The following is a 72,089-nucleotide window of genomic DNA, read 5'->3' as shown; positions in this document are numbered from 1 at the left end:
GCACCTTTCACTTCTGGAAGTGATGTCTGGCAAACTGTTGAAATGGCACCACATTCATATTATGACTCTGCTGCAACAAACAAGTATACAGCTAATGGGTTATCACTGGTTAACCCTCAAGTCAACGAAGATCCGAGAACCCATGTGATTGATCTTGAAGCTGATTTGCATCAAGAAGAGACAGGTAAAGAGTTGTTACATGGGCATTTGGACAATGGGACCTCCTTCAGTTCTTACGAAAGCCAGAGTCAAGGTGCTTTAATTCACTCTCTCTTCAATGGAGAGGGGCTGTTACCATATCATCATGAACAAAAAGGAGCCCCGTTGGATTTTCAGACTTCAAACAACATTATGATGGGAGATGGCCAATGTTCCAGTCATTTCAAGGAGCCCTTGCAAATGCCGCTGATGTTGGACTCAATGCAGAGGAGAGCTACCGAGGTTTACATGCCAGAAAGTATGTCAGAGAATATTCATTCCATTGCAGGAGGAAGGTACTTAATCCCCAGGCAAGATCCATTCATCCCCAGGCAAGATTCATTGGCTGTAGCAAATGTAACCGATTGGGCGCCTAATACTGCTTCCATGGCAACACCATCCCAATCTCACTTAAATACTGGTAATTTTATTGGTCATCATTGGCCTCCAGCTAACCACCACATTCGTGGTGGCTGGAACGGATCAGATGGCAGTAGTCTTTCAAGTCAAAGTGTCGGCACTGGATCAAACTCTGATCAGAGCTTATTTAGTATGCTATCACATTGTAACCAACTACGACCCGGTAGCTCTTATGATTCCGTCAGAAACCCAGACCAGTTTCTTACTCCAAGAACTTATGGAGTAGATGCAGGCATTACCAGGGTGAATCCGGCTGTTTTACCACAGGCTTCCCATCCACTAGATTACTTAACCGCACGCGAGGCTGCGCCTAGTGTAATGGTGCCTGATGACATGACATGGATGAATCTGCAACATCCGAATTCTGTATTACATGATCCAACGGGAAAGCCGTATTTAAAGTCATGGCACCGGTAATGGAGGTTTGACCTTATATGTGAGATAGCATTTTATGACTTGAACAAGATCCTTAGAAGCTGGTTATACATACCCTTAGATGAGAAGGTTTCTGTACATACCTATACCAACAACAAACACCATGTATATAACCATCTAGATATTAGATGGGAAGGAAAGAAGCCAAGAGAAGGGGTTAAGATAAGCTTCAAGAATTTCAGATTGTTAGTCAAGTTATTTATCTAGACAATTTATTATTTTTTATTTATTTTCCCATGTTTCTAGAGAGACATTCTTTAATAATTTTGGAAGTTAAGAAATTCAGGAGTCTGGTTACTCTATTTTGAGTTATCTTTATTTTTCTGAAACTTAGTCTTTGGGTGTGATGGTATTGGCAGCAACAATATTAAGTTTTAGTGCTTGTGGCATTTTTGGTTTGCCAAGAATGAGAGCTTTAGTGTTGGTAATTTATAAACCATTGAAAGGTGTTTTCATGTTGAAGGAATATACTAGCGTTATCTTCAAGATGACTTGCTGTAGGTTCATCAATGGCATGCTATTTCAAGTTTCCTCTATACCGAGCCAACACATATAATTTTGAATAAGACAAACTCTAACCCCACCTCTTGACGCACCATGTGCATTTTCAAAAATATCCTCTGCTTTCGGAGGTGTATCTCCGGAAGTACATTTTTGTTATTTAATGTTGAATTGTTTCGTAGGTGCATCTACGAAACCTTTTTTAACGTTGTTTAAACGGTTCTGTAGATGCATCTATGGAACAATTCATCGTTAAATAAAAAAAAAGGGTGCTTTGAGAGATATACATCCGGAAACAGAGGCAAAAATGAAATTTCGCCATGTGCCTAAGAGTATTATGGGGTTGATTGAGATATTGTCTTGAATAAATCAGTCAAGATATTTATTAGTATTGTTCATGGTACATATTTCTTAGTTTTGTTCATGGTACAGTTTGTCATAAATCATAAACCGAATCGAATCGAACTAAAATAATTGGATTGGTATATTATATTGGACTAAAATTATTGGTTTGGTAAATTTGGTTTGTAATTTCGAATTGTACTAAACTAACCGTAAGAAGATAATTTTTTATTTTAAAATAGATTCATTTGTTAAAGAATCGACTGTTGTATTTTTTAATAATTTTTTTTTACTTATTTTTAACATTTTTTAATTTCAGCTTTAATTTTGATTTAGTTTATCTTTATTTTTATTTAGTTTTAGAATTGTTTGTTTAATCTGATTTGGTTCACTAATTAAATATAACAAATCAATTATTTTAGCTTCAGTTTGGTTAGAGTTTGCAAAACATTGCATTACATTCAAGGTTAGGACATCAATCAATCTCTATTGCACTCCATTTAATTGAAAATCGCTGACTTCTCACATTTGGTAATTTTTTTCATTTTTTTTAGTTTTTAATGTATTAGTTTGAAGTTAAATACATTATAGATTGATTATGGCACATTAGAACGCATAATAGATTGTTTATTGAGACATGCATGTAGGTTCTTTGAAGGTTGAAGTTAAAACATTTAGGCATGCTCTGTTCTTTCGTTTTTTGGTTTCAGGAAGATACAAAAGTTAATTTTCGTATTTTGTTGTTTTGCAATGCAGAAGTTAACTTCCAAATTTTATTTTTCTATATTAATTTATTGAGTTTTTGTGTTCTGTCCCCTGATTTTGACCTCTTTGATTATGATATGATTTTTTTAGTGTAATTACAATTGAAATGTCTGACAACATAGACAAATTGATGCATGGTAGAGTGGTTTAACATGCTTCTGATCGGAGGAGAAGAGCTATATCCTCTTGTCCAGCCGTTGGTGTCACTTCATTTGATGCTGAAACATCATCTTTTAGAGTTCATGTATCTCTGACATCATCTTCTCCAAGACACGAGTTCCATGTTACTGCCCCTGATATCCCTGGAGTCCAACCTACTACTTTCGTTTCTAATATTTATCCAAGAGGCCCCTTAGACACCTCACTATTTTATCTACATGCAGACCATGTTGTCAGACACGTGTGAGATTGAGAGGTAAAATGAATACATATTATTCTTTTAAACATATCTATTATAAAATTTGAATTTTGTAACGTTGATGTATTTTTTTACAACACCGTTAGTCGAAAATCAACCACAATTAAAAGATTACGAAATTGCTACAACCTGATGAATCATGATTTTAGGATGTCATACAGTTATTTGGGCCGCGAGATTTATTCATGACTGTGTATACTTTTATTAATTATGGTTTGTTGTATGCATTTATCAAGATATGACACTTTTAAAGACTTTTTCATTACATCTTTTGTTTGATGAGATGTCTATCACACTTGATGATGTGTCATCTCTCCTACATCTTTCAATCAGAGGAAGATTTTTAAACTACTCCAGACTTATTAGACATGACGCACTAGATATTATGGGAGGAGGAGGAGATGGATTACACCATAGGATGTCATACCAGATTTGGATTTTTGGAGAGGCTATACAAATACCACTTGGATGCAGCAGTTGAGGTGAATAGTGATGATGCACATGTAGCTCATTATAGAGTATGTGTATTGAGGTTATACATTTTGTATCTGATTGACACGTTCATATTCGTGAACAAAAGTGCATACTATGTTGATGTCGTCTGCTTGAGATACTTCATTGACTTGGAGAGGATTCATGAGTATAATTGGATGATGTTTTTATTTGGCTTACCTCTACTCCAAGTTCGGTGAAACTTGTTTTTGGAAGACTACATATGATAACAAGCCACACCCTATTTACGGTAATATATTTGCACCTTTACTGTTACTATTATTTCATAACACTTGTGTTACGCCATTACTAATATTTCATCTAAACTATTTTCAGGCATGGGTCCTCCATCAGTTGTCACATACCTTCTCCTTCATCTCAACCAGAGAGAATCGGGCAACCAATTCAGCCAGAGTTTATCTTGATCGCATTATGGCAGATGAAGTAAACTTTACACTGTATGGCGATCACCGTTAAACATGCCCTTTTACTTGGGATGCTTGACTTGTGGATCATGACTGATGTATTGACATCTATCTGAGTGAGTCATTCGTTATTTCGGGTATTTGCAGGAAATTCCTAGATCCCGTACCGTTGCTACTCCTCCCACAATCCTCTGTAGATATGTTGATGGGATATCTACGAAGTACCATGATTATTTGCTCCTAAAGGATGTACGTAGTGCTAGCTCCTCAACTATGAAGTTTTGTATTTGGCTACATCCAATAATTTTTCAGAGTATGTACATTGTTGAGGATGTACATAGTGTGCTAGCTCCTCAACTATGAAGTTCTATATTCAGCTATACTAATTCTTTTGTAGAAAAACATTTACAGTTAAATTTGAATATTTTTATTTTCGAATAACTTCATAAAACCATTTATAAACCCTTAAACATATGACGCATAAGGACTTAAAAGAATTTAGCCTTTTATCTACTAAGAATAAAATAAAGTTTGAATAAATCAAAGCATATTTTGTATGTTGCAACCGACCAATGCTGTAACGCCCCAGACTGCTTTTGGGATGATCGACTGACCCTACAAACCAACACGGGTCTTTTCAGCATGCTTTGACCTCACTCGCATGCTTTCTGGGAAACTTCCCAGAAGGTCACCCATCCCAATACTACTCCAAGTTAAGCACGATTAACTATGGAGTTCTTATGGAAGAGGCTCCCGAAAAGAAGATGCATCTTGTTTTCGGTAGCCCATTTCATAAGAACTCCACAGTTAAGCGTGCTTGACTTGGAGTAGTATTGGGATGGGTGACCTTCTGGGAAGTTTCCCGGAAAGCGTGCGAGTGAGGTCAAAGCATGCTGAAAAGACCCGTGTTGGTTTGTGGGTTCAGTCAATCATCTCGAAAGCAGTCTGGGGCGTTACAAATGGTATCAGAGCCAGACCTCTCCCAGTACGATGTGGTTCGAGGACGAACCATGCGGAAGCTGGTGGGCATGTAACACCCGAGGCCGAAGAAGGCGAGGGGTGGTTGCACCGCATGGAACACCTAGGGCCAATTGGGGCTAGGGTGGTATCCACATCGGAATGAGAGGATCCTAAAGCCGTGCAGGTATGGGACTGCATGTAACACCCTTCTAAACCCCACGGAATTTAATAAAATAATTCAGAGTAAAACATGAACACAAGGGTGCCACAATTACAATTAACACAAATTTTATCATAAATCCATTGTCATGCTTTCACTAAGGAACATTTCATTATAACTCATAAACATCTCATGTTACACAGCGGAAAATTCATCAACTGGATAGCATAACATCATCTATGCAATATTCCACATAATTTAATACATTCACAACACGATAGAGTATCATCATAAACTCTAAACTAGCGTTCCCCCAGTGTTACAATATCAGAGCATGACACCTGACGCTACACTAATACACTGACTTATGAGCTAATCCTCACCAAGTCGAAAGCAGCTATCCTCAATCTGAAAATGTCAACAGTAAGGGTGAGTCTCATCACAGTTAACAAATGTTATTGCATCTTAAATAACAACACATCATAGTTATATTATTCACCCAATTTCATCATATTCAGATTATCAGGAACATCCATCGTTTACACAAACGTTAACAGAACACATCTTGCAAGCAGACAATCATACTCAACATTAATTCAACAAACACACAACCAACACATCATCAATATTTATAACACTGGAATACTTCCAATCATGTTATAAAAGTATGCATATGTATGAACTGACACTATGCATGTGGTACCAACATCATCAATGGGAATAACCCATGACCGATCCAACATCATCCAGATACGGCCCTGCCAGCACAGATTCCACACAGTGGGAATCATGCCCTTCACTGATCCAACACACCCTTATGGATACAGTATCATCAATGCACATGAATGAATGCAACATATACAACATACTTATACCATCGTCAAGTCTAATGAGTAACATCATCAAATACTCATTTCATCATCATCATTAACATCATCATTATCATCAAAGTATGTTTATATACATTAGCATCATTCAATACAATCAATCATCATCATCATCATCATCATCATCATTAAAGAACATACATGTGTCCACATCAATCATCATCATCAATAAGAAGAACACACATGTACCCACATCATTCCAAAACAAATCAATCAACATCATACAATTCTCTACAAATCATCACATCATAACGTTTTCAAAACAACATCTTATATTGTCACATTTCATCATATATGTCAACAATACATCATCCAATCAAACAAATCGTCACATGATTAATATTTCAACTTAGCATGTATTTAACACATCTCATCACATATATGTACAATACATCATTCATCAAGAAATAAAATCATATTTAAAAATAATTGGATTCACACCTCATTTCATCATTTAAACACGTAGGCTATCTCATAAGATTCATCGTGCTCGAAACGGCACTAAAAACGGACCTACGATTCGAAAGTTACACATCAATTAACTTTTCTGATAAAACAATTATCGCTACAGCACGCGGCGCAACCAAGGTTCACGGCGCGACCTGAACTACACAGACACGTTCGCGGCGCCAACCTATGCACGCGGCGCGATACGAGAAAACAAGTACGCCTTCGCGGCGCTAACACAGGTACGCGGCGCGACCTGTGCGTATCACAAATTCCTGGCATTCTGCCCACCTGTTCGCGGCGCCAACCCTGTGCACGCGGCGCGAACCGGCGATTTCAGAAACCCCAACCTGCAGAAAACAGCATTCTACACATTCCAATTCACCCAATTCATACCAGTACGAATCTAGGAAAATAGAATGCACAAACAACACGAAAAACACCTCATAATACATCAATTACACATCAATTGAGATCATAACAACATAGATATCATGGATTCAAACATAGGGAAAACATAGGGATCAAACACCATACAATTCTACCCAATCCCTAAATCTATCATATAATCCAATTGACTCAACAACATCCCTAATCAATATTATTATCCAAGAATACGATAATAGATGATAACCGGAGAGTCCCCCCTTACCTTAGCCAAGAGCTCTTGATTGGTCTCTCCCTCCATTGCTCCTCTTCACGTACTCGCTTTCCAATCCCTCCTCTCTTCTGCTCTGCTTTTCACGTTCCTTTCCCTTATTCCCAATTCTTATTATTTTATAAAATAAACTTTAATTGGAATAAGACCTTTACTAACATAACACCCCCTCATTCCTTAACATCACACATGGCCCAATAGCCCATCTCATAACTCTTTCCAAATAATTCCACAAACCACCAATAATTCTAATTATTAATTAAATTTCCATTTAAATTAAAAATTAAAATATACGGGTGTTACAACTCTCCCCCACTAAAAGAGTTTTCGTCCTCGAAAACATACCTCAAGTAACCAGCTCGTATAAGAGTCCTCCACCTGACCCTCAAGCTCCTAATTAACATTACCATCATTCAATCCTCAAAAATCCATCTAACATAACCAACCTTAGACACACTCTTCTATCTGAGCGATAAAGTAGTACTTACACTTTTTACCAACTGCTTCCTTCAAGAAACTCAATACTCATATTCTCATACCACTGAATTCTGATTATCTGACTCCTCTTAAGTCACACCATCAATTATCCAACGCTTTACATTCGCTTTTTCCGCAATACTCTGATTATTCATCACAATCATCTATACCAAATAGATTTCTGAGTTTTTACCCGATTCCGACTCTCTGTACTTATTCGTTCAAGAATCATTCTTCACCATTCATGGTACCAATTTACCACTTAGCAATACTTACTCGTACTCAAAAACAAATTCTTGAATTACTACATATATTAAAACATTCTAACCATCAGAACGAGTATACACAAGCAATTATAATCACACTCATCAGCTTCAATACACAATTTCTTACAAAACAACTCAAGTTGAGTTTCGCTCTTTTCTAAGAATTAACTTGATTTCTCTCTTCATAGAGTATAATTCCTCATTCTATTTGGAATCTACAATAACCCCTTGACAACAACACAAAATTATTATAACGTCACATAGCATCAACTCTTCGTTTTAATTCCGCCGAATACATACTCGTTAACTATGTACAACCGTAATAACATATTCATCATTCTCGGCAATTATTCAAAAGTTACAATTCTTCGACACGACATCCTTACATCCACTGGATTCTAAATCCAACATATAGACCAACACATATTCTCTATGTAGGCTTCCGACATATTAATTCTTCACTTGCCACAAGTAGTACTCATAACACTACTCTACATCACACATTCGCTGTGCAACTCTAATTACCCGCCTTAAGTCATCATCCAATATATTGCACTCTTTTGTATTCACTTCTTCATAAGTTCACACAACATGGTGAGTGATTATTCTCACAGCTTAGCATTCATCACATCTTAAACCATTAAGGTAACAAAACAAGCTTATCTCTTCCATATGATTCCATCTACTACCAACAAGAGATTTAGGGTGATCAAGTCCTAAATTTGTCAATATTAGTTGAAAATCATATTTAAGCATAAACCGTCGTTACTACATAATAGTGTCCTTTCCGAGGTTGCACCCAAACTCATTAACATCGTCATAGTCCAATAATTCACTACGGTGTCCTTCTTCCAAAATATTCTTCCGAAGCTCAAAACATCAGGAACACAAATCCAATCACTCAATCCTCATTATACTATCCTCGTCGATTCTGAATTCACCGCCTTTACCTTGGTAATTCAAAGTCAACCTATCGATCGACTCAACATTATCTTTCTAACCTCCTCTAATCTCGTCAAGAATATCACTAGTCATCTTCTAGCATACTCAATCTAACACTATTAGGAGTGCCTTCACATACCAACTCAAGTCTCAATATCGTCCAATTAAATCCAACTCATTCATCATTAGCACCGACATATTTAAAGACCTCCTACGCAACACAGTAGCACAACATTCTCCTTACCAGGATGGTAATTCAAACCAAATTACAATCCTAGAAAAATACTCTAATCATCTCTCCCGCCTCATATTAGGCCCTTTCTGATCAAAGAGGTACTTCAACTCTTATGATCACAAAACACTTCGAATCTTGAACCACACAATTAACCTGTAAGACCATGGCAACATTCATAACTCGTGGTCTCAATCCAAATCCTATGACATCCTTCGTGCTCAAATATCATCCCACTCGACATCTCAACAAAGTCTTCCTCACATTCACTAGGTGTCAGAAATCCTCTAAAATTCTTCTTTTATACTTATCATTACCTTGCCATCATAAATACGATTCCAAGAGTTCTAAAGTTTATTCCATCTTTACTACTAATTCACTTCTCACTAAAATCTATTAGTACTCAAATCATCTTTATTATCGAGCATCTCATCAACTTATTCATCAACAACATGTTCCACTTAATTTTGTTTCAAACAATCGGTAGTAGGCATCCCTATTCAACAAGTTCCACACCTCTTTAACCGAATTCAGAATATCCCTTCATAGGATCACTTCTACTGTATTTATAACTCTTCCATAATGTAGAAAATAATTCCACCTCTTCGTGGGTTCAAACGGCACATTAATCGGACACTCGGAACTCAAGATATGGATTTTCCAATCATTGCCCCAAAACAAATGCAACACTGACATCATGCAGCGACACTCTATACGATATATCCAAAACTCCTCAAATGCTATATTCAATTCTTAAAATTACTCCTTAACAAACCTTCTAATTATTCCTTCAGTCCGTTCAACACTGACACTGACATCTCGTGCAGTACCAATAAACAAGTCTAGTTATAAGAACAAGAGTAACCGCAACTTCACCTCTTTCCAACGTCATCCTGTCACAATTAATTATGTCACAGCTGCTGCAACCATTTTTATAACAAGGTTCATCTCGTTAGCTTTCCGACGCTTCAAACGAAACTCAATTCGGATGCCCAGAACTCCAGTTATGAATTTTCGAAGTTCCGCAGCTATTCAGCAATTTTCCTGCGTTTTGCTTACGAAAATCTCCCTCCAAAACTCATTCTCTTCAACTCTATCACATTCCCAACAGCCCCTTATTGTATCTCTTCACTTCCAAGCATTATTATAACTTGAGCAACACATCCCATCGCCGAAGTGTGATTTCTGGAACGTTACTACAACAATCCTCTTTGCAAACTTGCAACTGATCCTCTTCCAAGACCCAAGGCTACTCAACTGACAACTTCGCATCACACCAGCAGAGCTGACACATCGCAATTTCCAATTTTCTTCTCCTACAAATAATCACCGAATACCTCTAATCATCTTCCTTCAAGATGTTCCAACTTAATTACCAGTCAAATCTTAATTCCAAGCCACCTTCAATTCGGGAAACAACAAATTCCCACAACGCTTGCACTGTTGCCAACAACAGCCTACTGAATCAATCGGCTTACAACTGAAACATCACCAAGAAGCCAAACTTCTCCCTCACTTGTCTCAATCCAACACCTGCAACAAACAACCAAGTACCGACAGTGATTCACTCACATGTCGCGTACCAAGGAGTAAAATGCCGACAATATACAACTGTCGCGCAACTCGACTGACTCAACAATTGGCCGGACGGACCGACCTGCTCTGATACCACTATTGTAACACCCTTCTAAACCCCACGGAATTTAATAAAATAATTCAGAGTAAAACATGAACACAAGGGTGCCACAATTACAATTAACACAAATTTTATCATAAATCCATTGTCATGCTTTCACTAAGGAACATTTCATTATAACTCATAAACATCTCATGTTACACAGCGGAAAATTCATCAACTGGATAGCATAACATCATCTATGCAATATTCCACATAATTTAATACATTCACAACACGATAGAGTATCATCATAAACTCTAAACTAGCGTTCCCCCAGTGTTACAATATCAGAGCATGACACCTGACGCTACACTAATACACTGACTTATGAGCTAATCCTCACCAAGTCGAAAGCAGCTATCCTCAATCTGAAAATGTCAACAGTAAGGGTGAGTCTCATCACAGTTAACAAATGTTATTGCATCTTAAATAACAACACATCATAGTTATATTATTCACCCAATTTCATCATATTCAGATTATCAGGAACATCCATCGTTTACACAAACGTTAACAGAACACATCTTGCAAGCAGACAATCATACTCAACATTAATTCAACAAACACACAACCAACACATCATCAATATTTATAACACTGGAATACTTCCAATCATGTTATAAAAGTATGCATATGTATGAACTGACACTATGCATGTGGTACCAACATCATCAATGGGAATAACCCATGACCGATCCAACATCATCCAGATACGGCCCTGCCAGCACAGATTCCACACAGTGGGAATCATGCCCTTCACTGATCCAACACACCCTTATGGATACAGTATCATCAATGCACATGAATGAATGCAACATATACAACATACTTATACCATCGTCAAGTCTAATGAGTAACATCATCAAATACTCATTTCATCATCATCATTAACATCATCATTATCATCAAAGTATGTTTATATACATTAGCATCATTCAATACAATCAATCATCATCATCATCATCATCATCATCATTAAAGAACATACATGTGTCCACATCAATCATCATCATCAATAAGAAGAACACACATGTACCCACATCATTCCAAAACAAATCAATCAACATCATACAATTCTCTACAAATCATCACATCATAACGTTTTCAAAACAACATCTTATATTGTCACATTTCATCATATATGTCAACAATACATCATCCAATCAAACAAATCGTCACATGATTAATATTTCAACTTAGCATGTATTTAACACATCTCATCACATATATGTACAATACATCATTCATCAAGAAATAAAATCATATTTAAAAATAATTGGATTCACACCTCATTTCATCATTTAAACACGTAGGCTATCTCATAAGATTCATCGTGCTCGAAACGGCACTAAAAACGGACCTACGATTCGAAAGTTACACATCAATTAACTTTTCTGATAAAACAATTATCGCTACAGCACGCGGCGCAACCAAGGTTCACGGCGCGACCTGAACTACACAGACACGTTCGCGGCGCCAACCTATGCACGCGGCGCGATACGAGAAAACAAGTACGCCTTCGCGGCGCTAACACAGGTACGCGGCGCGACCTGTGCGTATCACAAATTCCTGGCATTCTGCCCACCTGTTCGCGGCGCCAACCCTGTGCACGCGGCGCGAACCGGCGATTTCAGAAACCCCAACCTGCAGAAAACAGCATTCTACACATTCCAATTCACCCAATTCATACCAGTACGAATCTAGGAAAATAGAATGCACAAACAACACGAAAAACACCTCATAATACATCAATTACACATCAATTGAGATCATAACAACATAGATATCATGGATTCAAACATAGGGAAAACATAGGGATCAAACACCATACAATTCTACCCAATCCCTAAATCTATCATATAATCCAATTGACTCAACAACATCCCTAATCAATATTATTATCCAAGAATACGATAATAGATGATAACCGGAGAGTCCCCCCTTACCTTAGCCAAGAGCTCTTGATTGGTCTCTCCCTCCATTGCTCCTCTTCACGTACTCGCTTTCCAATCCCTCCTCTCTTCTGCTCTGCTTTTCACGTTCCTTTCCCTTATTCCCAATTCTTATTATTTTATAAAATAAACTTTAATTGGAATAAGACCTTTACTAACATAACACCCCCTCATTCCTTAACATCACACATGGCCCAATAGCCCATCTCATAACTCTTTCCAAATAATTCCACAAACCACCAATAATTCTAATTATTAATTAAATTTCCATTTAAATTAAAAATTAAAATATACGGGTGTTACACTGCATGGTTGAAGGAAAGCTTATAAGGATTGATAGGTACTACCTATACCAACAAGATGCATCTTCTTTTCGGTAGCTCATTCCATAAGAACTCCACAGTTAAGCGTGCTTGACTTGGAGTAGTATTGGGATGGGTGACCTTCTGGGAAGTTTCCCAGAAAGCGTGTGAGTGAGGTCAAAACATGCTGAAAAGACCCGTGTTGGTTTGTAGGGTCAGTCGATCATCCCGAAAGCAGTCTGGGGCGTTACAAATGCGCTAGTTGTAACACCCTTCTAAACCCCACGGAAATTTATAAAATAATTCAGAGTAAAACATGAAAACAAGGGTGCCACAATTCAATTTAAAACAAATTATCATAAATTCATTGTCATGCTTTCACTAAGGAACAATTCATCATAATACATAAACATCTCATGTTAACACAGCGGAAATTCACCATACGGATAAACATAACATCATCTATGCAATATCCCACAGAATTAATACAATAACAACACGATAGAGTATCATCATAAACTCTAAGCTATCGTTTCCCCAGTGTTACAATATCAGAGCATGACACCGACGCTATACTAAACGAACTGGCTCATAAGCTAATCCTCACCGAGCCAAAGCCACTATCCTCAATCTGAAAATATCAACAGTAAGGGTGAGTCTCATCAGAGTTAACAAATGTTATTGCATCTTAAATAACAACACATCATAGTCACATTATTCATCCAATTTCATTATATTCAGGTTGTCAGGAAGTACTCATCAACACACAGCAACAAATAGAATACATTACCAAGAGACAACACCATAATTCATCCAAACAAATCATAACCATTACACAATCATTACATATTATAACATTGGACAATCTTCCATTCATGTTATAATAACACAAGTAGCCTAATGCAAATGCAACTATATGCATGTGGTACCAAAATCTGGGATAACCCAACTCACCGATCCATCATCGTCAAAGATACGGCGACACCACTCACTAATTCCACACAATGGGAATTAGCTACCACTGATCCACCATCGTCAAGGATCAGCCACATAATGACTATGAAATGCATGTATCACCCATAACATAATCATCAACCAAATGTCATAATCATCAACCACCACAATAATCAATAGCCAAACAAAGTTATGCTATTTCTCAACCATAATAAAATACATATTTCACATCAACAAGATATGTATAACAAACACCATTTACAACCACAACATCATAACAGGTAAATCATTCATTAATGTGTGTGTACGCATAAACCACCACACAATGCAACAACAATAGCACCTCTCATCATCGTGTACCAAGTACAACAAATCAACCCAACAACAACAGAGCATTTACATCATCGTTCATCAAAACACATGATAACCATATTTACCATGAACAACATCCATTTGCATAACAAGCAGAAGCAACCACATTATCACAGCACACAATCATTGCACATATTCAATTATGCAACCAACAATTCATTGCACCTCATCAATTATGCAAAACCAGAATAAACCACATTTGGAGAAAACGATACTTTTCAAAATAAAATCAATTTATTGTTGTTTTATTTATTTCATACGGTAGAGCATTCAATTTAAGGAACAACGTCCGAAACGGCGTCTAAAACGGACTTACGGTTTGAAAATTACACATTTTTACATTTTTCAAAGAAAACAACTAACGCTACAGCACGCGGCGCAACCAAGGTTCGCGGCGCGACCTGAAGCACCCAAACACGTTCGCGGCGCCAACCTATGCACGCGGCGCGATACGAGAAAACAAGTACGCCTTCGCGGCGCCAACACTAGGACGCGGCGCGAACTGGCGATTTCACAGACTTTCAGGTCTGCGTCAGTTCCTGCGATCTCACCCAATTTGAGTCCAAAACTGTCTCTAAACATCATATACAGGCAGTTAATCATCAATTGCATCATTATTCATCATCACACATCAAAACAACACATAATCAATCAATAATCCATGCAATTTTCATCAATTCATAACCTCCCTAAACCTAACATATAATCCAATTGACTCAACAACATCCCTAATCAATATTATTATCTAAGAACACGATAATAGATGATAACCGGAGAGTCCCTCCTTACCTTAGCCAAAGAGTTCTTGATTGGTCTCTCCCTCAATTGCTCCTCTTCACGTGCTAGCTTTCCAATCTCTCATCTCTTCTGCTCTGCTTTTCACGTTCCTTTCCCTTATTCCCAATTCTTATTATTTTATAAAATAAATTTTAATTGGAATAAGACCTTTACTAACATAACACCCCCTCATTTCTTAACATCACACATGGCCCAACACCATAAACCATCCTTTTCCAATTAAATCCTACAAGTCACCAATAATTCTAATTATTAATTAAATTTCCATTTAAATTAAAAACTAAAATATACGGGTGTTACAACTCTCCCCCACTAAAAGAGTTTTCGTCCTCGAAAACACACCTCAAGTAACCAGCTCGTATAAGAGTCCTTCACCCGACTCTCCAGCTCCCAATTAACATTACCATCGGTCAATCCATCTGACATAACCAACAGGAAACATGTTTCATACATTCAAATCCCAGTTCTTATGTCGCATTTGACTATCCAAAAGTATACCACTCGCTTTATCTCCAAAAGGTTAACAACAACAGAACATTGAGGTACAACTTATACAATGCGCTCATCAAACGAGTAATACAATTACACAATTTATAGTATGATCACACTTGATCAACAATACAGTAATGGATCCCTTCTACCAAACATACCAACCTTAGACACGCTTTTCCATCTGAGCGATAAGGTAATACTTACACTTTTCACCAACCGCTTCCTTCAAGAAACTCAATACTCATATTCCTATACCATTGAATTCCAATTATCTGACTCCTCTTAAGTCACACCATCGATTATCCAACACTTTACATTCCGTTTTTTCCGCACTACTCTGACTACTCATCACAATCATCTATACCAAATAGATTTCTGAGTTTTGCCCAACTCCAACTCTCTTTACTCATTCGTTTAAAATCCTCCTTTACCATACATGGTACTAATTTACCACTTAGAATTACTTATATTCATTCAACAACAATTCTTGAGTTACTACATCTATTAAGACATTCCAACCATCGGAACGAGTACACACAAGTAGTTATAATCACACTCATCATCCTTAATACACCATTGCTTACAAAATAGCTCAAACTGAGTCTCGCTCTTCTTTAAGAATTAAATCAACTTCGTCCTTTATAGAGTATAATTCCTCATTATATCTAGAATCTACAATAACCCCTTAACAACAACACAAAATTATTACAACATCACATAGCATCAACTCTTCGTTTTAATTTCGCCGAATACATACTCGTTAACTACGTACAACCGTAATAACATATTCATCATCTCGACAATTATTCAAAGAGTTATAATCCTTCGACACGACATCCTTACATCCACTGGATTCTAAATCCAACATATAGATCAATACATATTCTCTATGTAGGCTTCCGACATATTAATTCCTTACTTCCCGCGAGTAGTACTCATAACACTACTCCACATCACACTTTCGCTGCGCGACTCTGATTACCCGTCTTAAGTCATCATCCACCATGTTGCACTCTTTCATATTCACTTCTTCATAAGTTCACACAACATAGTGAGTGATTATTCTCACGGTTTAATATCCATCACATCTTATACCATTAAGGCAACAAACAAGCTCATCCCATCTATATGATTCCGTCTACTATCAACAAGAGATTAAGGGTGATCAAGTCCTCAATTTGTCAATAGATAGCCGACAACCATATTTAAGCATAAACTGTCGTTACTACATAATAGTGTCCCTTTCCGAGTTTGCACCCAAACTCATTAACATCGTCATAGTCCAATAATTCACTACGGTGTCCTTCTAGAATATCCTTCTGAAGCTCAAAACATCAGTTACACAAATACAATCACTCAACCTCATTACATCGTTTTCGTCAATTCTGAATTCACCGCCTTTACTTTGGTAATTCAAGTCAACCTATCGATCAACTCAACATCATCTTTCTGACCTTCTCTAATCTCGTTAAGAAGACCACTAGTCATCTTTTAACATACTCAATCTAACACTATTAGGAGTGCCTTCACATACTAACTCAAATCTCTAAATTGTTCAATTAAATCCAACTCATTCATCATTAGCACCGACATTTTAAAGACTTCTTACGCAACACAACAACACAACATTTTTCTCATTAGGATGGTAATTCAAACCAAAATCCTAATCCTAAAAAAATATACTCTAATCATCTCTACTGCCTCATATTAAGCCTTTTCTGATCAAAGAGGTACTTCAACTCTTATGATCACTAAACACTTCGAATTTTGAACCATACAATTAACCTGCAAGACCAAGACAACATTCATAACTCGTGGTTTTAATCCAAATTCTATTACATCCTTCACGTCCAAATATCATCCCATTCGTAATCTCGACTAAGTCTTCCTCACATTCAATAGGTGTCGGAAATCCTCTAAAATTCTTCTTTTATACTTACTTTGCCATCACAAATACGATTCCAAGAGTTCTAAAGTTTATCCCATCTTTACTACTAATGCACTCTTCACTAAAATTCATCGGCACTCAAACCATCTTTATTACCGAACATCTCGTCGACTTATTCATCAACAACATGTTCTACTCCACGTCGTTCCAAACAATCGCGGTAGTAGGCATTCTTATTCAACAAGTTTCACGCTTCCATAACCGACTTCAGAACCTCTCCTCATAGGGTCACTCTACTGTATTTATAACTCTTCCATAAATTAGAACACAATCCCTCCTCCTCGTAGGTTCAAACGGCACATTAATCCGACACTCGAAACTCAAGATATGAATTTTCCAATCATTGCCCGAAAAATGCAACACTGACATCATGCAACGACACTCTATACGATATATCCAAAACTACTCAATTGGTAAATTCAATTCTTAAAATTACTTCTCAACAAACCTTCTAATTATTCCTTCAATCCGTTCAACACTGACATCCCGTGCAGTACCAATAAACAAGTCTAGTTATAATAACAAGAGTAACCGTAACTTCACCGCTTTCCAACATCATCCTGTCACAATTAATTATGTTACAGCTGCTGCAACCATTTTTATAACAAGGTTCATCTCGTTAGCTTTCCGACGCTTCAAACGGAACTCAATTCGGATGTCCAGAACTCCAGTTATGAATTTTCGAAGTTCTGCAGCTATTCAGCAATTTTCCTGCGTTTTGCTTACAAAAATCTCACTCCAAAACTCATTCTCTTCAACTCACTCACATTCCAAATAGCCCCTTATCATATCTCTTCACTTTCAAACATTCTTATAACTTGAGCAACACATCCCATCGCCGAAGCGCGATTTCTGAAACATTACGACCGCAATCCTCTTTGCAACTTGCAGCTGAACCTCTTCCGAGACGCAAGGCTACTCGACTGACAACTTCGCAGCCCCTCAGCAGAGCTGATACATTACAACTTCCTAATTTCCTCTCCTATAAATAATTATCAATTACCCCTAATCATCTTCCCCCAAGATGTTCCAACTCAATTACCAGTCAAGTCTTAATTCCAAGTCACTTTCAATTCGGGAACAACGAACTCCAACAACGCTCGCACTGTTGCCAACAACAGCCTACTGAATCAATCTTTTTACAACTGAAACATAACCGAGAAGCGAAGCTTCTCCCTCACTTGTTTCAATCCAACACCTGCAACAAACAACCAAGTACCGACAGTGATTCACTCACATGTCGCGTACCAAGGAATAAAATGCCGACAATATACAACTGTCGCGCAACTCAACTGACTCAACAATTGGCCGGACGGACCGACCTACTTTGATACCACTATTGTAACACCCTTCTAAACCCTACGGAAATTTATAAAATAATTCAGAGTAAAACATGAAAACAAGGGTGCCACAATTCAATTTAAAACAAATTATCATAAATTCATTGTCATGCTTTCACTAAGGAACAATTCATCATAATACATAAACATCTCATGTTAACACAGCGGAAATTCACCATACGGATAAACATAACATTATCTATGCAATATCCCACAAAATTAATACAATAGCAACATGATAGAGTATCATCATAAACTCTAAGCTATCATTTCCCCAGTGTTACAATATCAGAGCATGACACCGACGCTATACTAAACGAACTGGCTCATGAGCTAATCCTCACCGAGCCAAAGCCGCTATCCTCAATCTGAAAATATCAACAGTAAGGGTGAGTCTCATCAGAGTTAACAAATGTTATTGCATCTTAAATAACAACACATCATAGTCACATTATTCATCCAATTTCATTATATTCAGGTTGTCAGGAAGTACTCATCAACACACAGCAACAAATAGAATACATTACCAAGAGACAACACCATAATTCATCCAAACAAATCATAACCATTACACAATCATTACATATTATAACATTGGACAATATTCCATTCATGTTATAATAACACAAGTAGCCTAATGCAAATGCAACTATATGCATGTGGTACCAAAATCTGGGATAACCCAACTCACCGATCCACCATCGTCAAGGATACGGCGACACCCACTCACTAATTCCACACAATGGGAATTAGCTACCACTGATCCACCATCGTCAAGGATCAGCCACATAATGACTATGAAATGCATGTATCACCCATAACATGCTCATCATCAACATTAAACAACCAAATGTCATAATCATCAACCACCACAATAATCAATAGCCAAACACAGTTATGCTATTTCTCAACCATAATAAAATACATATTTCACATCAACAAGATATGTATAACAAACACCATTTACAACCACAACATCATAACAGGTAAATCATTCATTAATGTGTGTGTACGCATAAACCACCACACAGTGCAACAACAATAGCACCTCTCATCATCGTGTACCAAGTACAACAAATCAACCCAACAACAACAGAGCATTTACATCATCGTTCATCAAAACACATGATAACCATATTTACCATGAACAACATCCATTTGCATAACAAGCAGAAGCAACCACATTATCACAGCACACAATCATTGCACATATTCAATTATGCAACCAACAATTCATTGCACCTCATCAATTATGCAAAACCAGAATAAACCACATTTGGAGAAAACGATACTTTTCAAAGTAAAATCAATTTATTGTTGTTTTATTTATTTCATACGGTAGAGCATTTAATTTAAGGAACAACGTCCGAAACGGCGTCTAAAACGGACTTACGGTTTGAAAATTACACATTTTTACATTTTTCAAAGAAAACAACTAACGCTACAGCACGCGGCGCAACCAAGGTTCGCGGCGCGACCTGAAGCACCCAAACACGTTCGCGGCGCCAACCTATGCACGCGGCGCGATACGAGAAAACAAGTACGCCTTCGCGGCGCCAACACTAGGACGCGACGCGAACTGGCGATTTCACAGACTTTCAGGTCTGCGTCAGTTCCTGCGATCTCACCCAATTTGAGTCCAAAACTGACTCTAAACATCATATACAGGCAGTTAATCATCAATTGCATCATTGTTCATCATCACACATCAAAACAACACATAATCAATCAATAATCCATGCAATTTTCATCAATTCATAACCTCCCTAAACCTAACATATAATCCAATTGACTCAACAACATCCCTAATCAATATTATTATCTAAGAACACGATAATAGATGATAACCGGAGAGTCCCCCCTTACCTTAGCCAAAGAGTTCTTGATTGGTCTCTCCCTCAATTGCTCCTCTTCACGTGCTAGCTTTCCAATCCCTCATCTCTTCTGCTCTGCTTTTCACGTTCCTTTCCCTTATTCCCAATTCTTATTATTTTATAAAATAAATTTTAATTGGAATAAGACCTTTACTAACATAACACCCCCTCATTCCTTAACATCACACATGGCCCAACACCATAAACCATCCTTTTCCAATTAAATCCTACAAGTCACCAATAATTCTAATTATTAATTAAATTTCCATTTAAATTAAAAACTAAAATATACGGGTGTTACACTAGTGGTAGTTTAAACAGTTAGGAACATTTTTGTGCATTTTCCGCAAAGCAAGAATCTAATTCCATGATGTTTTTGTTTCAATTTCATTCAAGTTTCTTAGATCCTTTTCTTTCTTCATGTACCATTTTATATCCCTTTATCACCCATTAATTCATCTTTCAATTTTTGGTTCAAGTTGAAAGAAAAATGGCAGATTCAAGCTTAGAAGGAGCCAAAAAGAAAGATGTGATTCGAATTGAACGTGAATCCGTCATTCCAATTCTGAAACCTAGGCTCTTCGTCTCAATGGTTAATCTTATGAGTATGTCTCCCTATGCTTCTTTTTTCTACTATCTATATAGTGATACTATGTACCACCTAGGCTTCTGAAGTAAATGTGTCTTCCTATTGGACACGACATGGCACAAAAACACTTGTGATTATATTCAATTTATTCATTTTTTAAAATTATTTCTATTGTTAACATATCAGTGTTGGCGTTCTATTTGTCGTTCTATTTGTCCTTAATAGTAGAGATTGCATTTTATCTATGAAATATTCACACATGACAATAATATCGACACATTGACATTAATAACACAATAGTATATAATCACATGTCTCATTATTGTATTGGTGTTTGACACTAATATGTCGGGCATCAGATGCGTCATGGATAACTATTCACTATCTTTCAAAATATGATGAAGATACACACGATACGAGGATACTAACATTGTGACTTTGGATATAGAGCATAGTGCCGATGGAGACGAGTTTTTGAAGCTGTGCAAAAGAATTGAATATACAATTAGAGCTTGGTATCATCTACAATTTGAGGATATGTTGGTATTATTTATTTTCTCGACCATTTTCAAATATCATATAGCTAGAACAATGTGTTTGGAGTAGGGTGGCAAAACGAGGCTGGTTTGTTGAACATGCCCTGGGTGGCAAAACGGAGTTGGTCTGTCGGACAGCCTCTTTTGCTCACATATTTTTGCAGGGCGGGTCAAAGTTTTAAATCAACACTTTAATATATTCGTCCCACTCCACTTCATTTTTACGGGTTTTTACAAACGCGTATATTAATGAGAATTTGTGCAATTTTTACTTTGCAAGGCACGCATAACCGCCCTACCCCCATTTATTTGCGGGTCAATCCAAAGTTTTATGTCTTAATACGCTCACTCCGTTGTTTTTTTGCGAGTTTTCGCTGGACAGGCCTAAACGGAGCATACAGATATCTCTGTTTGCCACCCCCTACTTTGGAGTTAATTAATTACTTCATGCATTTTTGTAACAGCAACTGCATTCACTCTTTGATCCCGTCTCTAGTGCCCAAAAGTTGGAACAAAAGGGCTTAACTTCTAAAGAAATAGATGTACTTGAACAAAAATTCTTGACCTATCTTTTTGAGGTATTTTGGATGCTTCAATAATTTACATAATATAAACTAATGCATTTAATTTATATATAATATAAGATTGTTTGATTCTTTACTTAGGTAATGAAAAAGAGCAACTTCAATATTGCAACTGATGATGAAATTAATGTTGCACTTTCTGGACAGTATCTTCTAAATCTTCCAATCACTGTTAATGAATCTAAGGTTTACAACTCTTTTTATGATTAGTTACTTAATGTGCTTTTAGCAGCTGCTAATCTGTTTCTTTTTGTCATTGAATGTAGCTTGACAATAAGCTTTTGAAAAAATATTTTGAAGCACATCCCTATAATAACCTTCCAGATTTTCATGAAAAGGTAATACTTCAAAACCTCTAACACCGACACCTTTATAAAAAGGTGTGTCGGTATCAGTATTGCTATCTTGCTATCTGAAACCGACATCAACACTTGTGATTACGTTTAATTTTTTTATTTTTTCTAATTATTATTTTTTCAAATTATTATCACTATCACATATCAGTGTCGTATTTATGGTGTTCATACTTCATAGTTCAAAACTATATAATTATTAACATCAAGAAAACTTCATCTCAAATAACCAAAAACATGAATCAAAGCATGATGCTGCTAGAAGATTGTCAAATTCTTCAAACTACATATTAACAACTTCATTATTTTAGTATATAATCTTTCGGCGCGGAATTGGAATCGATCAAACGACGGATTACTTTATAATGGAGAAAGTGGACATGCTCATCGCACGTTTCTGGGCATTTCTACTAAGAACACTCGGGTAATATAATTAAGAAACTCGTAATTGAAAATTTACCGACACTAAAATTAATATACGTCTTTGCAGGTTGGAAAAACTAGTAGCAAAAAGATCGAAAAGACATGGTAAAAAACTAGATCCAAAGAAGGACAAAAAAATAAACTCATCAGAAGAAGAAGCTTATCAAGATGATGTATATGACCGGATACGCCTTGAAAAGATGCCATTGAGGTCTTGTTGTAGTTGCTTTAGTTCATGTTCAATTGATTCTACACTTAGTTTTATAAGAAAATAGAAACTTGTCACCTTTATAGCACCAACACCTCTGAAAAGAGTCTGTCCGTGTCAGTGTCGTGTTTCTGCTGTCCGCTGTACTTCATAGCTTGTCACTTATGAAATTATTTGTTGTAATTTTCAGTTTTGGTAGTTTGCTAAGCAAGACAACAATCCAAGAACCTACATTTGATAGGATCATTGTTGTTTACAGGTATATATATTGTGTATAGAATACTACAAAAAAATGTTCTTTTTGAAAATACAGTCATCCTTTGTAGGCGAGCGAGTTCCAATTCAAAACCAGACAGAGGAATTTTCGTGAAGCATTTCAGAAACATCCCAATGGCCGACATGGAAATCGTTCTTGTGAGTTATCACAATTATAAAGCATTTCAAAAACATTTTATTGTTAGTGTTCGCAGTTATGTTGTGAACTTTGATAATCCCCAAAAGTTGACTTGTTGGCGAAGGCTCGAGTTTTGAGGAATGTGCTTCACTCAAGATCTCAAGTCCGAATCCTGCTAGGTGCTAATAATCTTTAGTTGTTGCTTGACAGCCAGAAAAGAAAAATCCTGGCCTGACTCCTATGGATTGGGTGAAGTTTCTTGGATCTGCTATAGTTGGGTTGGTTAGTTTTCTTTCACCGACACTAACCGAGTATATTAACCAAAGAGTTTAACAAACTAATCCATTCATTAAACAAGTTTAATTTCTCCTTCATAGGTAGCTGTAGTTAGTTCACTTCAAGCAGCTACAGCCGATTTGAGGGTTATTGGGGCCGTTTTTTCTACCGTTGTCGGTTATTGTGTTAAAACATACTTCACGTAAGCATGTTTAACTAACTAACTGTTCGCATTATTAATATCCACATTCAACATGTCTTTGATGAATCTATTTAACAAACAAAACAACTAGTAATTGTATTTAACTTAATATAGGTTTCAACAAAATTTGGCCACATATCAAGATATGATTACACAGTCGATGTATGAAAAACAACTCGACAGTGGAAGAGGAACACTTCTCCATTTATGTGATGATGTCATTCAACAAGAAGTAAGAAATTAGTGATTAGATTATTGGAGAAACAACTTTTGCATAATCCAAACATGTTAAAATAAGTGCTTATTTGAATTACTTAATGTACAGGTGAAAGAGGTAGTGATTTCATTCTTTATTCTGATGAAACAAGGAGAAGCTACAAGACAGGTATATGTATACATATATATAAGTCAATATTTTGATTCTAATTTGAAGAAACAATCAAGAGTGAGTTCTATTCTATGGTTGGTGTTTATAATATAAGCTATATGTGAGTTAAGGAACTGGATCGAAGGTGTGAAGAACTTCTCAGAAAAGAATTCAATGAGAGTTGCAATTTTGATGTAGACGATGCGGTTCATAAACTTGAGAAGCTGGGAATTGTTACTCGGGTGGGTGAGTTTGCTTCTATTTTCAAAGAATTATGCACTACTAAGTTATCAGATATACATACATTACCTATTTTCAGTTATAAATGAATTGTCCCACGCATCTGCACGGGTTCGATTAGTAGTGTGTGACATATAGTATATTATGATGACGATTTTGAGTTTTTTTAGTGAATTGAAGCTTTTTGTTGAAATTCAGGATCCTATAGGACAATATCAATGTGTTGGATTGAAGAGGGCTAGCGAGATAATCGGTGGTGCCACCACCGAAGAGATTGTAATTAAGGCAACACAAGGAAACATCACTCCTTGATTCTTACTATTCTTGTAAAAATAATGATTGTTAATATGTAACGAGTTAAAAATATATTCAAAAAAGACTACGAAATGCACCTTTCAATGCTTAAAGAGAAACAGTTCAATTCGACAGGAACTGTTCTAAGACAAAGGGGTCAAGTTAGTGAACCATGTCGTTAAAAACTTAAAATCAGTTCGACTTTTGGTTTTCAGAGCAATCCTAACAAAATGCACTGCACAAGAGATTTAAGAACTAACAAAATTCAAACAGGTAGACAAACATAATAACACAAATAAATTGTCACAAGCCGAATATAAGACAAACAAATCATAATCAATAAACAAAAACATTACTTTCTAGGGCATCAATCAATTCAAAAAACTTACTAAAATGATCCTAAGAAAGAAAAACATCATTGAATGAACATGTTTCAAGCAATGGTAACCTGAATAGTTCTTTTATGGTTCTTAGGTTGAGGAGGAGGAGGCAATTTCTGAACAGTAACACTAAGCACTCCATCTTGACAGATAGCAGAAACAGCATCAGCATTAGCATTCTTAGGAAGAACAAATTTGCGCATGAACTTGCCAACCCTTCGCTCCATTCTCGAATACTCGACTCCTTCTCCCCTCTTTTTCTCTCCGCTGATCACAAGGTAATCATCGTCTTCATGCAACCTGGTTGCAAACTCCCTTTCTTCTTTTCTTCCAATTCCAATACCCTTTTTTTTGTTTAAGAAAAACCCTGACCAAATTCTGCTTCACGCGGCTTCTCTCACACTGGCGTACAACCTTCTCTCTTAAACATGTCTGTTGTCTTTCCTTTTTGTGGTCTGCAACTAATAGCCTCCACTGTTGCTGGTTCATCGCCGTAAACCAGAGATGTAATATGTTTTTCTCTCTGTGACCCTCTCGGTTCTCTTGTGTCCTCGCTTGTGACTTAGAGGCATGCAAATGCATCTTTTTTTTATCTCTTTTTAAAATTAATTTGTGATAGGCCACCAGTTAAGTATGTGTATAAGAGGAAGGGTAAGAGGGAAATGTGAATGAAATGGCACTAGTTCTAGAAGGACAGCTGGAAGGGAAAGAAATTGAAATAGGTTCGCAGGAGGCAAGAATAACAGAATGTACAGATGACAAGCCAGGATTGGAGGATCATGATTGGTATGCAAAGGAGAATCCAATAATAAGGGGCAAGAGAAGAAAATGGCAGGCAATACGTGAGTAGGAATTAAGGACTGAATGTGAGTTGTTTTCACATCAGTAGGGTGCTCTCTAGTGGGACTCACATTTTATCCGTTCAGTAATATTTTCCATTTTCTTGAAGAGATTATTCCTCATCCATTGTCCTGCATATATGCTATAATCAATATACTACGTTTGTGTTGGCATTCTCGCGTCCCAATGCATTGTAAACGTGAAAACAAAGAAGCTACTATATGTAGCTTTCACGGCAACGTGGATGTTGTGATTGTATTTCTGTGTGTCGAATATGATCACACATACTGTATATTTATATGCAAAATATGTATACACAATAGGTAATGATATAATTTACACTTATGACTAATTGAATACAAATCAATACTAATTGATTTGTAACCGATTCTCAACACTCCCCCTCAAGCCGGATCGTATATATCGTATGATCCGAGCTTGTTACAAATATAATTCACTCGAGAACCCTTAAGAGACTTGGTAAACATATCAGCCAATTGATCTTCAGATTTGACGAACTCTGTGGTTATTTCTCCTGATAGTACTTTTTCCCTTACATAGTGACAATCTATTTCTATGTGTTTGGTCCGTTCATGGAATACCGGATTGGATACAATGTGAAGTGCCGCTTGATTGTCGCATATGAGTCTTGTGTCCTGAAGGTCTCCCAACTTAAGTTCAGAGAGTAAATTCTTGAGCCACGCAAGTTCCTTTGATGCTGCTGCCATAACACGATATTCAGCTTCAGCACTAGATAGTGCAACTGTGTTTTGTTTCTTGCTCCTCCATGAGATCATATTTCCTCCAATAAGAACACAATATCCAGAAGTGGATCTCCTATCCGACGGTGATCCTGCCCAATCTGCATCGGAATAACACGTGATTTTAGCATCACCCTTATCTTCATATAATAGGCCTCTTCCTGGTGCATTCTTTATATATCTGAGAATCCGAATAATTGCATTCCAATGAGTATCACAAGGAGCATTCAGAAATTGACTCACAATGCTCACTGCAAAAGTAATATCTGGTCTGGTGACGGTAAGATAATTGAGTCTACCCACTAGACGTCGATATCTTCCCGGGTCTTTCAACAGCTCCCCCTGACCCGGAAGTAGCTTGACGTTGGGATCCATAGGAGTATCAATAGGACGACAATCAAGCATACCAGTTTCATTGAGGATGTCTAATGCATACTTACGTTGGTTAATTGCAATGCCTGACGAGGAATGAGCAACTTCAATACCCAAGAAGTATCTGAGTGGACCCAAATCTTTTGTCTGAAAGTTGTTGAAAAGATGCGTTTTGAGCCGTTGGATACCCTCTGTATCATCTCCAGTGATAACAATGTCATCAACATAGACCACAAGAAAGATGCGTTGACCGGTAGAGGAAAGAAGAAAGAAAACCGAGTGATCTGATTCACATCTAGTCATACCAAATTGTATCAAGGCAGAGCTGAAGCGACCAAACCAAGCACGTGGAGACTGTTTCAGCCCATAAAGAGACCGACGAAGCCTACAGACAAGTCTAGAATTGCCGGGAACGGTAAAACCTGGAGGTTGGTCCATATATACTTCCTCCTCCAATTCTCCATGTAAAAAGGCATTTTTAATGTCTAATTGATGAAGCGGCCAATGATTAATAGCAGCCATTGCAAGGAAGAGACGGACTGAACTAATCTTGGCCACTGGAGAAAAAGTGTCACCATAATCAAGACCAAATATCTGTGTATATCCTTTGGCTACCAAACGAGCTTTAAAACGATCGATTTTACCATCTGGTCCAACCTTTACTGTATAAACCCATCGACATCCTACTGTAGTTTTGTCGGAAGGTAAAGTAACAATATCCCAAGTGTTATTTGAATGCAATGCAACCATTTCTTCCATCATCGCCTGACGCCAATTGGGATCAGTCATAGCTTCACCTGTAGACTTAGGAATAGACACAAAATCCAAAGCAGACACAAAAGACACATAGGAAGTAGAAAGACGGTCATAATTTAAAACACAAACATATTTAGGATTTGGAGTATGAGATCTGATGTAGGAGGATTGTGCGTATCAAAGAAGAAATCGAACGTCGGAAAGCATTTTAATATTTAAGCAATTTTAGTTTTAATATTTAAGCAATTTCTATTTTATTTGTTTTATTTAATTTTGTTTTGGATTAAAAGCCCATAAGGCCCAATAGGGTTTATTTGTTTTATGTATTTAAAGACCTTTGGCATAGCCATAAGGATTATCTCTTTTATTATATAGAATCCAAAGTTTTCTTTATTCCTGGTGGACTCCAGAGCTTATCTATAGGGTTTGCGCTTGCAACCCTGTTTTCATTCAAGGTTTAGCGCTTGCTATTCCTTTGGGCGGCTTCCGACTGCGTCAGTTGGCATCAGAGCAGGTTTTCTCCTGTTCTTTTCGTAGCTTGACAACTATGGCGGATCAACCGGTGACCAAAGCAGATCTTGAGGGAATTACCACGGCTTTTACCGCGGCTCTAACTGCTTTGACTGAACAGATGGCGAATTTAGCAAATCAGGCGAACAACGCCAACAATAATAGGAATCGGCGAAGAGACAGGAGAGAGGAACCAATTAGGGTTCTACGGGGTGGAAACTGTGTCGAAGATTCGAGTTCTGATGAAGAAGAACCTCACGATGAAGAGGATAATCGTGGGAATCTACAGAACAACCATGACTATCGAGTGAAGGCTGATATTCCATTGTTCTACGGAACGATGGGAGTGGAGGAGTTTCTTGATTGGCAGATCGACGTCGATAGGTTCTTCGACGTTATGGGTGTCCCTGAGAACAAGCAAGTCAAGATGGTTGCGATCAGGCTTAAAAGTACTGCAGCTGTCTGGTGGGATAAACTTGTTGTTCAAAGGCAGAGGCAAAGAAAGGGGCCAGTCAGAACTTGGCGAAGAATGAAACAATTGATGCTGGAGCGGTTTTTACCGGAAGATTATGAACAAATTCTTTATAAGATGTACATTGAGTGTGTTCAGGGCAAGAGAACCGTGACTGAATACACAGCTGAGTTCCTGCGGTTTTCGGAGCGCAATGAATTGGGAGAATCAGAAAGCCAGAAAGTGGCTCGATACATCAGTGGCCTAAAGGGATCCTTGCAGGAGAAGATGGGTTTACAGACTGTATGGACCGTAGCTGAAGCATCTAGTTTGGCTTTGAAGGCAGAATTGATGGAGAAATCCCCTCGAAATTTCTCGTCTATTGAAAGGTACTCACCCCAAAGTAACTGTGAATCAGCAGGTGACAAGGAAAAGAATGCAACACTTCGGGATTCCAATCTTGAGAATAAGGGGGCTAGCAGCTCTAGCAGTGTGCAGCATGGTAAAGCACCAATTCAGAGGCCAAATAATCCATATGCTAGACCCGCTATAGACACATGTTATCGTTGTAACGGAAGAGGCCACAAATCAAATGTTTGTCCAACAAGAAGAGTCGCTGCTGTTGTGGAAGAAAGGGAGGAAGATGAGGAAAGAGAAGATTCTACAGTTAAGAACGATGAGTATGCCGATGTTGAGTTTGCGGTGGAAGAATCTGATGAGAGGGTAAATTTTGTGTTGCAGCGAATGTTACTAGCATCCAAAGACGAAGGGCAGCGCAAGAATTTGTTCAAGACACATTGTTCTATCAAGAACAAAGTGTGTAATCTAATTGTGGATAGTGGCAGCATGGAGAATCTGGTGTCAAAAAAATTGGTAGATTATTTGAAGTTGTCCACAAAACCACATGAGAAGCCGTACAACCTCGGTTGGGTAAGTAAGGGCTCCCAAGTTCGAGTAACACTAACCTGCAGAGTTCCTATCTCCATCGGAAAACATTATAGAGAAGAGGTACTTTGTGATGTTCTTGATATGGATGTTTGTCATATTTTACTTGGTAGGCCTTGGCAGTTTGATAATGATATCACTTATCGAGGACGGGATAACGTGATGATGTTTACATGGGGCGCACATAAAATTATTATGGCTCCTGTTTTACACTTTGATAAGAATCCAGAAGGAAAGAAGTCTAGATTCTTGATGATGATGCAGAGTGAAAAGGAGCTTGATGAGGCTGTAAAAGAAACTGAATGTTTCTGTCCAGTGATGATCAAAGGGTTGATGAATGTTGCAAAGGAGGAAACAACAATTCCAGAAGAACTGCTAGGGATCCTAAAGGATTTCACGGAGTTGACCGCAGATGACCCGACAAACGATTTGCCTCCTATGCGAGATAAACACATGGAAATCAAAGTTTTCAATGTGGGAGAAGATGTGATGGCGTTTCGGCGTAAGGAGAGGTTTTCAGTTGGTACTTACAATTATAGCAAGCTGCCAGATGAAGTTCTTTATCAAGAAGAGAACTCGGGGTCGAGTTCTTCAGAAGTGAAGGAGACTGATGTAGGAGGATTGTGCGTATCAAAGAAGAAATCGAACGTCGGAAAGCATTTTAATATTTAAGCAATTTTAGTTTTAATATTTAAGCAATTTCTATTTTATTTGTTTTATTTAATTTTGTTTTGGATTAAAAGCCCATAAGGCCCAATAGGGTTTATTTGTTTTATGTATTTAAAGACCTTTGGCATAGCCATAAGGATTATCTCTTTTATTATATAGAATCCAAAGTTTTCTTTATTCCTGGTGGACTCCAGAGCTTATCTATAGGGTTTGCGCTTGCAACCCTGTTTTCATTCAAGGTTTAGCGCTTGCTATTCCTTTGGGCGGCTTCCGACTACGTCAGAGATCGAATACCTTTTCGTAATGCTATAGGGAGGTCAAGTTCAGGTGACGTAGCTGGAGGAACAGTTGGAGTAGGAGATGGTGCTGGTGGATTAATATCATCTCTAACTTCCGATGGACGGGGTGTCCGACGCTGGTAGACCTGCAATGGAGGTTTAATGGGTGTGGGAATGACAGAAGGGACATCTTGAGCATCTAAGTTACAAGTCTCATCGGGTGACACAGAGGCAGAGAAAAATGGGGAACCTTCAAAGAATGTAACATCAGAGGAAACAATGTACCGTTGAAGTTGAGGACAGAAACAACGATATCCTTTTTGTATACGAGAGTAGCCTAGAAAAATACATTTTAGAGATTTGGCAGAGAGTTTGTCTTTACCTGGACTAAGATCATGAACAAAGCATGTGCAACCAAAGACGCGAAGCGGAATGTGATAGAGGTCATGTTGTGGATTCAAGATAGAGTATGGAATTTGATCTTGAAGGACCGATGAAGGCATTTGGTTGATAAGATAACAAGCTGTGAGGATGGCATCACCCCAAAAACGAGAAGGTACATTATGGTGAAGTAAAAGAGTCCGAGCGGTTTCAACTAAATGACGATTCTTCCGTTCGGCAACACCGTTTTGTTGTGGTGTATGAGCACATGATGATTGGTGAATAATTCCCTGTGATGTTAAAAAAGATTGAAACTGGGATGACATATATTCACGAGCATTATCAGTACGTAAAATTTTAATGGAAGTGTTAAATTGATTTTTAATTTCAACATAAAATTCTTGGAATATTTGGAAAACATCTGAACGATTTTTCATTAGAAATAACCAAGTACATCGTGAGAAATCATCGATGAAAGTTACAAAATAGTAATATCCTAAGGTAGACTTCACACGACTAGGACCCCAAATATCAGAATGAACTAAAGCAAATGGTGATGCAACACTTTTATTTACTCGTTGACAGTAAGTACTACGAGTATGTTTGCCTAATTGACACGACTGACACTCAAAAGATGAAAGCTTCGAAAAACCAGGAACTAAAAGACGCATTTTATTAAGACTAGGGTGACCCAAACGTTGATGTGTAAGGTCTTGAGAAGAAATTGAACATGCCACCGGTAGAGATAGATGATATAATCCTCCAGATTCACTCCCTGCTCCAATCGTCCGTCCTGTACGTCGATCCTGAACATAAACAGAATTATTATTAAAAATGACTGAACAATCAAGAGTATGAGTAAGCTTATGAACAGATATCAGGTTAAAAGGACAACCAGGAATGTAAAGAACAGACTCTAAAGACAGGTTTGGAAGTGGGTGTGCCTGACCGAGGCCTTGAACTTTGATTTTAGAACCATCAGCCACAGTGACAGAAGGCAAAGAATCAGAATAAGACAAGTGAGATAAAAGTGATTTATTACCAGTCATATGATCAGAGGCACCAGAGTCAAGGATCCAAGGACCAAGAGAAGATGTAGATACAAAGGCTACAGGATTACCCGACTGAGCAACAGCAACAGATGATGATGGTTGATGAGCTGCTTTGAATTGGAGAAAATCATTGTAATCAGCGCCGGAAATTGTAATGTCTTTAGTGTTGTCCGGTTGAGCAACGGCAGCGACCCGTGGTTGTCGTTGTTGTTCTCTTGCCTTTGTACGACAATCAGCTTCAATGTGACCGTAACGATTGCAATAGTTACAACGAATACCATGACGTTGTCCACCCCTTCCGCCGGTTCGTCCACCACGACCATGATAGTTGGAAGCAAGAGCAGATGATTCAGTGGGAGAAGGAGTGGAGACCGGTCCAAAGGCGTGAGGTGTAGCCAAACGCAATAGTTGTTCACTAACTGCTTCATAGTTTGGAACATTGGATCCTGATAAAATCTGGTTCCGGACAGAATCAAGCTCTGATGGTAGTCCGGCAAGTGCCACGATCATGAAATACTTACTTTGTTGTTCAGCATAAGTTGTTGGATCTTTGGTAAAGGGCATTAGGGTTGTGAAATTTTTCTTTAACGCGTCAAGCTTACTCAGATAGGCTTGCATATCCATATTCTCCAATTTCAAAGAGTTGAGTTTGGTGATGACGCTGTAAAGATTATGGACATCATTGGAGAACACTTTCTTAGCCTTTTCCCAAACCTCATAGCAAGTGGTAAAGGCTTGGTATTGTGCTTGAAGATTAGTTGCTATGGAAAACCATAACACAGTGCATAGAGAAGCATCTGTTTGTTTCCACTTATCGCGTTTGGCGGCGGTAATATTTTCTGCTTTTGTAGTTAAGTGATCTTCATGTCCTTGACCATGAAACCACATTTTGACAGCACCAGCCCATATATTATAATTGGCTGTTCCAGTGAGTTTCTCACACGGGATAAGTGGAACCTTCGTAAAAGTGGCGGAATCGGTATCTCCCATGATTTTTGGTTGCTTGGATGCAAAAACCGAGAGCAAATCTGGAAAAAGCACAGGAAGGCGATGTCGGCGGCGAAAACGGCGACGACAGAGGCGTGTGAGGGCGCGTTGTAAGGCGGACCGCGGCGGCGATTTGTGATACCTGCCGATTGGAAGGAGACGATGCCGACAGTGTGGTTACTTCGCCGGAAAAGTCGTCAGGAGCGGTGGTGCGCTCGTGTAGTGCCGTGAATGGCCGGATGTTTTGCGGAAACGAAAAAAAAAATTCTTTGGAAGACAGTGGGTCAACCAGCTCTAGATACCATGTTGTGATTGTATTTCTGTGTGTCGAATATGATCACACATACTGTATATTTATATGCAAAATATGTATACACAATAGGTAATGATATAATTTACACTTATGACTAATTGAATACAAATCAATACTAATTGATTTGTAACCGATTCTCAACAGTGGATATCTAACGTGATTCTACCAAATGCAACGCAGTACCAAACAAATACTAAGCACATCAATTTCATATTGCGTTTGTTATTTGTCCTTCAAACTAGTTGTAGTTCGGCCTGTTTGTTAAGTTTGGGTTGAATCCGTGTAGAAAAGGACCAATAAAATTGAGTGATTCTATTTCTTGGGCCTTCTTGTTTGATTAGTTTAAGTGGTTTGCTTTATACCAATAAGTTGTGTGCAACTTCCTTCTTAACATGAATTTAAGTTTAACAAATTATTTTTAGTATTATTTAAATTGTCCCCATATCAGTGCTGTATTGTATCCATATCATACTATGTATTCCAACCTCTTAGGTTCGTAGGTGTTGTCAACGTTGCTTCAAATATTTGTTTCTAATGTTACGATGCTTTTGATGATCCTGAAACCAGACACTTGTCAATTAAGATTTTGTTGTTGTGATAACTTGGTTTACTTGGTAGGCATAATGAAGTGTTGCCTGAATTTACATTTCTTGCATGATTTTTTGTCGCATTATTTTGGTATATGCCTCTTTCTGGGTGGTTAAGTCTTAACTGTGTTTTATATTCTTTCTCATGTATAATCAACATTTATCTTATCTTAATATTTAATATTACTGTTCATGAAATAATTTTTGACAGGGTTTTTGGAAAAGGCATTGTGAAAGGTAAATCCAGAAATTCGATGTTTACTTCCGATGGCATGCACATTAAGGGAGAAAAGCCCAATAAAGAAGACAAAGTTCTCTGAGCGTAACATTCATTTGATGGCAACAAATACATGTCATGTATCAAGGTCAGGCATCCCCCCTTATTTCTGAGCAATACTGAATTGGCTGGGAGAAATGGTATGGTAGCTGTACCGAGGTTTATATGCCAGAATGTATGTCAGAGAATATTCATTCCATTGCAGGAGGAAGATACTTAATCCCCAGGCAAGATCCATTCATCCCCAGGCAAGATTCATTGGCTGTAGCAAATGTAACCGATTGAGCGCCTAATACTGCTTCCATGCCTAATACTGCTTCCATAGCAACGACATCCCAATCTCACTTAAATACTGGTAATTTTATTGGTCATCATTGGCCCCCAGCTAACCACCACATTCGCGGTGGCTGGAACGGATCAGATGGCAGCAGTCTTTCAAGTCAAAGTGTCGGCACTGGATCAAACTTTGATCAGAGCTTATTTAGTATGCTATCACATTGTAACCAACTACGACCCGATAGCTCTTATGATTCTGTCAGAAACCCAGACCAGTTTCTTACTCCAAGAACTTATGGAGTAGATGCAGGCATTACCAGGGTTAATCCGGCTGTTTTACCACAGGCTTCCCATCCACTAGATTACTTCACCGCACGTGAGGCTGCGCCTAGTGTAATGGTGCCTGATAACATGACATGGATGAATCTGCAACATCCGAATTCTGTATTACATGATCCAACGGGAAAGCCGTATTTAAAGTCATGGCACCGGTAATGGAGGTTTGACCTTATATGCGAGATAGCATTTTATGACTTGAACAAGATCCTTAGAAGCTGGTTATACATACCCTTAGAGGAGAAGGTTTCTGTACATACCTATACCAACATCAAACACCATGTATATAACCATCTAGATATTAGATGGGAAGGAAAGAAGCCAAGAGAAGGGGTTAAGATAAGCTTCAAGAATTTCAGCTTGTTAGTCAAGTTATTTATCTAGACAATTTGTTATTTTTTATTTATTTTCCCATGTTTCTAGAGAGACATTCTTTATTTTTCTGAAACTTAGTCTTTGGGTGTGATGGTATTGGCTGCAACAAAATTAAGTTTTAGTGCTTGTGGCATTTTTGCTTTAGTGTTGGTAATTTATAAACCATTGAAAGGTGTTTTCATGTTGAAGGAATATACTAGCATTATCTTCAAGATGACTTGTTGTAGGTTGATCAATGGCATGCTATTTCAAGTTTCCTCTATACCTAGCCAACAAATATAATTTTGAATAAATCAGTCATGATATTTATTAGTACTGTTCATGGTAAATATTTCTTAGTGTTGTTCATGGTAAATATTTCTTAGTGTTGTTCATGGTACAGTTTATCATAAAACCAAATCGAACTGAACTAACATAATTGGGTTGGTATATCAGTTTGGACCAAAATTATTTATTTTGTAAATTTGGTTTGGAATTCTGAACTATACCAAACTAATTGTATGATGACAATTTTTGGACCAAAATTATTTATTTTGTAAATTTGGTTTGGAATTCTGAACTATACCAAACTAATTGTATGATGACAATTTTTCCTAAATAGATTCATTTATTAAAGAATCAAACTATTTTATTTTTGTATTAATTATTTTAACTTGTTTTTAACATTTTTCAATTTCAGTTTTAATTTTGATTTGGTTTATTTGTCTTTTTATTTGATTTTAAAATTGTTTGTGTAATATAATTATTTTAACATCAGTTCAGTTATTAATGTTTGCAAAACTGGTTGGTAGTTAATTCATTATTTTAGGTAGGGAAGGTTGATGTTGGATCTACCAATCAAGTTTGTTTGGACGAATTGATAAATGATATGACCAAATATCGTGGAGAATACTTTTGGCATCCTTAGGCGTGCTCACATACTCTGGTGAAAAAAATCAACAATGTTCTTAAAACTCTGAATTTAACCTTCAGATGCATTTTTAATCATTTAAAGTCAAGTTTCAGATCCAAGGCCGACCATATATGAATATATATGGAGGTTAACTTTCATACGCATTTGAGTCGTATAACGTATCAAACCTTCCTCCTTCTTCCATTCTTTATTTCATTTTAGAGACTTTACTCATAACTCAAAATCAAGTTCGTGAGCAAACTTGTCTTCCATCATATTTGAAGTTTTCTTGCTATTTCTATTGCACTGCATTCAAGGTTAGGACATCAATCAATCTCTATTGCACTCCATTTAATTGAAAAATCGTTGACTTCTCACATTCGGTAAAATTTTCATTTTTTTTTTTGGTTTTTAATGTATTAGCTTTAAGTTAAATGCATTATAGGTTGATTATGGCACATTAGGACACATAATATGTTGTTTATTTAGGCATGCATGTAGGTTCTTTGAAGGTTGAAGTTATAATATTTGGGTATGCTCTGATCTTTCATTTTATGGTTTCAGGAGGATACAAAAGTTAATTAGCACATTTTTATTGTTTTGCAATGCATAAGTTAACTTCCAAATTTTATTTTTCTATGTTACTTTATTGAATTTTTCTGTTTTGTCCCCTGATTTTGACTTCTTTGATTATGATATATTTTGTAGTGTAATTACAATTAAAATGTCTGACAACGTAGACATATTGATGCAGGGTAGAGTGATTCAACATGCTTTTGATCGGAGGAAAAGAGCTAGACCCTCTTGTCTAGTCGTTGGTGCCACTTCATTTGATGCTGAAACATCATCTTTTAGAATTCACGTGTCTCCGACATCTTCTTCTCTAAGACACGAGTCCCATGCTGCTGCCCCTGATGTCCCAGGAGTCCAACCTACTACTTATGTTTCTAATGTTTATCCAAGAGACCCCCTAGACACCTCACTATTTTATCTATATATAGACCATGTTGTCATACATGTGTGAGATTGAGAGGTAAAATGAATACACATTATTCTTTTAAACATATCTATTATAAAATTTGAACTTTGTAACGTTGATGTATTTTTTTTACACCACCATGTGTCATTGAAATCAACCACAATTAGTAGATTCCGAATTTGCCGCACCCTGATGAATGGTGATTTTAGGATGTCATGTAACTATCTGGGCTGCAAGATTTATCCGTGACTGGGTACGCATTTATTAATTATTGTTTATTCTATGATTTTATCGAGATATGACACTCAGAGACTTTTTCATTCCCTCTTCTGTTTGATGAGATGTCCATCACACTTGATGATATGTCATCCCTCATATATATTTCGATTTAGGGATGGCAGGCAGACCCAAACCCGCGAGGCCCACCCGCACCGGAACTTGAGTCAATGGGTGAAAACCTGAGTTGACTGGGTTCGTGTGCCACCCGATATTTTGGGTGCAGGTTTGGATAGTGTGAAACCCGCACCCGAAACCACACCCGCTTAGACCTAAAAATACATAAGTGCCCCTAAATATATATGATTCTACGATATTTTTTCACCCGTTTGGATTGATGGAAATTTCAATGTTGCTGTTGTATTTTATGTGTTTTACCGCGGGTTCTGGTAGAAAAACCCGAACCTAACGGGTGTGGGTGTTATTTTGCCACCCGAGTAGCCTTTGGATTTGGGTTCGGGTTCATGTGGTGATTTCGGGTGCCGGTTTGGGTAGTGTGAAACCCGCACCCGACCCTACCCGTTGTCATCCCTATTTCAATTAGAGGAAGATTTTAAAACTACTTCAGACTCGTTAGACATGATGCACTAGATATATTGGTGCAATATTTCGGAGTTGGCCATAGTGATGTCCAACAGAAGGAGATGGATGACACTAGAGGATGTCATGCCAGATTTGTATTTTTGGAGAGGCTCTACAGATACCACATGGATGTGACAATTGAGGCTGATGTAGATGATGCACATGTAGCTCATCATAGAGTATGTGCATTGAGGTCATACATGTTGTATCTAGTTGGCACGTCCATACTCGTGGACAAAAGAGCGTACTATGTTGATGTCGTTTGCTTGAGATACTTCATTGACTTGGAGAGGATTCATTAGTATAAATGGAGGGAGTTTTTGTTTGGTTTACCTCTACTCAAAAATCGGTGAAATTTGTTTGTAGAAGACTAGACATATGACAACAAACAACACCCTATTTAAGGTAATATATTTTCACCTTTACTATTACTAATATTTCATCTGAACCATTTTCAAGAATGGATCCTCCATTACTTGCCACATGCTTTCTCCTTCATCTCAATCAGATGGAGTCAGGCAACCAAGTCATTCAAAGCTTATGTTGATTGCATTGTGGCAGATGCTGTAAACTTCATATTGTACGATGATCACCGTGAGACACACTCATTCAATGAGATAGCCTTTTACTTCAGATGCCTGACTTGTGGATCATGATTGACGTATTGACATTTACTTGAGTGAGTCATTACCTATTTCGAATATTTGTAGGAAATTCCTAGATCCCCCACCGTTGCTAATCTCCCCACAATCCTCTGTAGATATGTTGATGGGATATTTGCAGAGTACCATGATTATTTTCTCTCAGAGGATGTATGTAGTGTGCTAGCTCCTCAGCCATGAAGTTATGTATTCGGCCACATCCAATGATTTTTTAGAGTGTCACATCCTTATCTAACACTAGATGCAGAGAACCATTTATTCCAATTCACAAGAGATATTAGAGGCAGAACAGACTAGGGCAGATCATGTCGTTGATGTGTGACATGCTTGTCAACATATTGTAATTATTGGGAGAGCGAGAATAGAGAGAAGATGGTTTTTGAAAGGCACTCATGGGAGGGCCATTATAGAGGCCATGATAGCCGATGCACGAAATGTCTTGCAATACAAGAGGCAAAAGAGGACTTCAGAGGTCAGATATACCAGTAGTTGACTTTTTCTTTGATTTTGATCATTTGTATTTTGTGAACAATGTATGATTTTCATTTTGAATCAATATATGATATTTTGATTAAATTACATTTGTGTATGGTTTGATTGAATTATATATGGTATTTTGATTTTATTTTGTGATCAATGTATGGTTTGATTGAATTATATATGATATGTTGATTCTATTTTGTGATCAATGTATTGTTTGGTTGAATTATTTAAGATTTATTAAAACATATCAAATTTATAACAAAAACACGAAGAAAATTTACTTTCTTGAAGGTTAACACAGAAATTACTTTCCGTAGTATCACTAAATTATGAAATAAACATACTATCATGAGTTCAAAATATATCTTATAAATTAGTCTGAAACTTAACCTATAGATTCACCCTTCTATAATACAAAGGTTAGATTTCATATTAGTTATGAGAGTAACTCACTTATGAAGCATTTTCATTGTGACTCATTTACGAACTTTCATATTTTCAATGAAAAAAAGTGAGAATGTTAATTCCATTAAATTTTATATAATTTTAAAGAAAATTTATCATCAATATTCCTAAGAAACATCAAATTGTATATCAAATTTCTTTTGTTTAAAAACATTTAAAATTAAATGTGAATATTTTTATTTTCGAATAACTTCATAAAACCATTTATAATCCTTAAACTAATGCCCCCTAAGGACTTAAAAGAAATTAGCCTTTTATCTACTAAGAATAAAATACTGAGTTATTATTAAACTTTAATTAACACAAAACCGAATAAAAATAAAGTTTGAATATATCAAAGCATATTTTGTATGTTCTAACCGACCAATACGCTAGTGGTAGTTTATACAGTTAGGAACATTTTTGTGCATTTTCCGCAAAGCAAGAATCTAATTCCATGATGTTTTTGTTTCAATTTCATTCAAGTTTCTTAGATCCTTTTCTTTCTTCATGTACCATTTTATATCCCTTTGTCACCCATTAATTCATCTTTCAATTTTTGGTTCAAGTTGAAAGAAAAATGGCAGATTCAAGCTTAGAAGGAGCCAAAAAGAAAGAAGTGATTCGAATTGAACGTGAATCTGTCATTCCAATTTTGAAACCTAGGCTCTTCATCTCATTGGCTAATCTTATAAGTATGTCTCTCTGTGCTTTTTTTTCTCCTATCTATATAGAGATTCTATCGTATCAGTGTTAGACACTGACACCACACCAACACTTATGATTACATTCAATTTATTTACTTTTTAAAATTATTAGTGATGTCAACACGTTGATTTTGGATTCGTATTCGTGCTTCATAGTAGAGATTACATTTTATCTATGAAACATTGACATAGGACAATGATTTCAACACATTGATATTAATAGCATAATCGAGTCTGTATTGTATTGGTGTCAGACATTGATATGTCGGGCACCAGATGCTTCATCAATAACTATTCATTATCTCTCAAAATATGATGAAGATACACACGATACGACGATACTAACATTGTGACTTTGGATATAGAGCGTAGTGCTGATCGAGACGAGTTTTTGAAGCTTTGCAAAAAAATTGAATATACAATTAGAGCTTGGTATCTTCTACAATTTGAGGATATGATGGTATTCTTTATTTTCTTGACCATTTTCAAATATCATATAGCTAGAACATGTTTAGAGTACGGTGGCAAAACGGGTATGGTCTATCGAAAATGTCCTGGGTGGAAAAATGGAGTTGGTCTGTCGGACATGTCCTTTTTGTTCTCATATTTCGATGGTGGGTCAAAGTTTTAAGTGTGCACTCTAATATATTCGTCCCTCTCCACTCCATTTTACGGGCGTAGAAATTAATGAGAGTTCGTGTAATTTTTACTATGCAAGGCCCGGATACCCACCCCGCCTTCATTTTTTCGCGGGACAATCTAAAACTTTAGGTCCACACCCTCAACTTTGCTCACCCTATTCCGTTTTTTGCAAATTTTTGCGGAACATACTTAAACGGCACGGACGGACATCTCTATGCTGCTCCTAGTTTGGAGTTATTTAACTACTGGATGCATTTATGTGTCAACAGCAACTGCATTCCCTCTTTGATCCTGTCTCTGGTGCCCAAAAGTTGGAACAACAAGGCTTAACTTCTAAAGAAATTGATGTACTTGAACAAAATTTCTTGACCTTTCTTTTTGAGGTATTTTGGATACTTCAATAAACATAATATAAACTAATGCATTTAATTTATATATAATATAAAAGATTGTTTGATTCTTTACTCAGGTAATGAAAAAGAGCAACTTCAAGATTGCAACAGATGATGAAATTAATGTTGCACTTTCTGGGCAATATCTTCTAAATCTTCCAATCACTGTTAATGAATCTAAGGTTTACAACTCTTTTCATGCTTTGTAGCAAGTTAATTTCATGATTAGTTACCTAATGTGCTTTTAGCAGCTGCTAATCTGTTTCTTTTTGTCATTGAATGTAGCTTGACAATAAGCTTTTGAAAAAATATTTTGAAGCACATCCCTATAATAACCTTCCAGATTTTCATGAAAAGGTAATACTTCAAAACCTCTATAACACCGCTTTTTTAAAGATGTGTCTGATCTGAAAAACCTACACAGACACTTGTGATTGTGTTTAATTTATTAATTTTTCAAATAATTATCGCTGCCGATGTGTCATTATCAGTGTCGTATTTCTAATGTCCATGCTTCATAGTTTAGAACTATATACTTATTAACATCAAGAACATTTCCTCTCAAATAACCAAAAACATGAATCAAAGCGTGATGCTGCTAGAAGAATGTCAAATTCTGCAAACTACTACATATTAACAATTTCATTGTTTTAGTATATAATCTTTCGGCGCGGAATTGGAGTCGATCAAACGACGGATTACTTTATAATGGAGAAAGTCGACATGCTCATTGCACGATTTTGGGCGTTTCTACTAAGAACACTCAGGTAATATAATAAAGAAACTCGTAATTGAAAATTTATAGAAACAAAAAATAATATACGACTTTGCAGGTTGGAAAAACTAGTAGCGAAAAGATCGAAAAGACATGGTAAGAAACTAGATCCAAAGAAGGACGATGAAATAAACTCGTCATCAAAACAAGCTTATCAAGATGATGTATATGAACGGATACGCCTTGAAAATATGCCATTGAGGTCTTGCTATTTTTATCTATAGGGTTTTGTTGTAGTTGCTTTAGTTCATGCTCAATTGATCCTACACTTAATTTTATAAGAAATTAGAAACTTGTTACCTTTGTAGCACCGACACCTCTGAAAAAAGTGTGTCCGTGTCAGTGTTGTGTTTCTGGTGTCTGTGCGTCTGTGCTTCATAGCTTATCACTAATTAAATTACATGTTGTAACTTTCAGTTCTGGTAGTTTGCTAAGCAAGACAACAATCCAAGAACCTACATTTGATAGGATCATTGTTGTTTACAGGTATATGAATACTACAAAAAATGTTCTTTTCGAAAATTCGATTATTATTCTATAAAATCTCGAATCATAGTTTCTCCAATCATCACATTAAACATACCATACCAATTTATTAGTGGGACATTATTGGTTTTATCAGGCAAGCCAGTTCAAATTCAAAACCAGACCGAGGAATTTTCGTGAAGCATTTCAGAAACATCCCAATGGCTGATATGGAAATAGTTCTTGTGAGTTATCTCAATTATAAAGCATTTCAAAAACATTTTATTGTTAGTGTTCGCAGTTATGTTGCGAACTTTGATAATCCCCAAAGGATGGCTTGTTGGCGAAGGCTCGAGTTCTGAGAATGTGCTCCAGTCAAGATCTCAGTTCCGAATTCCACTAAGTGCTAATAATCCTTAGTTGTTACTTGACAGCCAGAAAAGAAAAATCCTGGACTGACTCCTATGGATTGGGTGAAGTTTCTTGGATCTGCTATAGTTGGGTTGGTTAGTTTTCTTTCACCGAAACTAACCAAGTTTATTAACCAAAGTGTTTAACTAACTAATCCATTCATTAAACAAGTTTAATTTCTCCGTCATAGGTAGCTGTAGTTAGTTCACTTCAAGCAGCTACAGCCGATTTGAGGGTTATCGGGGCTGTTCTTTCTACCATTGTCGGTTATTGTGTTAAAACATACTTCACGTAAGCGTGTTTAACTAACTAATTGTTCGCATTTGACAAGTTTTCCATGAATCTATTTTACAAACAAAACAACTAATTGTATTAACTTACTATAGGTTTCAACAAAATTTGGCCACATATCAAGATATGATTACGCAGTCGATGTATGAAAAACAACTCGACAGTGGAAGAGGAACACTTCTCCACTTATGTGATGATGTCATTCAACAAGAAGTAAGTAATTAGTGATTAGATTATTGGAAAACACTTTTTGCACAAGCCAAACATGTTAAAATAAGTGCTTATTTGAATTATACTTAATGTGCAGGTGAAAGAGGTAGTAATTTCATTCTTTTTTCTGATGGAACAAGGAAAAGCTACAAGACAGGTATATGTATACATATATATAATTTGATTCAAATTTGAAGAAACAATCAAGAGTGAATTCTATTCTATGGTTTTTGTTTATAATATAAGCTATTTGTGAATTAAGGAACTAGATCAAGGGTGTGAAGAACTTATCAGAGAAGAATTCAATGAGAGTTGCAATTTTGATGTAGATGACGCGGTTCATAAACTTGAGAAGCTAGGAATCGTTACTCGGGTGAGTGAGTTTGCTATAGAATTATGCATAACTAAATTATCAAATATGCATACATTACCTATTTTCAGTTATAAGCGAATTGTCACGGCGCCTGCACGAGTTTTTAACTAGTATTGCATTGAATTCAATTAGTAGTGTGTGACATATAGAATATATTATTATGACGATTTTGAGTTTTGTTAGTGAATTGAAGTTTTTTGTTGAAATTCAGGATCCTATAGGACGATATCAATGTGTTGGATTGAAGAGGGCTAGCGAGATAATCGGTACGACCACGGAAGAGATTGTAATTAAGGCAAAACAAGGAAACATCACTCCTTGATTCTTACTATTCTTGTAAAAATAATGATTGTTAATATGTAATGAGTTAAAAAACGACTACGAAATGCACCTTTGATGCTTAAAGAGAAACAATTCAATTCGACAGGTTTTGAAACCAAGGGGTCAGGTTAGTGAACCGTGTCGTTAAAAACTTAAAATCAGTTCGACTTTAGAGATTTAAGAACTAACAAAATTCAAACATGTAGAGACAAACATAGTAACACAAATAAATTTTCAGATACCAAATATAAGAAAAACAAATCATAATCAATAAAAAAACGAAAAAACATAAAGAATTCATATCGTAACAAAATAAAAATAAAACATTACTTTCTAGGGCATCAATCAATTCAAAAAACTTACTAAAATGATCATAAAAAAAAGAAAAGAATCATTGAATGAACATGTTTCAAGCAATGGTAATCGGAATAGTTCTTCTAGGGTTCTTAGGCTGAGGAGGACGAGGCAATTTCTGGACAGTAACCCTAAGAACTCCATCTTGACAGATAGCAGAGACAGCATCAGTATTAGCATTCTTAGGAAAGACAAATTTGCGCATGAACTTGCCAAATCTTCGCTCCATCCTCAAATATTCGACTCCTTCTTCCCTCTTCTTCTCTCCGCTGATCACAAGGTAATCATCGTCTTCAACGTCAACCTTTATCTCGCTACCGAATTTCAGTCCCGGCATATCGATCTCATACACGTATGAATCTGGATAAACCTTCACGTCTGCGGGAGTTGCTGCACCAATATCCATATTGTCACAACGAATCATTGTTGGTGGTTGTTGCTCAATAACGGGGGTTTTACCGTTAGGGTTTTCCTTTTCTTGAGGTTTAGGTTTCTTATTGTTCTGGTTGATCTTCACCAAACGCTGAGTAGAAATTTCATCCTCCTCCGATGAAGAATAATCGTCGGATGAAGATGTGGAATCCGATGATGGGTAGTGTCTCCTCTTCATTGCTACCAATAACAAAGATGTTAGGGTTTTGGAGTTTTAGGGTTTTGGGAATAGACTCAAACAATGTGTTTTATATAGGTGAAATATTTTGTTACTATCAATATTAACTGAAATATATTAACTGAAATATAGTTTGTTGCGATATTTAGGCTTAAAAAAATTCAATTTTTTAATAATTGTATTTATATTTGGAAAGTTTTAATTTAAAAGAAGAATAAACGTGATAGTAAGTTGATAAATTTTTAATCATTATAGTGATTTTCACTTTTAAATAATTGATAACAAACAATAAATATTAAAATCAATTTAAAAAGTTAATATTTTTTTGAAAAGAATACAATGTCATTAAAAACCAAAAAAGAGATAGATTACGAGTGGGCCTAAAGAAACCACTAACATGATCTAACTCAACCTCTTTGTAATCGCATGCACATTACTATTCTCAATCTTATCTCTATGAGGATGAGGAACCATATGGAAGTTGTTATTCTCAACAATTGGATTCATATCTTTGTTGGTATCTATCTTGTTAAATTGTAATTCCTTGTGTCGAAGTAGGTTGTTGCTCGAACAAAAGGTGTGTCGAATAAATCTATCAAAGTGTGGAAACAGTTTGTTACACATAAATTTTGATTGGATTTGATTTAGGTCTAAAATAGATATTTTGGGCTTTTATGTTTTGGACTTTGACTTAGGGAGAAAGCAAACCTAAAACTATAAATAGAGGGAGTAACTCCTATTTTAAAATAACTTGTATTCACAGAAGTTGCAGTTGCGAGTGAATAACAGAATTGTCACAGTTTGTGGGCAGAGAGAAACTCTGCTGAAAATACTTTCTTCTTCTTTTTTAATTTCCGCAAACCCTAATCCTACTTGTTTTTCTTATTTTTCTTCATTGTCATCTTTAACGATAAGGAATTACTCAAATGTTTGAGATTCTAATTCCAACATCTGGTATCTAGAGCTCCGGTTAATCGATTCAAGGTAAGAAGAATGGCGATGGCCATGATTCATCCGAATGGGCATTTTCCAGCAACACTACCAATTCTGAAAGGATATAACTATGAGAATTGGTGCAAGCAGATGCAAGTTGTATTTTGTTGTCAAGATCTTTGGGATCTTGTAAAAGAAGGGATAGAACCGCTTGTAGAAGGTGTGAAGGAGGAACAAAAGGCTGCACATAAAGAATTGAAGAAGATTATAAAGCTCTCTTCATAATCCATCAATGTCTGAGTCCAGATAATTTTGAAAAGGTTAGTGATATAGAATCTTCAAAAGAAGCTTGGGAGATTCTTGAAAAATCTTTTGGAGGTGCAGAAAAGGTGAAAGAGGTGAGGTTACAAACTCACAAGAGAACATATGAATTGCTTCAGATGGAAGATAGCGAAAGCATAACTGATTTCTTCACTAGGGTTACGAAACTAGTGAATCAAAATAGGACGTGTGGATAAGTATTAACAACAAGAGTTGTTGTTTCAAAGATCTTGAGGTCGTTGTCCCCTAAGTTCGACCACATAGTGGTAGCTATAGAGGAATCGAAAGATTTGTCGAAATTAACAAAAGAAGAGCTTCAAGGGACGCTTGAATCCCATGAACAAAGAATGGCTGAAAGAGATGCAGGCAAGTCGAAGAACGATGTGGCTTTGCAGGCTCAGTCAGCAAAAGAAAGACAAATGAAGTTGGACTGGAAATAAAGGTAAAGGTGGCTACAATAATTCGACTAGTCGAAATCAGCAAGAAGGAAGCTGGTCGAATCAGAGAAAACCCTCATATCAAGGCAACCAAAGAGGTGGTGCTGCAGGTATAGGAAGATGTGGTGGTCGAAAGCCTGACAAGAGTCACATTCAGTGTTTTAATTGTCAGAAGTATGGTCACTATTCGACAACTTGTCCAGCAAAGAATGAGAGTCAAGAAAGCGATGCAAAATTTGTAAAACATGAATAAGAAGAAATGTTGTTAATGGTCACAACAAGAGATGAAGATAAATTCAAGGACCGGTGGTACTTGGATTCAGGATAAAGCCCTCAACGAAGAACATGGTGGAATTCGCAAATGACAATACCCTAGCAGCTGAAGATATTGGTGATGTTATGATCACGAGGAGAGATGGAAAAAGGTCAGTAATTTCCAATGTGTTGTACATATCGGGCATGAAGAGCAACTTTCTCAGCATTTGGCAGTTGGTCGAAAAGAATTACAAGGTGTCGATCAAAGACAAAATGATAAGAGTTGTCGACGCAAGTGGGAGGTTGATCTTGAAGGCTCCCATATCTCAGAATAGAACCTTCAAGATTGAACTCAATGTGATGGAGCATGAGTGCCTTGCAACTGCAGCTAGCATAGATGAACGGATATGGCACTATCGACTAGGCCATCTCAACTTCAATGACATCAGAGAGTTGAAAAGAAGAAATATGGTTTCAGGGTTACCAGAAATTGACATTCCAAGAGAAGTATGTGGGGAATGTGTGCAGGCGAAGCAGCACAAGAATAGTTTGTGCAAGGATGCAGGAAGTAAGTCGAAGGCTATTCTCGAAATCATATACTCTGATGTATATGGTCCTATCTAGGTGGATTCGAATGGAGGTAACAAATACTTTGTTACATTCATAGATGATTTCAGTCAAAAACTATGGACTTACTTGGTCAAGAAGAAAAGTGAAGTGATTGAGGTATTTGTCAAGTTCAAATCTATGGTCGAAAGACAAAGTGGTCGAAAGCTCAAGGTTTTGAGAACTAATGGTGGTGGAGAATATGTGTCGAAAGACTTCGACATGTTATGTGAGAAAGAAGGGATTGTGCATGAGGTGGTGCCACCCTACACTCCAGAGCAGAATGGAGCTGTAGAAAGGAAGAATCGAACCATCATGAATATGGTGAGAAGTATGTTGAAAAGCAGGCATTTACCTAAATAATTTTGGGGAGAAACAGTGTCGACTGCAACATACATTCTAAATAGATATCCGACGAAGAAGCTAGAAGGAATCACTCCAGAAGAATGTTGGTCTGGTGTGAAGCCTAGATTGAGTCATCTGAAGGTATTTAGATCTATAGCACATAGACATGTTCCATATCCGTTAAGAAGAAAACTTGATGACAAGTCGAGTCAAATGATTCTTATAGGATATCATTCGATTGGAGGATACAAGTTGTTCGACTCAGTGAACAACCAAGTAACGATCAGCAGGGACGTGATCATAGATGAGTTTAAAGAATGGGATTGGACTGAAAATGTCAAGAAGGATTCAAGAATTTTTTATGACGAACCAGCTACTGAAGTCGAAAGAGAAGAAGTTTGACAAGAAGAAGTCAGAGGTGATGCAGGCCCAAACAGACCTTGGAGAACAAGAAACATGCCTGCAAGTTTGCAAGAATGTGTGATTACATTAGATGATGTAGTCAATGGTGAAGGTGAGCTGGTATATTACGCATTCTACGCAGATGTCAAACTTGTCAATGCAACTGAGGCATTGAAGGATTCGAAGTGGGTGAAAGCTATGAATGAAGAAATGAAGTCCATCGAAGACAATAATACTTGGTCACTTGTCGAATTGCCTCAAGGCAAGAAGGAAATTGATGTGAAGTGGGTATACAAGGTGAAGTGTAATCCCAAAGGTGAAGTGACTCAACACAAGGCAAGACTTGTGGTGAAAGTATTTCTTCAGAAGGAAGGAATTGACTTCGATGAGGTTTTTGCACCTGTTGCCAGGATCAAAACGATCAGGTTGGTTGTTGGTCTGGCGAACATGAACAATTGGCACATGTGTCAGATGGACGTTAAATGTGCATTCCTGAATGAACCCTTAGACGAAGAAGTCTATGTTGCACAACCATTTGGGTTTGTGAAACATGGCAAAGAGAGAAACGTATACAGGTTGCATAAAGCCCTGTATGGACTGAAGCAAGCTCCAAGAGCTTGGAATAAGAAGATCGACAGTTTCCTAAGGGAGAAAGTTTGTGAAGTGTACAATTGAGCATGGAGTATACATAAGAAGAAGCAAGAGTGAATTGCTTATACCATGTCTCTATGTCGATGACTTGTTGATAACATGTAACTGCAAGAAAGAGATCGAAGACTTCAAAGGTGATCTCAGCAAGGAATTCGAAATGTCAGATTTGGGCGAAATTTAATACTTCCTTGGCATCGAATTCTACAAGAGTAGTAGAGGCTTGATGATGCATCAAAGAAGATATGCAAGTGAAATTCTCAAGAGATTTGAGATGGAAGAATACAACTCGACTTCGACACCTGCAGAGCCAAAACTACAACTGTTGAAGGAATCAGATGAAAAGGATGTCGACCCAATCCAATACATAATACTTATTGGGTCATTAAGATACATTTGTCACACAAGGTCTGACTTAGCATACAATGTAGGTATGATAAGTAGATTCATGCAGAAGCCAAAGGTATCGCACCTAGCAGCGACGAAGAGGATACTGAGGTATCTGAAAGGAACTCTTAACTATGGCATTTTGTTTCCTGCAGCTGATGAGGGAAAAGAATGTAAATTAGTGGGTTACACCAACTCGAGTTGGTGTAGTGACGTTGAGGATCGAAAATCCACAACTGGTTATGTGTTTATGCTAGGTGGTGCACCAGTTGCTTGGAGTTCAAGAAAGGAACCAGTAGTGGCACTATCATCATGCGAAGTAGAGTACATAGCTTCTTCTCTCTATGCGTGTCAAGCAACATGGATGGTGAACTTGGTCGAAGAGATTACAGGTAAAGATCATGGAGCAATTACTATGAAGATCGAAAGCATGTCAGCTATCAACCTGGAGAAGAATCTGATAGCACATGGTAGAAGCAAGCACATCGAACTGAGGTTCCACTATCTTCGAGAGCAGGTAGCTAAAGGGAAGATAAATCTGGAACACTGCAGAACTGAGAATCAGATTGCAGATATCATGACAAAGGGAGTGCTGGTCGAAATATTCAGAATACTAAGAGCTATGATGAATGTAAATAGCTTAGACACAATGAATTAGGTGGTGTGTTATATTGTAATTCCTTGTGTCGAAGCAGGTTGTTGCTCGAACATAAGGCGTTTCGAATAAATCTATCAAAGTGTGGAAACAGTTTGTTACACACAAATTTTGATTGGATTTGATTTTGGTCTAAAATAGGTATTTTGGGCTTTTATATTTTGGGCTTTGACTTAGTGAGAAAGCAAACCTAAAACTATAAATTGAGGGAGTAACCCCTATTTTGAAATAACTTGTATTCACAGAAGTTGCAGTTGCAAGTGAATAACAGAATTTCCACAGTTTGTGGGCAGAGAGAAACTCTGCCGAAAATACTTTCTTCTTCTCTTTTAATTTCCGCAAACCCTAATCCTACTTTTGTTCTTATTTTTCTTCATTATCATCTTTAACGATAAGGAATTACTCAAATGTTTGAGAGTCTAATTCCAACACATCTTGGCATTCTTAAGGTAAAGATTCTCTTTCAGTTTATCTTCCTTGTTTTCCTTCGTATCCTTCTGAATGTTCTTCTTTTGATTCTTCAATAACTTTTGCATGTCACCATTAATGTTATTTTATTTACGCTGAAGCTTCTAAGAATCATTCCTTTCATCACTATCTTTTGGAATGTTGTTCATATTCTTAGGGGTCACCTTAGGTTGGTTTTGAAACCACGTTATGTTACCTAGGTAATATTCTATAGGAGGGGTGTACGTGGGCTGGGTTGGACCGACCCGTTCATTTAGTCTATGTTTGCGAGTTTGAAGGAGAAAGGAGAGAAAGGCTTCCGAAAATGAAATTTTAAAAAAATATTTGACATTTTTTCAAAAAATGATTTTGTTTAGAATGATAAAAGAGTCATTATCATTAATAAATTTTTAATTGTCAGAATAATATAACGACCTAAAATATACTTGGAAAATTTATGAAAGCCTTCCAAAACCCTCCTTAAAAATGATTTTGGTGTTCCGTCTTCACTACACTGTCCTCTTCTTTCCTTTTGTTAGGAATCATATTGTCTTGTTTCTCCCGTTATTAATCTCATGGATATTATTAGCCATGTTGGATTGACACTCCTTATAACTTTGGTGGGCTTGATTGATAACCTCAATAGCCTGTAAGTCCTTCTGATCAAAGATAACTTTATTCCTCATTATATGTATGTCATCCAAAATATTAATAAACATATCTAGTGGCCATCTTTCCTGGTCCTCCAACTAAGACATTCTTCCTCCTCTAAGTTGTATAAAGGGATTTATAGGATATTATTTTTGTCTATTGGGATGAAAGTGTCATTAATCAAAGTTTGGTTCCAACAACCATTATCCATGCAATGAGGTCCCTAGCTAGCTCCAATTTCCCTTGGATCCAATGGCCTTTGTGTTAGGACTCTAAGCCTACACTAATAAGGAATCCAATTATCCACCCAAATCTTGATCTTATTCCCATCCCCCAACATCCCGACAAGTTGCTTGTTTTATGATCCAAATACAATGGTGTGACTTCTCCACAAATATCTAGGCCTATATCCCAAATTAGCATCCAGAATGTCAGAGTTAGGGTAGTAGTACTTAACTTTAAGAGTTTTAGCTATTAGGGAGTTTGGATCAATATCTAACCTCCATTTTTTTGCTAACATAGCCTCATTAAAGTCTTAGAAGGCTCTGAGTCCTAAACCATATTCCCTTTTAGATTTACAAAGATACATCCAATTAACCCAATGAACCTTATTGACCCCTACCAGAACCTAGCTATCATATATTACATATTCTTGCACAAACTCTTAGGGAGTGGAAAGAAATTCATGACATAAGTAGGAATTTCCAGAGCTACCACCTTGATCAACGTATCCCTTCTTGCGTAAGAAAGATCCTTAACTTTCCAAAGGTTCAATTTTTTCTTTATTTTGTCCACCAGGAACCCAAAACTTCTAATTTTTGAATGACCTACAAAAGTTGAGAGCACCAAATAAGTATTAATTTTGTTGACAATAGGGATTCCCAGTAAGTCTAAAAAAATTTCTTTGATTGTTGAGGGGCATTTCTACTAAACATCCTCTAGGACTTTGTCAAATTAATCTTCTACCCTGAACTCTTATGCTATTTGTTGATGATATCTAGGAGATGTTTTGGGTTTTGTTCTTCCACCTTACAGAATATAAGGCAGTCACCTGCAAAAAATAAATGGGTAATATTAGGTGCTACTTTATTAATAGATATTTGTTGCACCCTAAAATTTGCCCTTTTTTTTTTAAAAAAAATTAATTGGTTTGTCTATCATTATCATATGTATTCATACATTGAGATGAGATCAAAATACTTTGGTGCTCAGTGGCTTCGTCAAGCTATAGAAGATGGTTGTTTCACCAATCAATGCGAGAAGGATCTATCATCCTCATTATTTTGATCAATTCAAGAAGCATCAGGGTTTTCAGTGGCCAAGTGTTTATGACGGTAAAGTTTGTTTCTGCTATTTCTTCAAACAGTGGAGCGTGAACTCAGGATTTCGGAATTGAAATGCGCTCAACGTGTTTATCCAGACTACTTAATCAGTGATTCATCGAGTCCTTATCATGTCAAGCTCTAGTGTGTGCCAACTTGCCTTATATTGTAAGAAAAATCAAGTGTTTTAGTTTATTCAAAACAGTTTGACTTGAAATTCAACATTTCACAGTTCGAGTTCAGAAATTCATAACTTTTTCATCATTCAACATTTTTTAGTGGTTCTTTGGGCACATGAATCTCCTTGACAACCCCTTCAATTCATTTATTCGGGTCAAGAGAAAATTTGGTACAGAAGATCTCCAAAAATGCAAATACTTTGGAAATTTTATGCTGAAGCGGATTTTTAGTCCACTGTTTCTCAATATTGCAAAAATCATAACTTTTTCGATTTTTAACATTTCGGGACGATTATTGTGGCACAATTTCACAAAAATTTCTTCATTTAAAAATTTTCTTCAAGATCCAAGTTTCTGAATTATGCTCATAAAATTTCGGTTTATGGTTTGTTTCTCAAATTGAACATGAAAATATGATGAAAAAGCCGCGCAACCAAATTTTACATGAAAAAGACAGGGAAAATTAGCTCCAATAATCATTTTTCAAGCTGCAAATGTCAAACAAGACTTAAAGCTTTCTCTCTATATTATTTTCAACACAAAAAATAGGGTCCACCATTTCTACAAAATTCACTCTAAAAGCTCTCAAATTCTCAAGCAAAACTCTCTCTCTCTCTCTCTCTCTCTCTCTCTCTCTCTCTCTCTCTCTCTCTCTCTCTCTCTCTCTCTCTCTCTCTCTCTCTCTCTCTCTCTCTCTCTCTCTTTTTCCGACGAAACTCTGTCGCGCCACCGCTGCACAAATGGATTGTGTTAATTGTTTGAACTCGTGTGTCGGTGTTTGATTTCGAGTTCACAAATTGTTGAATATTATTTGTTAATTGCTTGAACTCGCGTGTCGGTGTTTGATTTCGTGTTCACGAATTGTTGAATAATTGTGTTAAATGCTTGAATTCATGTATCAGTATTTGATTTCGAGTTGATTAATTGTTGATTAAAGTGTGATATTGCTTGAATTCATGTATCGGTGTTGGATTTCGGGTTGCTTAATTGTTGCGTAATAATTGTTTGGATGCTTGGAAACCGATTATATCAGTGTTGATTTAATTGTTGCAACGTATTTGTGAATTCCAAGTGAAGTTTCAAGTGTCGATGTTAGACTTTGTGCGTTTAAATGATGATTTTCAATTGATTTTTTGGCGAACACCGACACGTGAAACATTGCTGCCCCGTGCTTGCAAATGCATATAAACCTTGATTTAATGCTTGATTGGTTCATGTTTGGATCTAACTCGATAATTTTTTAATGTTGGTGTTGAGTTTTGGTGGTTTCAAACCACTTTTTAGAGGATTTTCATGAGTCAAAATGTTGGTGTCCCGTATTGCTTTATGCATGTAAATATTAATTTAATTCTTGCTTGACTCATGATTGGATGTAATTTGGTGATTGCTCAATGTTGGTATTAAGTTTTGGTGAATTTAAATTAAGTTTTCAAGCGTTTTCATGAGTTGAAACGTTGTTGTCCCGTATTTTTATTTTTGATACTCCGACACTTGTTTGGAACTTAATTCTTCATGATTCGAGCTTGGTTTGAGTGGTGATATGAATGCTTAACTTTGATTTTAATTCCTTATTATTAATAACTCATTTATTGATTTGTGCAAGTTTTCCAAGTCGATTCAAGAGAGCGATTTGTCACACCTTTGCTCGCATTTAATCAATTAATTAACTCTTGCGTTCTCATTTCATGAAAATTGCGGATTATTGTTGTTTGTATGGATTTGTATCTTATGCAGGACTATTATTTGATATTTGGACATGCTTGATGCACTTTTTGCATGTGATTTATTTTCACATTGACGATGCTTCGACACCTATCTTGTGCATTCGATTTCAGACTATTTTGTGTAATATCAAGCTTCTCCATATTTGCATGAAGCACTTGTTTTGATGAAGTCAACATAAATATCAAAAAGATGAGCAAAAGACTATGATGGCATTTGGATCAAAAGTGCAACTTTAATGAAGATTAGCTTTGTGATTGATCTTCAAAATATTGGGTAAAAGCTAAACCTTAAACATTGATATCCTAGTGCTCAAAATATTACTCTTTTTCATACATATGCATTACCCTCTCAAGAAATAACATTGCATTTGGTTCCAAGTAATTTTCATAAGTTTTTCACATTTTTGCTTCAGAGTAACCGGTTACCTCAAAATTGCAGTACCATTATTTTTCTGAAAAGACTTGTTTTTGATGAAGTAACCGGTTACCTCATCCAAGTAACCGGTTACCTGGGCTAAAATTTCAAATTCTAGAAAGTAACGTTACAGAGTAACCGGTTACCTCATATCAAGTAACTGGTTAACACTGAACCAGTGGGACTTTTTCAGTATGTTTCTTGTCCAAACGAATTGCTCTTCCAAAATTTTAACCATTACATTGTTCTATCAATATGCAACCTTTCTAAAGGGCATATAGTCTCCTATAAATACCATGCGTATCATATTTCAATTCTTCACCTCTTTCATACAATTTACAAACTCTTTCTCACAAAATTTCGTACAAAGTGTTCCATTTAAACTTTCATTGAGAAATTTTCTGCACATTGTTCCATATCAATTTCAGAAAACATTCTCATACATTCATAACCTTGAGCACTAATATATCTTTGTGAATTGTTTCTGCTTGAAAGAGAAGATCAATTAAGTGATTCATATATTGTTCAACTTCAAAACTCTTGTAAAACTAGAAATACTTTGTGTTTACCTTTTTGTCCAGGATTATGGGAAGCAAGAGAGTCACTTTGAGAGGATTATTCTCTTAGTGGACTTAGTGTAAAATCCAAGAGGATTGTTCTTGGTCGAAGAAGATTATTCTTGGTCTTTGGATTGTCTTGTACAAGTTACCAACAATAGTGAAATCTCTTACTACGTAAGAGGACTAGAGTACTCTCGGATTGTCAGGGGAACCAGGATATATCCTTGTGTCATTTATTTTTATGCACTTTACATTTTTCATAACTTCACTATAAACCAGAAAAATAAGTCATACATCATCAAAAACTGATAAAATTTTTAAGAACCTAATTCATCCCCCCTCTTAGGCGCACTTCGTACCTATATTTTGCTTGTTGGTGAAGCTTTCGCGAAGATCTTCGGGTTTCTTACTCTTTTTTAGGTAAAGGCAACAACATTCTACGTTTGGTATCTTTCTTTATTTATCTTATTCCCGCATTGTCTTTCAATTCCTTTGCCATGAGAAGTAGGAATATAAATATTAGCTGCAAGTCCTATTTAGTAGGCCATGTTTGCTAGAAGTCCTACTTTGTAGGAAATTTACTTTGTGCTTGCAATGGAGTCAATGAAGTGGATCTGAGGGTCTGCAATCGGGCCCAACATTTCAAGTCCCTTGGTCATTCTTAGCTCGCATTACATGTTGATGCTTTGAATAATGCTCCCTCACACATTCATCTTTATTTCGATGATACTTAGCTCGCGTTCTTTGAACCTTGATGCTTCGAGTCTTTACTCGCTTTGTGCTTGAGCCTATTCTAGTGGAAAAGAGTCTTTCAACTCACACACCGAAATCCTCTTTAGATTCTTGTCTTGCTAACTCATCCCTTTTGTTTGGTTGGTATTGTTTCATATTGCTTGTTAGCATTCTCTGTTTGTGAGATGTCCATCTCTTACATGCTTTGTTCTTGTTCTTTTGGTAATTGATGTTTGGTTGTTTAGTTAACATCTCCTTGAGTGAGTGTTTACTTCTCATGTGTTTAATTTGATTTCTCTACTTGTTCAAGTGTTGATTATTTTCTTTTGCGACGTTCATCTCCTATTTTTGAAGTGTTTACTTCTTGTTTGTGTTGATGCCATGTTCCCTTAGGAATGTGATTCCATCTTGTTCAAGATGAATCACATAGACCTTAGGACTGATATCTATGCATGCCAACATTAGGTAGATCTCCCTATTATCTCATCTTTAGGTCCACAAGCATGACAACTGATAAGATTGAGATCCCCTTTTGTTTAGTCTTTCGCTTTTGCATTCGTGCTTCCTCTTTTCTTTTCAACTTTCAAAACACTAATAAATATGAATGAGAATCATACTAACACGAGCCTTAAGTGATAGAAAGGAGTGAGCGGGTGTAGTCCCTAACTTATTCTTCTTTCGTTAAACTCTTGTTATAAAAAACATGCAGGGAAATTCTTCTCAAGATACTTAATAAATATTGATGAGAAACACACTTTCATGATCTTAAGCAATGGAAAGGGACGAGTGGGTGCAGACCCTAACTTGTTATTCTTCCATTCATAGTCTTTTGTGTGGTTCAAGTCCCAAGCCTTAATAAAGTAGAGAGGTGATGAGTGTCCTAGAAGTAGGATCCATTTATCATTTATCTACCTAAAAAAACATCAACCAGTTCAATTTTCTTTTGCCTTTAACAACATGTTAATTCCTTTCTACGACAATTGCGTGAGTCTCCAAAGGTCGAGCAGCAGTAGAATGCGAAATTAGCATCGTTCCCCAAAAAACACAAAAAAACACCAAAATCTTTGAGCCGAACTACGATGCTCTGTTTCCTTGAAAGGGATACGTAGGCATTAGGTCGTGGGGCCTAAGCGAGAACAACTTTGTAAAATCTTTCTTTTTTTCCCTATATTTTCTTTTCTTTCTTTTTCATGCATTTATTTTTAGCATTAGGCTTTAGACTTTTAGTTTTACACCTTTAGATTAGAACAAACTTAAGTAGATCATGTGGAGTACCATAGACGTGAGGGGTTCTTATACCTTCCCCTCGTGTAACCGACTTACTTACCCTTTTCTCTTGGTTGCAAGACCATGTTCTTTCCCTTTATTAGGTTTACTCAGTATTTCCTTTCCCTCATGTAGGATAAATAACATTGATGGCGACTCTTCTTTTGCCTACCCTTTTGCGCCTTTGGATGAAAATTCGAGATGCGACAATATTCTAGTGAAAGTTTTTGAAATTTGAGCTTTTCTGAGTGGTTAGAGAATACATCTGCACTTAAGATAAAAAGATAAGAAGAGAGAGTCTCCTTGTCTAATTCCCTTGTCTAAAGTAAAAATATCAAAACTATATACATTAGGAATACCAACATAGAAAAAAAACAAGTTAAAGTATCCTTTTACTTTAAAAATAGACTTTACAGTTTTTTTTTTATAATTATCTTCCTATAAGCTACTCTCTCGTCTTTATAGTCCTTAATATAATTTAAAAAGTATTTAGATTTATTAAAGAATCAATGTATTTAGACACTATATATAGTCCAAATACATTGATTCTTCAATAAGTATAAAAAATAAACTTTTTCTTATAATAAGGAGCAAAGGAATTATAAATAAAAATTGCTTTATAAATACATTAAATAACCATCGCACCTGGATAATACGTAGATTACATACATTTAATATTTAGCGAATATAAAAATAAATATTTTTTATAAATAGAACTTGGAGTATTGTTTTGTGAGAAGTCAATTCATAAAAGTAATTATTTTTTACAAATAGAATCAGGAGTATCAGTTCATTAATTCAGGCTGGTTTAAAAGCTCACTTTGGTTGAGATAAGTTCGTAGAAAATTTTGGCTTAGCTTGAGGAATAATACATTTTTCATAACATTTTATGTTACCTCACCCTCTTAACTAAGGTAAAAGCCTTATTTTAAGCGAGGTCAAAGCCTATTTCCTTAGTAGTGCTCTAACCCTTTTGTACCCACCTTGAACCTTTGAAAACACCCACTTAGCCTGCCTTTTTCAAAGAAGAACTAAGGCCATCCACAAGCAGAAGAAAAAGAAAATCAGTTAAAGGTTTGCTTCACAACCTTCAGGTTACTAATCTCCTTCGTTGGGCAGCCGTTCACCAAAACAGAGAGAGACTATCCAGAAAAAAACACACATGAACCCAAGCCCTCCACCTAACACTATACCAAAACCTCTGCAACATATAATCCAGGAAAGACAAATTGAATGATTTGAAAACCTTCTCAAAATCCAGTTTAAAAATAAAATACTATTGCTTAGACGCTTTTGCGACTCCAATCTCATTAAGTGCAACCACTCCATCCACCAACTGATTTCCCTTAACAAACGACGACGATTGCTCTTGGGAGATATGCTTCTCTATGGCACTAGCAAGCCTAGACGCCAACACTTTCGCCACCAACTTATACAAAGATCTGAAAAGTGAAATAGGTCTAAAGTTGCCCAATTCTAAAAGAGACTCTACCTTCGAAATGAGAGCGACAAAAAAAAAAAAACTCAAACTATTAGGCAACACCGCTCTCTAAAAAAATGGTCGAACATCACATAAACTTCCTCCTTAACTAAACTCGAAAACTTTTTATGAAAAAATTGAAATCATTCGTAGTACTCTTAAGTTTTTTTTTTTTGAAAATTGTTATATGCTACTTTTGAATTTGATTTTTTTTTAATGAATTTTAATAGCCTAATAAAGCTAGTATCAAGAATGATAGTGCATGATCTTAAGGGATTTCATAATATTAGTACGTTTTCAAACTTATAATTATGGTTTACAACTATTTGTCTTTCATGAATCTACTTAACCAACAAACCTAATCACATATTGTCTTGAAATTGCTATAGATTCCAACAAACCTTGGTTGCATATAAAATATGATACATAATCTTGTATGAAAAACAAGAAATAGTACACTTCACCATTTAGTTTGGGATGATCTACATATCTTGTTTCTACTTAAAATATTAGACAATTGAAAATAGATTAATTGTACAACAAGAGATATAAGACAAACAAATCAAAATGAGTGAACAAACAAAACATTAAACTTATTTTTCTCATAAACATACTAGTACATGATAAAAACTACTCAGAAGTCATGATTTAGTTTCGCAAAAGATAGATGTTGTGAAAAGCATACTTCTATGGTAACTGTTCCTGCTTAATTTTTGGCGGTTTTTCATCGGAAGGTTCATTATTACTTGGATTTTTTCCGTTAGGGTTTCCTTTTTCTTCTTGTTCAGTTTTCGGTTCAAGTGGTTTCTTACCAGCAACTTCATTGTTATTTGGAGATTTTTGGTTAGGGTTTTCTTTTCTTTCTTCTTCGTGTTCAGCGTTGGATTCAAATAGTTTCTGATTGTGTAAGATAGTGAAAGTTTTTGGAAGTGAATTCTCTCTTTTCAGCATGATGGAATTTAAGTGATTTTTGTTGTCTTGACTAGCATCTGCTTTCTTCTTCTTTTCTGCAGGTTCAGGGTCGTTGATGTTCTCCCTGAAACGCTTAGTTCCAGATAGAGACGATACGACGAAGGATTGGTCCTGAGTTTTGTGGTTTGAGTTCGAGGTTGGCGAGTTGGAAGTGGATTTTGAAACTGATGATGAAGAAGAAACTGAAGAAGATGAGGATATGGATGTTTCTTCAAGAGATTGAGTTTGTGATGAAGAATGCAAAGACGGTGAAGAGGTGGTGGATAGTTCGCTGAGAGATTGAGATTCTTCATCTGATGATGATGATGATGATGATGATGAGGAGGAGGAGGAGGAGGAGGATGGTTCGGTGAGAGATTGAGTTTCATTTTCGGATGAAGAAGAAGACGAGAAAGATTCACTTTCATCAGAAGAGTCAATGGATTGTTCATTGAGTGGAGAAGAGTGTGTCTTCTTCTTCATCTTGTTTTGAGAATAGAGTTTAAGAGTAACGATGATATAATGTGATTTGAGTTATGAATCTCTTTATATAGAATGAAGCATCTCTAGACAAATGTATAGTTTACTCAAAATATTAATTCCAAAGGAAAAAGATTAAAAGATCAAAAGCTATATACATTACCAAGGAAAAAGATTAAAAGATCAAAAGCTATATACATTGGAAATACCAACATAGAAAAAACAATAGTTAAAGTCTTTTTTTATGTTTTAGAATTAAACTTTAGAAATATTTTATGATTATTTTCTTATAAGTTACTCCCTATAATCCTCAATTTTTCTTTTATTCATTGAAGAATAGATGTATTTAGATTATTATATATAATTTAAATATATTAATTTTTAATAGTTTTAAAAAGTAAAAATTTTATATTAAGATTATTATTTATAATTAAAAATATTAATAATTAAATTTTTTAATTTTATAAAAATTAATACTTTATTTTATTTTAGGGTCACTATCCACACAATTTTTATTTTATTTTAATCTACTATTGCTTTAATTTTTATTTTTTTATACAAAAGAGGGCCTTAGCCCAGAAAGAAAAGAAAACTACGGGAGAACACTCCTCAATGTCTATTTTATTATAATCAACATTTTATGTTGATTTAAAAGACAAAATCTTTATTTCAAAATATCAAAATATTCTTTTATTTTTCTTTCTTCTTCTCATGAGCCTTTTTTTTCTCCTTATTGCATGATTATTTAATACAATTGAATTTATATGATTATTTTTTATTTTACAATTAAGTAACTCATTTTAAATATACATATGTATATAAATACAATTTATATTATATTAAATAAGCTCTATTTCACAGATCACTGTCTGCACAATATATATTTTGTTTTCATCAACAATTACCTTAATTTAAAAAAAAAAATTCAAATATTAAATATTCATTTTCTTTCATCACACGGATTCTTATTTTTCTCTTTATATTTTAACACAATTGAGTTTATATTGTTTATATAATTATTATTTATTTTAAAATTTTAAAGTTAATAACTAATTTCAAATTTAGATACGTATTAAATAAATTTATCCGTGCAGACGGACAAGTATATGATTAGTTCTAAAAAAAGAAAATCAAAAACTATATACATTAGGAATACCAACATAGAAAAAATAGTTAAAGTCTCTTTTTCTTGTTTTAAAAATAGACTTTAAAAATAGTTTATAATTATTTTCTTATAAGTTACTTAAATACAATTATATATAATTTAAATACATTGATTCTTCTATAAATATAAAAATTAAACTTTTTTATATTAATATTAAAGAATAGAGGAAGTATTATTTATAAATAAAGAATGTCTTTCTTTTTAAAGTGTTCTACAAATACATTGAATAACCAATTGGACAATACATAGATTAAATATATTGTATATTTAATGAATCTAAAAATAATTATTTTTTATAGGATTAAATATGTCAGGAATCCTTATAAATATGATAATCTTCAATTTTAGTTTCTGTAAAAAATTTCTTCAAATAATGGTTCTCTTAATAATTTTCGTCCCTATTTTTTGTTCCTCCCGTTAAATTCACTAACGAAAATTACGTGTCACGCCACGTCAGTTAAAGTTAGTATTAAAGAAAAAGAGATAGATTGCGGGGGTTTTAAACTAGGGGTGGCAAAATGGGCCGCCTGCCCCGCCTTAAGCCGGCCAAAAAACGAGCGGGGCGGGCATGCCTACCAAGTGAAATGGGCATAAAAATCATGTCCGCCCCGCTAAGATGGCTGATTGGCGGGCGGCGGGCTTGCCCGCCTATTTTTATTTATATTTTTTTTCATTGTTTTAATAGATTAATAACTTTTTTTACCTTTTAATTAAATTTTTTCTTATTTTTTAAAACAATTTTTTATAAAAGCAACTTTTTAACAAATTTTACTTAAAAAAATATTACATATATTTACAAATAAATATATAAAATAAACCATCAATAATTGAAATTATTAGAATTAACTAAAAAAGAGGAAATTTTGGAGAAAGGGCGGGCTTTGGCGGGCGGAGGGCATTGGCGGGGCGGGCTATAGCGGGTTTTGGTGGGGCGGAGGGTGGCGAGCGGCGGGCCTAAAATCCCAACCCAACCCGCCATTTTTTTGCGGGTGCGCGGGCCGGCCCAGCAGGCCACGACCCGTTTTACCACCTCTATTTTAAACCCCTTTAAATAACTTTAAAAACAATATTTTTCACAACAGCAGGTAGGAAAATCAATGGCTTGTAATTTGAGTACCTATTATTACCACTATCTTGGATAAAGAATCCACCTTCTATGGGAGAATTTGAAGCAGCAGTATGCATATGACTTTGTTGAACATGTACATGGCTTAGAACTTGTAATGGCATTGGTTACATTTGTTTTGACATGTAGTTGGAGCTGAATCAATTAACAACCCCTTCACATATAATATCCAGTCATTTTTACGAAAACACTTATTCGGTGAGTTTGGCGGAATATATGCTTGTCATATAAAGAGATACATGGTTCAAAGTGACACCTTAATGTGGTTGGTATGAGAAAAATTCAAAAGAGGACAACATTAGCAAACTCAACATTTAATTCATGTCGAGAAAGATAAAGCAATAATACATTAGCAATTATAGAGAAGAGTTATGTTGTCCAAGGATTCCTGCAGGTGCTAACAAGAAGGACATTATTGTAATTATAGAGAAGAGAGTTATGTTGTCAAAGGATTTCTGAGAAAAACAAAATTATTGTTATTTTCTGCTTTTTACATAGGTTCATAAAATGTCTTCTTGAAACAAATATTAGGAATGTCCACAGATAACATTACCTCTTGTTTGTCACATTGGAAGCCATATTTATAAATTTTGTACAAATTAAAATTGAAGATTTTCATATTTATAAGGACTAAAAACATATTTAATCTATTTTTTCCCCACATTTATGACTGCGGACACTAACATATTTTTTTTATTTTTATGTTGAAAAAATACAGTCTGTTCTATTTTTTTGTGTGCAGATCAAGTAAATTTTTAGATCTACACCCTCAACTATGTAGGTTTTAAATCTACACCCTCAACTATTTTTAAATCCACACTCTTAATTATGTCCGTCTCAACTATGCTTTTAAATCCACACCATCAATTATGTTCGTCTCAACTATGCAACTATTTTTAAATTTACGCCATCAATTATGTCCGCCTCGTTCTGATCAAAACGAAATTTGCATGCCATTTGCTATCCATATAGACGTTTAACATTTAGTTAAATTAAAACTCTGAATATTTTAAAGTTAAGCAGATGAAGATAAGAAAAAACAAAGGACAAACAATTGCATTTCTCAAATCCAACCCTCGGAGAAAGCACAATTCAGGGATCCGACAAACAAATATGAGAAATCCCAATCGAAGGATACACAAACAAACAATCCGATTATGAGAAATCTCGACGACAATATGTGCATGTTACATGAGAGTATGAGGCACTAGACATGTTAAAAGATCAAATCATCATATAATCACTCACCATATAGGTAAGTTTCAAGATGATGAAAGCTCAAGCAGTTGTAATCTAATAAAAGCTCAAACTCTCAAGACATGAAATTTAATAACATAAATATAGACAAAATATGTGAAAACTCACAGTAACCATGAATTTGCTAGTATTTAATTTTGTAGGAATATTTTATGTAGGTTTCTGATCAGAGTTTCCATTAACAAGACATGTTTTTCCTTGGCATTTTTTTAGAAATACAAGATGTCGTTAAAAGCTCAAACCATCATTTAATCACTCACCATATAGGTAAGTTTCAAGAAGATGATAACTCAGGCATTTGTTTTCTACAATAGTTCATGGGGGCCACTGATTTCAAATGAACGAGAACAAGCAAATGAAAACCAATATTAGTTTAGTTGAGAACACAATTCGATTAAGTTGACACCTTTTTTAACACAATCACACAATATTTGTAGTCTAGAAAGCTCAATGAATTTGAAAACTCACAGTAACAATAACTTTGCTCATGTTTAACTAAGTAGGGCGTGCATAAGACACCTATCTCAAGTTTAACATAGTTTGAATTGGTTTTTCGGCCCAAACATTTCAGATTCAGGGACAATGACAAATAGTCAAGAATATATGTATCAAGCATGAGGAACAGTTGTTCAGTTTGAGAATAACAGTTTTAAACTATTTGTGTAATTTCCAAATCATTAAAGTTTTTCTTGAAAAAAGGTTCAGATTAGTGAAATGTCTGTACAATCCGCTCAGTTCGTGAAGCAACATCAACAGTTTGGTTCTTTCCAGCGAGATATGGTTCAATTGTAATGTAATTTATACCAAGAATTTTGTCAAATTACCACTTATCCTAAAATTAGAAGACTAAAAAGAAGAGCAATCGCTGCAAAAACTGAAAAAACAGGGGTCTTGATGTGGTCTGCAATGCATACCTTTTTATTGAAATACTAGACAGTTGAAAAATGCATTAATTGTACAACAAGAGATTTAAAAAAATACTAACAAAGATAGTATTCCACAAATCAATTCTCAGATACAAGACAAACAAATAATAAGGAACAGACAAAATGAACCCTGTTTTACACTGATAAGTCACATAACTATAACATACACGTAGTATATACTAATCAACAATAATAAAAAATGTAGTATCATAAACTTAGAGGTCATGATATAGCTTTGCAATGTTCCAAGACATGATGAAATTGGATGAATACTAGAAACTAAACAAAACAAAACCACCTCAGCTCAACAATCAAAACTAGCAATAATCCCATGGAAATAACTAAGATTTCTTCACAAGTCATGTATGAAACACAACAATGACACACAAAGATTAACAAGGTTAGCATATATATAAGTTATGGTATGTAACAATCACGAAAAAAGTGTCTGAATATAGACAAATACACAAACACCCGTCAAAACAAAACACTTTGACACAATTTCAATATGAAATGTCAGTTCTAAGCAAACACCCGTCAAAACAAAACACTTTGACACACTTTCAATATGAACTGTCAAATGTCAGTGCTACGCAAACACCAGTCAAAACAAAACACTCCGCGCACTTTCAATCTGAAATGTCAGTGTTACAGATCAATGCAATGATTCAAATAAATCAAAATTAGACTTGGAAACAACTCGAAAATGAGTACAAGAACCATTTGTCATATATTAAAGAGTGAAGTTAGCATCTTAACCATTATCCAGTACATCATCCAAACCTAATAGTTATAGTTATAAGCTAGATATTGAAATACAGCAACAAAATCACTTCACAAACACAAAACATAGACTATATAGGTCAAAGAAGTACTAACAAATTGGTTCACAAAAAACTGATCCATCCAGCATATTCTCCAGCCTAATGGGTTGAGAAGGAGTTCTGGTTTGCCTCGAGTATCAACCTCATTTGCTCTGCAACTAGTTTAGCCTTTTCCACAAACAGCTTGTGCTCAGCAGTTTCCAACTCCTCCCACCTTTCAGCCATTTCTTCCTTTGTGGCTTCATCAAGTAACTCAAACCCTATCTTCATCTTATGCGTACTCACATTCATGACCCAATTGGCATAGTCAAATACCATTGCCGGTATTTTGGTTCGTGGTTTCTTATCAGCATGGTTCCCGTTAGGGTTTCCATTTTCGACGGGGTTGATCTTATCCGTTGTTTTCTTCTTTGCAGTCTTGGAACGTTTCATTCCAGATAGAGGTTTGAGTTTGGTTTCCGGTTGTTTGGATGAAGAATGGAGGTTTCCGTTGGGTGAGGCGGTGGTGGGTGGGAAAGCGGTCATCGTGAGAGTTTTTGAAAAAACAGAGAGGGATAGACGGTGTGTGTATCGGTGTATGTAATTTAGGGTAACGGTCCCTATTTATATAATTTTGGAAAAGAGTCTACACTTTAATACTCTCTCTCATTGAGTTTTTTTTCAATGTTTTTAGGGTTTTGGGCATAATATCAACAATATTTGTTTCAGACAAGCCCAATGACTTCCTATTTTGTTAAGTCAGGTAGAAAGTAAAATCTAACATACATATCTAAGAAATTCGCTCACGTGAGATGAGAGATCCTGTAAATGGTCGGCGTTGTTGAATTGCAGACAAACTGTTATTTTGGTTGAGTATGTGATAATGGTGATGAGGTAGTGTTTTTTTAATAGTGGAGAGTATATATCACTTAGAGTCTATCATTTATTCCTTTGAGGGGTAATGTATTATTAGTATAGTCTCTAGCACACCGTCCACCTTGTCAAATGTTGGACTGTTCAATTTCTATTTCAAAGGGAGACATCAGTAGCGATTATGATTTTCTTCTTATCCAATATATGTCTTACCCCACATTTTTTCCTCCTTGGGCGAGGAAGACTTAAGGCCAAGGGAATACCGCAATTGGAATTTACATATATCTTGCAATAAAGCGAGTTGAGTAGGAAAAAGTCTAGTTACCAAGAGACACGTCAAATATCCTACCATTTATTTGTAGACAATTTCATCAACACACTTTCTTCATTTATCATTTGAAAGCTTCCACCCTAGCACCGTGATATACAATTAATCATCTCAAATCTTTGTCAAAATTCTTTCGCTTATTTTTATTGATAGATGAAAATGCCAATCTTGTTATGCTTAACTTAAACTCCTAGAAAATACCTCGTCATTCTAAGACCAATCATGGAAAACTTCTTTCCCATTTGAATATTACTTGATCATTTCCTTTTAAAAAAATCAACTCATCGACATACATGTTTGCAATTATGATTGTTTCTTTCTATTTATGCTTAGTAAATAGCGTGTGTTCATGAAGGCGTTTTACGAATCCTTCTTGAAATAAATAAGATTATATCTTTTTATACCATGCCTTTGGTTCTTTTATGAGACCATACAAGAACTTCTCCAACTTGTACATTATTTTTGTGTTGCCCTTCTAGTAGCCTAGTCGATAGTCAACATAGAACTTCTTATCTAATTCACCTTAGTGTGTTCCATCTTGCCACTGGTGCAAAGACAACATTGTAATCCACTCCATATTGTCGAGAATATCCATTTACCACCAATATTGATTTGCATTTTTCTACTTTTCCACTCTCATTGTATTTGGGTTTTGTAATAATATGTTTACAAAGGCAAGCATGGGGTGACACGGGGACTAGCTAGTAGCAGGAGCGCGCCTAAAGGCATGTCGCCTAGAATTGACTCCATCCACCAATGGCTCTCCTTGGGAAAAAACATGGATAATGGTGCGTATATTGTCCATATACACATGTGGAAGAAGTCATAACCATGATTTATGAGAAATAAGCGATTCACGAGCTTCATCGTAAAAGTGGAACAGTTACTACTTCTTAAGAATCGCAAATCCAGGTCCATATGCCTATATAAATATATCAACCCTAAGGTTGAGGAGAACAATCTAATACACACATAGAAAACACCCTTGAAATAAAGCTTATTACCCTCTTGAGCTTGCTATTACCCCACATAAATATTAAAACCTCTAACAACACCTACCAACCTAGGGGTGTTATGCATTTGTACTCTTTATAGCAAGTATAGTGCCTTCAACTGCGGGGTCCTGGTAAAACTAACCACACCCTTTCATCATTATCACCACCTTAACACTCACCAAAGCATCTACTTCTAGTTCTAACTGTCTCCAATCATGGTTACTAGGACGAAACAATCTCACACACAAGAGGATACTAGAAGTAGCAATTACTTTAATGCCAGGGCATAAATGTGCACTGCCATGGACCAGCTGCATTTTCAAAATCAAACTTTGGAGAACAACGTCCTTAACATTCAACTGCAAATGAGGCATTTATAGAGGCCCATACAAAGGATGCAGAAATTCTCTAGATCCCTAACCTTAGAGAGATATGGGAAACACCTATTCCCGAGGGTTTTAAGCCTCCTTCTTTGGGGAAGTTCAATATGTTAGGCAAGAATATAGTGTAAGAAAACAATCTAGAGGGAGTGAATAAACTTTTTTAAATAAATCAACTGATTCTTCCAAAATGAAATATTAGAGGTTTTTCAAAGTATGCACACGGAAGTATTAGAGAAAAATATAGTGAATTATACTTGAATAAAAATCAACAAGGTATTCAAACAATATCACTAGTATAATTCACGAGAAATCAGTATACAATGATTCAATTTGCGCATTCCAAACTCAACAAGTTTCTCAGATTTTAATCACCATTAAAGCTCGATTCGGTCTCAATTCCAACAAAAACTAATCTTAAGCCATAAATCGTTAACAATGCAATAAACGATAAACTACTATATAAATTGAAAAACCTAGGCATGCAATATAATACCAAATATAAATACAAGAGTAAAAGGTGGAGAGATGACACCAGGATTTATAGTGCTTTGACTTTGTCATCCTCGGGTGAGCCTACGTTGACTCTTCAATGGTTTCCCATCGGAAACTGCATAATTCCATTATTTTGATAAATATTCTAAGATTTCATACAATCACTTATCCACGATAATGTTGAAGAATATAAAACTTCAATTTTGGATCTTGACTTGTATATAGCTTCGTGCCAAACTCTTATGCGCAATCTTTACTCAATCAACGATTCTAAATTTTCCAATATCACCAATTCTTCTCCAAGCCTTCATCTGTAAGAATCAACCTTTTGATTCTACCAATTCCTTGAGCATGGAATTGTCCAAAGATATGAGAAGAACTCTACAATATCTGTAGCCTTCCACACAGTCACTACTAAGGCAATTTGGAGAGAAAAACCTCCTTCTTTTTACACTTGAATTTGTCAGCACCAATGACAACTTCTTAATCTTGCAAGAACTTAAAAATACTTAACCAATCTCCAAGAACGGTTAGTTTCAAGACAGTGTCTCACCCGATCAATCGCAGATCTCTCGTGATCAAGATCTAAAGCACAAACTGAGGTTGAAGAAGAAAAAGATTTGAATGCAAGAGATTTGAACTTGTAAACTAGGATAGAGTTGAATTCACAAAAAATCACAAATGAATATGAAATTCCTTAATGAAAAAGTGTTGATAAAAGGTTTATATGTGCTTGAGTTTAAGCACAAAATGATTGGTAAATGTAGGTTAGATTCGAATTAAGAACAATGCATGTTTTGAGTCAAAAGAGCAAGTAAATGGAATAAAAGAAATTCTGAATTTTGACCTATTTTAATTTGATTCGAATCAAGTACAATGTATGATCTAAATCAAAGACCATGTGATTTGAATCATGTACAAAGTGTGATTCGAATCAACTGCTCCAAGCCCTTAAGAAAGATATCGAAAAACTATGTGATTTGAATCATGTGAAAAGTGTGATTCGATTCTAATTGAGTAAAGGTGACAGAAAATTGCTTGATTCGAATCAAGTACAAAACCTTATCCGATCAAATTAATTTGAAAACTTTTGGTTCACCCTTGTTGGATTTGATTTGAACCAGAATGAGTGTGTTTTTTTATTGATTCGAATTAATCACTCAAAAACTCAATTTATCATGATTTTAAAAGGTATTTTGAAATTTTTCTTTGCACCTAGCTTGAATCAAACACATATAGTTTTTATTCCAAAAACTCATGCAATTGACTAAAAACATCTTGATCAAATTCAAATGTAACCATTGTTTTATGCATGCTAAAATGATAACGAATCGATTTTAAACTTTTTCAAAACATGTGAAATCATGCGAGAGACTCAATAAACAATAATAAATAAAAACGATAGGACAAACAACAAAATAATTGTTGCAGAATCAAAATATTAATTAGAATATTATAGAACTTATATCGTTTCTTTTTCTGTTATTATATTATTATGTAGTCAACTATTGTCAATAACCTCTAATAATGTTAGGATCTCTGCAGTTAATTTAGGATTCTAATTCTTCTATATTTAAGAGAGAAATCCCTTTTACATTTTAATACATATAGGAATTATTCTCCTCTTGTTCTTTTCCACTTAGTACCAGAGCAAGTTCTCTGGAGCCCGCACCTTTGTACTTCCATGGCTGACAGTTCCTCAGTCAATAGTGAAAGGGAGAATAAAACTCCTAAAAACTCGTTGTTTCAAAAAGTTGCTTACGACAGCGATTCTCATTCTATCCAAATCACATCTTTTCGACTCAATGGGTCAAACTATTTGAGGTTGTCTCAATCTGTCAAGATATATATACGTGGCAGAGGATAATTGGGATACCTTACTAGTGATCGCATAAAACCAGATGTTGGTGACCAACAACATGATGTACGGGATGCTGAAAATTTCATGGTAATTACATGGTTGGTAAACTCCTTAGAAGAGGAAATCAGCAGCAACTATATGGGTTATTCTACAACAAAAGAATTATGGGAAAGTGTGAAAGAGATGTACTTTGATATGGAAAATAAGTCTCAGATCTATGAACTTACGTTGAAGGCTAGATAAATTTGGTAAGGAAGTGATAATGTTACAAAATACTTCCATTCCTTAAAACAGGTTTGGCAAGACCTTGATCTCTTCAACACCTATAAGTGGAAGTCAACTGAGGATGCCAAACATTGGAAGAAGGAAGAATTTTTCAATTCCTTGTTGGCCTCAATGAGGATTTAGATAAAGTTCGTGGAAGAATCATTGGAAGATTAACCTTACCTTCACTAGGAGAAATTTTTTCTGAAGTTAGAAGGGAGGAACTCGCAGGAGTGTGATAATGGGAAACGCAAAATCTAATCCAAATCCTCATGAGACCAATGCCCTGATTGCAGATACTATTACCTTTGAAAGTTCATCAAATCAAAGGAATGCATCTAACCTCTGGTATGACTACTGCAACATATCACATCACACTCGAGAGACCTGTTGGAAACTCCATGGGAAACCAACACATCTAAAAAATGGAAAACAGGTCCCAGATATGTCCCTACATCACATGAGGCTAAAAAATTCTTGCCTAACTGGGATCAAGTTAAGGAACTCATAAGGTTGCTAAAATCTAATTCTTTGTTTGATGCTTCTTTGGTACAAACATGTAATTTTAGTACCCATACTTCTCTAAATTGCACCTCAAATATGTATGCACCATGGATCATAGATTTAGATGCTTCTGACCATATGACCAACCTTTCTTCTCTATTTCAAACATATTCACCTCGTCCTAGAAATAAAAAAGTTAGAATTGCATATGGAAGTTTTTCACCAATTATAGAAGAAGGAAAAATTCATTTGCCTATGCTACACGTGCCAAAATTTTCATGTAACCTTCTCTCTATTAGT

General features: G+C 35.9%; 4 protein-coding genes across 5 annotated transcripts in view; 3 read left to right on the top strand and 1 right to left on the bottom strand.

The window, feature by feature from the left end:
- The window catches only part of LOC131632162 (uncharacterized), a 10,154-nt gene extending 8,712 nt beyond the window's left edge, over positions 1-1,442 (top strand). Inside the window, exon 11 of the mRNA XM_058902941.1 lies at positions 1-1,442. This exon is cut by the window's left edge and continues 579 nt beyond it. Within this exon, the coding sequence (XP_058758924.1) occupies positions 1-1,035 (1,035 nt within the window). The 3' untranslated portion in view covers positions 1,036-1,442.
- A 19,727-nt stretch (positions 1,443-21,169) lies between these two features.
- LOC131632157 (uncharacterized) lies at positions 21,170-25,892 on the top strand. Of its 2 annotated transcripts, none has more exons than XM_058902937.1 (15): positions 21,170-21,340; positions 21,773-21,867; positions 22,325-22,438; positions 22,526-22,630; positions 22,711-22,782; positions 23,109-23,221; positions 23,288-23,431; positions 23,619-23,687; positions 23,755-23,842; positions 24,033-24,104; positions 24,200-24,300; positions 24,415-24,532; positions 24,626-24,685; positions 24,799-24,913; positions 25,106-25,892. In XM_058902937.1, the coding sequence occupies exons 1-15, from the start codon at positions 21,226-21,228 to the stop codon at positions 25,147-25,149; spliced, it is 1,425 nt and encodes a 474-aa protein (XP_058758920.1). In that variant the 5' UTR covers positions 21,170-21,225; the 3' UTR covers positions 25,150-25,892. The 2 variants fall into 2 exon arrangements, with proteins under 2 accessions (XP_058758920.1, XP_058758919.1); XM_058902936.1 differs by having other exon boundaries at positions 21,177-21,340; positions 24,799-24,909; positions 25,106-25,890.
- Positions 25,893-40,617: 14,725 nt separating this feature from the next.
- Positions 40,618-44,750, top strand: LOC131632161 (uncharacterized). Its single transcript, XM_058902940.1, has 15 exons — positions 40,618-40,760; positions 41,138-41,232; positions 41,684-41,797; positions 41,884-41,988; positions 42,092-42,163; positions 42,461-42,573; positions 42,640-42,783; positions 42,999-43,067; positions 43,204-43,291; positions 43,481-43,552; positions 43,648-43,748; positions 43,844-43,961; positions 44,056-44,115; positions 44,221-44,331; positions 44,543-44,750. The coding sequence occupies exons 1-15, from the start codon at positions 40,646-40,648 to the stop codon at positions 44,651-44,653; spliced, it is 1,488 nt and encodes a 495-aa protein (XP_058758923.1). The 5' UTR covers positions 40,618-40,645; the 3' UTR covers positions 44,654-44,750.
- Positions 44,751-45,061: 311 nt separating this feature from the next.
- LOC131632172 (17.3 kDa class II heat shock protein-like) lies at positions 45,062-45,648 on the bottom strand. The gene has a single exon (XM_058902954.1). It carries the CDS (start codon positions 45,614-45,616, stop codon positions 45,062-45,064), a length of 555 nt encoding a protein of 184 aa, XP_058758937.1. The 5' UTR covers positions 45,617-45,648.
- Positions 45,649-72,089: the final 26,441 nt, after the last annotated feature.

Source organism: Vicia villosa, unplaced genomic scaffold (genome assembly GCF_029867415.1).
Source record: "Vicia villosa cultivar HV-30 ecotype Madison, WI unplaced genomic scaffold, Vvil1.0 ctg.000911F_1_1, whole genome shotgun sequence".
Classification (NCBI taxonomy): Eukaryota; Viridiplantae; Streptophyta; class Magnoliopsida; order Fabales; family Fabaceae; genus Vicia; species Vicia villosa.
This window is presented reverse-complemented; position numbering and strand designations above follow the sequence as displayed.

Excerpts from the sequence above, each read along its gene's own strand:
- LOC131632172 (XM_058902954.1), bottom strand. The coding sequence starts at position 45,616 with ATGAAGAGGAGACACTACCCATCATCGGATTCCACATCTTCATCCGAC.
- LOC131632157 (XM_058902936.1), top strand. The coding sequence starts at position 21,226 with ATGGCAGATTCAAGCTTAGAAGGAGCCAAAAAGAAAGATGTGATTCGA. Across the intron at positions 23,432-23,618 it reads CTTGAAAAGATGCCATTGAG|TTTTGGTAGTTTGCTAAGCA; the intron begins GTCTTGTTGTAG and ends TGTAATTTTCAG. Across the intron at positions 24,686-24,798 it reads AAGGAGAAGCTACAAGACAG|GAACTGGATCGAAGGTGTGA; the intron begins GTATATGTATAC and ends ATGTGAGTTAAG.
- LOC131632161 (XM_058902940.1), top strand. The coding sequence starts at position 40,646 with ATGGCAGATTCAAGCTTAGAAGGAGCCAAAAAGAAAGAAGTGATTCGA. Across the intron at positions 42,784-42,998 it reads CTTGAAAATATGCCATTGAG|TTCTGGTAGTTTGCTAAGCA; the intron begins GTCTTGCTATTT and ends TGTAACTTTCAG. Across the intron at positions 43,553-43,647 it reads GATCTGCTATAGTTGGGTTG|GTAGCTGTAGTTAGTTCACT; the intron begins GTTAGTTTTCTT and ends TCTCCGTCATAG.